At 43.8% G+C, this 71,583-nt stretch overlaps 3 protein-coding genes across 4 annotated transcripts in view; 1 reads left to right on the top strand and 2 right to left on the bottom strand.

Annotated features, from left to right (window-relative positions):
* The first annotated feature begins 28,066 nt into the window (after window positions 1-28,066).
* On the top strand, window positions 28,067-31,591 carry WNT8B (Wnt family member 8B). The gene is made up of 5 exons (XM_065894557.1): window positions 28,067-28,096; window positions 28,852-28,990; window positions 29,812-29,937; window positions 30,693-30,835; window positions 31,046-31,591. The coding sequence occupies exons 1-5, from the start codon at window positions 28,082-28,084 to the stop codon at window positions 31,589-31,591; spliced, it is 969 nt and encodes a 322-aa protein (XP_065750629.1). The 5' UTR covers window positions 28,067-28,081.
* Window positions 31,592-36,469: 4,878 nt separating this feature from the next.
* SEC31B (SEC31 homolog B, COPII coat complex component) lies at window positions 36,470-63,114 on the bottom strand. Its single transcript, XM_065893894.1, is given in 25 exon segments — window positions 36,470-36,649; window positions 36,878-36,949; window positions 37,405-37,521; window positions 37,825-37,971; window positions 38,261-38,319; window positions 38,548-38,856; window positions 39,279-39,456; window positions 43,379-43,540; window positions 44,053-44,226; window positions 44,940-45,141; window positions 46,527-46,630; window positions 46,881-46,955; window positions 49,205-49,268; window positions 49,270-49,433; window positions 52,379-52,513; window positions 53,060-53,221; window positions 53,341-53,389; window positions 53,391-53,423; window positions 54,267-54,317; window positions 54,319-54,407; window positions 54,757-54,897; window positions 55,861-55,956; window positions 56,159-56,354; window positions 62,588-62,727; window positions 63,052-63,114. Coding segments are annotated over 25 exon segments (3,162 nt in total).
* Window positions 63,115-69,106: 5,992 nt separating this feature from the next.
* The window catches only part of NDUFB8 (NADH:ubiquinone oxidoreductase subunit B8), a 5,162-nt gene continuing 2,685 nt past the window's right edge, over window positions 69,107-71,583 (bottom strand). The window contains exons 4-5 of one of the 2 annotated variants that reach the window (XM_065894270.1): window positions 71,568-71,583; window positions 69,107-69,293 (exon numbers count right to left, since the gene is read on the bottom strand). The exon at window positions 71,568-71,583 is cut by the window's right edge and continues 140 nt beyond it. In XM_065894270.1, coding sequence (XP_065750342.1) covers window positions 69,201-69,293; window positions 71,568-71,583 — 109 coding nt within the window. In that variant the 3' untranslated portion in view covers window positions 69,107-69,200. Of the gene's footprint in view, window positions 69,294-69,458; window positions 69,510-71,567 lie in introns of those variants that run through there. The other variant, XM_065894271.1, reaches the window with a different exon arrangement.

The raw sequence follows: 71,583 nt of genomic DNA, 5'->3' as shown, positions 1-71,583 counted from the left end.
TACGGCTTTTTTTTTTTCATCCTAATGGCTCATTATAGCTCTTTACATATATATGAAACTTACTTTTTAAGATCTATGTTGAAAATATTTCTATTTCTATTAGTATTTTTATTTTGCTTATAGAGTGGTTTTTTTTTTTTTTTGGATGCCTGGTTAAGTCTAAGAAGATGCTTTTACCTAAATATGAATTGTCTGCATATCAACTTTAATAGTAGATTTTTAAAAAATACTATGGAGGAGAATAGATTAAATATTAACAAATGAATCTTGAATACTTAATGAGTATGAAGTACCAAACAATTATGCAATCATAGCAGCCTCTGTTATATTAATAGCGATATAATTCCATCCTCTTTTATTCACTACAATAGTTCAGCCCTTGTCTCTTCTCACCTGGATTTCTGTAACTGGCCCTAAACTGTCTCTGCCTCTAGTCTCATCAAAGCCATCTTTCATCACTGCCCCCAAATAATCCCTCTGATATACACATTTTATATCACACATCCGCTTAACCCCCTTTGATTGGTTCCAATTGCCTTCATGATAAAATCCAAACTCTTAGCACAAGGTCCTTCTTCACCTGCATCCTACCGAATTTCTCTGGCCTTCCTTCTATCTTCATGTCACATTCAATCCAGCCACAATGGACTAATTACAGTTCTCCAAATGTACCCTCTTGCTTCACAGATCTGTAATACCTTCTGTTATTCCATCTACATGGAACCCTCAGTCACTATTGATTAACTCTTATTCACTGTTTTAAGACTCAACCAAGTCTTTGTACGCTCTAGGAAGCCTTTCAGCCTCTCTCCCCTGTTCCTTTAGGTAGACGGCCTCTATGCTTCCACAGCATTCCATGCCTATCTCTCCCTTAAGCACTTTTGAGTGTTTGCTAGTCTGTTTCTCCCAGAAGACTATAAATGTAGTAACAGCCTCCTCTCTCACCATAATGCAGGGTCTTACCCAAAGCAAATATGCCACTGTCAAAAGTCTTAAACAGGGATTAAACAATATAGCAGAATGTCAGGACATTAATAGCAATCATTTTTAAAGGTGGTATCATTTAGAATATTCAGTACATTGCTTTTCTGCCCTATGCCTTAATTTCTACATCTTTAGGTCTAAAAGAATACTATCAAGCAAACATCTTCAGAAGATAAACTAGGATAGAAGAAGATTAAGAAATCTGGTTATAAAATGCTTTGATATATTAGATGCTGGTATAAAATTCCAGGAAACCTAAGAGCATCTTATTTTCAAATATCTATAAATTGAAAGTTATTCAATAATGTAATACAGTTCATTTTTAGAGGAATAATGTAAATGTAGTTCATTTTTACATGGGACCCTTGATTTGAGGAAACTAAGAGGAAACTCCCGACCTAGGATTTGGAGAAGATGGGAGGATATTAAGAAGGTTATATAAACTTCAAAGTTGCTAAGAGACCAAGATCTGTTCTCACAATAAAAAAGAAATAATAATTATGTGACATGATAAAAGTGTTAACTAACACTACAATGGCAACCATATTACAATGTATCAAATCAACACATTGTATACCTAAAACTAGCACAATGTTGTATGGCAATAATATTTCAATTGCAAAAAGATTATCAATAATTTAAGAACAAACACAAAAGTCCTGTGGAAATCATAACTTTATGTATAATCCTTTGTACCTCAGACATTGAGATAAATCTATTCTCCAGTATCAAAGTGATTAAAACAGCAATACTTAACTCCAAATTGAAATAAATTTAAAAGTTTCCAATTCCTTTGCTAGACTGAAAACAACCCAAATATTCAGCAAAGTGCTGACAGTTTATACACCTGATAATTTATACTATCACACTCTTAAAAGAAGAGAGAGATCTTTAGGCCCTAACATAGAAAGCAGTACAACATATTATTAAATGAGAAAAGCAACTTGCAAAATATAATCTATATAATCTCATTTTTGTGAAAAATGTTAATATACATATTTATATTCATATATGTATAGTTAAAAACCCAAAAGACCATCCAAAACTTAGTTGTTCTCCTGGAGTGGGGAGAAGGAGGTGGGTCATCAAGGGGACGTGAGCTCTCTACTTCATATATTTCTGTCATGTTTAAGTTTTCACAATGAGAAGGCATTAACCTTATACAAAACAATGAGGGTATTAAATCTTTCCTTTGTGGGAAAAAATTCTGAGGGCATGGGAAAGTGCATCAAGAAACTTGTTTTAAATTAGCTCTCCCTTTTCACAGAAAAATCACCCAAGTCTGTTCTATCTCCTACAAGTTTTCCATCCCCTCAGAATTCCCTAGTCAAGTAAATGGAGAGAACCCTGTCCTCATCTCAGGGAAGAAGTCAAGATTGAAATTCATGAGTCATCATGCCTTGGTTTCCTAGGACTTGACTCTGGGTCTTCAATAGACTCTGCAGCTCCCTTTCTGAATGACAAAAGAGAGAAGGACCTGCAAAGGGTCCAAAGTTTCAGTTATAAGATGAACAAATTCTAATGTTGACTGTAATTAACAATACTGTATTGGACACTTGAAATTTGCTAAGAGAGTAGATCTTAAGTGTTCTCACCACACACACACACACACACACACACCCCCCGTTACCATGTGAGGTGATGAATGTATGAATTAACTTAATTGTGGTAATCATTTCACAATAGAGACATATATCAAACCGTCACATTGGACACCTTAAATATATACAATTTTCATTTGTTAATTACACCTCAAAGCTGAGGAGAAACAAAGAGTAAAGGACCTAAAGTTGTTTGTATGGGGGTCAAAACTGACTGAGCTCATCTCACACTTAGGAATCTCAAATAAAGATCTGGAAGATTCAAAATGGACAATAAGGTTAACGGTCAAAATATTCAAGTCAAGAGCCCTAAATCTTCTGGCCTGAATAATCCAGTAATGAATTAATCTAATAATTCTTTGTTTTCCAGTTCCCTTTACCAGTGTAGATCTGGCCAGAGAGGGTTCTGAAGCAAGAGAAATAAAGATAAAAGGAAGGAAATGAAGACAGACCATTGTCTCTGGGGAGCCCTGAGGAAAGGTGATGCAGATGCTAAAGCAGATGTGACCATGTGGAAGTATATTGGGGGCCCTTTGGGTTCCTGCATTGTGACTCAGGTGACCCTTCCTTCTTAGTAGAACAGAAGGGACAGCAGCTCCAAGATGTGAGAGCAAGAAACTTGGGCACCCTCCTGGCTTCACCGTAGGGAGGTGGCTGCCTATTGAAATTTCATCCCTTCTTCGAAGCTGAAATTCTACCTTCTTCAGAAAACCTTCCCCAAATAAGCCTATATGATTTATAGTCAGTTTGTAGCAATTCAATATCTTACTAAATTACATTCTTGTATTATCACCTTACTAGGTTGTAAATGTCTCTAGGGCAGAAATCCTGTTTTGGTTTTAAAAAATGTCCACAATGTCTAGTGTAGGGTTGAGAATGTAATAGGTGTTCAACAAGTAAGCGTTCAATGGAAAAGTTGAAAGGAAGAAACCATCAGGCTCCCTAAAGTTTCCTAAGCTTCTTTCTAACTTAAAGAATACTGGAGATGGTTGGGTCATATCCCTGCATTCTCAGGTTAGAGGGCTGAGGTTCACCCAGTACACGGTATATTTTTCTCTGAAGAAAGCTACCCTGAATGCAAATTAAGCCTCAAAGCCCTACAAAGGACAACCGGGAAAGCACAGTCCCTTCTAAATCCCCTTGGGGACCAGGCTTCCCTCTCGGTGTGTCTGTGTCTGTGGTGAGTGTGCATGGGTGAGGGAGGCTGGGGGTGGGGGTGAGGGCAGAGGCGGGAGGGAGGAGAGAGACTCCATGCAGTGATTATGTGGTGGGGATTTGCTATGTCTCTTTCTTCCTCCCCCCACCTTCTTTCTTTGTCCTCTTTCTCCGTGTTCCTCTCTTTGTCCCCTTTTCCTCGTCCCCTTCTTCTGCATTTGTCTGGGAGGATCCTGGAGTGTTCTTTTGATCGACTCAATCTTTCTCTGGCACTTGAGTTCTGATTGGCTGAAGGACTTAGAGCGGGGGAAAAAAACTTTAATTAAGTAGATAATCTCTTCTTTGGAAGTTTGGCAGCTCCATTTCACCTCCCCTTAACTCTGTTTGGGATCGCTTACACACCAAGGAAGTTGGGGCTTGAGGAGAATTCCACCCCACTACCACTGAGGAGAATACTTCCCCATCTTACCTCTCTGTCTCCCAAGTTTTTAGAATTTTCTATCCTTGTCACTCCAGAGGATTATGTTGCTTACGAAGCCTTCTGTGTGCATCTTTCTTTTCACCTGTGTCCTCCAACTCAGCCACACCTGGTAAGTAACCTGGACTCTTACCTGGAACTGGGAATAGGTAAATGTATGTAATCTATTGGAGAGAGCTTATTTTCATTTCCAGAACTGTTGGAAGCCTTGGGATCTCTCCTAGAAAAAAAATTGTTCCGTGGAGTAGGGCTCTTCCTAAATTTATGGTCAGTTTTAGTAAATCTTTAGGACCCCAGGTAATAAAGGAATGGATGATCAGATGGGGGGAGGGGTTCCTACTTTTATAAGTTGCTGGACCACAAATATTCGAAGTCTTTTTGGGGGAAATGGACAGTACCCCTTTTTACCAAATCCTGATGTCCGCATCGTGGAGAAGAAGAAGGTGGTTCAAAGCAAGTTCTACCGTCTGCTGAATCTGATCTTTGAGGTGAAGGCTGGAGACAAAATTCAATTGGATCTTATTTTGCACTTTCTGACTTTAATTTTTTTCAGAATATTCTAAGTAACTGCTCATATTGACACTTCCTAGAGACTAAAAATTTGCTCGAGCTACCGAGTTGCTAGTGGGTTAATAAACGTGTTTGAAATAAACTGTTTTAGAAATCTAAACTTCTCTACAAATGTATTTAATTTATTCCATTTACACAAATTTCTAAATTGCTGAGAAAATGTGTGTGAAAGTGCTTTGTAAGCTATAAACCATTGTACAAATGATAGATGATATTATCATCATTTTCATTTAGCTCTTGGAAACCGTATAAGGATCTATATATGGAAATGTTAATAAGCAAGTATGCAATAACATACAGAAGTAAGACCTGGGAGATGCATGTTGCTAAGGTGTTTGGAATTTCTCTCCAATTAAGATATAAACTCAGTTTCTCTATCAGTTCTAATTTTGCCCATCTGTGTAACCAAGATATAAATCCAATTGCTACATTAACTATTGAGAAAACAAGAATAGGAATTTCTTTGCTGAAATCAGCTTCTTATGCTAGTTAAGAATGTATTCTTGTCTCTAGTGAGTATAGCCATCTTTATTAGAGAGTCGAACAGAAGTATGCCAAATTAATACAGTTTGCAAGTTAACGCAATAATTTGCAACATCGCCGATTATAAACTGAACCACCGAATAACTGGTCGATTTTTAATTGGCATTTTAATTAAATATTTCATGTTAAAAAAATCTGTCTTCTCTCTCCTTCATGAGAACAAAAAGACAAAAGGGAGAGCAGACTATTTCAGAGCATTTCTACTGACGTTCATGGTATTCTTCAGCTGATTCAGTATCAGCAAAAGAGAAACACGAGATTCCTTTCCCCAGTCACCAGGGCAGTGTGAAGAATTGTTCTATAAAAAATACCTTTACTGTGTGTTCCTTCCCTGCTGGAGGGGGTCATGTTCATTTCATTCCGATACTGACACAGACACACTGAAAGGTGGCTGGGCTGCTTGTCTGTCCAAATTCAAGTGTCTTGATTCAAAAGGAGACAAGAAAAAAAGAGATGTGAAAGAAAGTTCTAATTTAAAAACAGGGTTTAAGAACCCCTTCTCTCCTTGCCTGACTTTGAGGAGAAAATGTACAAATCTCCTGTATAATGCAATTAGATTTTAATTGCTTTTTCCCTATAAGCCCCAATTTGAATGAAACATTTATACTTTGCCAAGAGTCTGGTTTGGGTAGCGTTTGCAAGTGATTTTTAAACTTCACATTAAATCTTGGTTATTCTTATAATGGAACTATCAGGGTTTTGCATAAGGTCATCCTCCCCTTTGTGCCATGCAGAGAAATTTGACCAACCGCAGCCTTTCAGAGTTTCTCTTAATACTTCATTATCAACCTTTTATGTGAGGACCTCAAAAGCATTTAACAAATATAGAACCACAATTTCTGCTTGGCTGTTCAATTGTAGGCTTTCCTGAAATTACTGTCTAAAAGAGTCCATCAACAGAAATTCCTGGGCTTGAAAAGGAGAGAATAAAGATGACATTCACCTACAACATGCAGTTTTACTAGGTATCTCAGTACAAGATAATTGGGTGGGAGTTGGTGGGGGGGAAGAATTCTCCACAGTTTCTTCTTGTTGGGATACTTCTGAGGATAATTTCCTTTAGTAACTTGAGAAAAATCTTTCCTTTGAATTTGTTTTTCTTAATCCTAATGGCTCCAACAAACAAACAAAACAAACAACAACAACAAAAAAAACGAGAGAGAGAATGGGAACGCATGAATGCATGATACAGTCAAGCAGATGGAGACAGTTGTAATGGTGGCCAGAGATAAACCAATTTGACTTTTCACTTCCAATATACTTTCTTATCTGGCACGAACAGGCCTAGAACATGTTTTTCCTTAACTCTTACCTTTATTTTACTCCCAGTGATATCTCACAATGATACTGGGTCTTGCTCAGTTCTATCCATTTCTCTCTCTCTCTGCTCCACTCAATCACCAAATCAGAAAGATGCACTGGGACATAGAGGTTAACGCTGGCTCTGTCCTCATTCTTTAACAGAGATCACTGCCTCTCCTTATTTCCAAAGGAGTTAAATAGGGTCATTCTCTCTTCTGCAGTAGAGCAAGAATTTATCTGAAATCTCTGGGTTTTAAGGCAGCTTTTGATATACATAATTCCTTCGTTCTCTCCAGGTACATTTTTAGGGTAACCTTTCTATGGCTCTTGAAATTTCATCTGATAATGACATGCAGAACCCCTGATTAGCAAGCACTTCAATTACCATGTGTGTGTGGTGGCGGGGGTGGGGGGGGAATGAGTCCACGTTCTCACCAAGCATCATCTATAGTTTATTATTGTCTGCATATATGTGAAACTATTTTTCACACATATTATGAACAATAAAATACACACTCGTTTAAAAATTATTGAATTCATGGTAATTTGTTGTTATATTAAGTTTTTGTTGAGTTCTTCCCACTGACAGATTAAAAAAAGAACAGGTGAGAATCCACTAAACATTGTCAGATTAAAAAGTGATTCTCATCCTCACAGAGGTTGGGAATCTGCAAAGTTGGGGAAATAAAAAGTAAGGTGTGTGAAATTGCTTTGAAATTAGGAAAATAATATGCCAATATAAAAGATTCACATACCTAATCGCTTCCCTTCTCAATAAAAAAAAGTTTATAGTCCGTAAAAAAAGGCTTGGTATTCGTGGAGTAACTCGGAGGTGGAGCAGGTTGGCAGCTGCACCGTAGGAAGTCCCTCTAAGGGCTTGAGACATGATCACTGAAATTTCTTTCCCATTTTGTCATTGATTTCTCAATAATGGAGCCCTGCATTTTTCCTTTCAGTGTCTCTATATCTCTTGCCATAGATAATAATATTAATACAATAATTATTATTATCATTTACAAAGGCTGTGAGGTCTGGGAGGAGACACTTCATTACAGCTTTTCTTACAAAACCAGTTTGTATAAACGATGAGGAGGACGCTCCGTGGTGCATCTTCATTTCTGTGTGCGTAGATGATAATATGACACAAAGAAAGATCTCCTTTTTGTGATATTATATAGAGAAAAATGGGGGTATTTTTTAAAAGGCTAGAAGAAAAGGAGTTTCATTCCAAATCCTCTCTCTTCCGTGGAAAGAATTTACTTCTTTTTTTTTCTTTTTCTCAGCTGGGACAATTGGTTTAATGCTGCTCTATATTGGGTAATGCTAATTCTCTCTGGGACTATTAATAAAATCCCTTTTTCCTGAGCTCCATTTATTCTTTTCTTTTTTTATCCAATTGATATGATCAAATTCTCTTAATCTGCTGGCTGATTTTATTATTATTATTATTATAAATCAGGACATTTGCAAAGGATTTTATTTGCTCACATTTGGGTGAAATGGTTTTTTGGCTAAAAGAGTCCAAAGATTCCACCAGAACTTTGCCATCTGCTCATCCTTAAAGACTTAGTTCAGGTAGTCTCTCCTCCAGGAAGTCTTCCCAGGTTAAATTAGCTACCTCTGTTCTCTGCTCCCCTTTTTCACATTTTGTAGCTTAAAAGTAGAAAGTTGCCTGGTTTACTGAAGTCCTTACTGTTATATAGCTATAGACTCCTGAGAAAGGGTAAGTTATGATTAGCTTTGGCTCTGCCCCATATCCTGGGACACAATCTATACTCAGGAATAATAATATTGTGAACCAACATTTAGTGAGCGTTCACTATGTAACTTGGCCAAAGACACACAGCTTGTCAGTAGTGAGACAGGAATTTGACTCTACACCACTTGCTACTCTGAGCCACTAAACTATCCTGTGTCAGACAAGACTCTGGTTTGTTTCCTCCGCCCATGAGTTGTAGCTCAGTAGCCAGAATACTGGACCATGCTCCTTCATCCTGTGGCCGGACTTCTTTCTCTGTCTGGCACTCCAATTCTTCTGGGAGTTTTTAATGATATTAACAGTTTAATCTGACAAAGATGCAGAAGTCTGGCATTGAGAAACAAAAGCTTGTACCTGGCTAGTATTTTTATTTTTTAATGTATTTCTTCTGTTAGCTTATTTAAATAGTCTCTTATATTTATTTACCCATAGAATTTATTTTTATTTCACTCCTTTCATCCCACCAAAAACTATCTGCAGTCTCTTTGGTTTGGATTAGATGCGTGAAGTACTGGCTTTTGCCCTAAACCTCAAATTACTTGTTCTTTTCAACATAGTGGGTTTGTGTTTGTTTGGAGATCAGTTCAAAAACTTCTGTACTATCTGTACTGCCTCTGATGTCAAAAGTTTATGTATAGCATAAGGAAGCTAGCTCTGACTATATTTTCCTAAGAATAAAGACCTATATTTGCAGCATCTGTTAGGATTTCCAGGAGTTCAAGAATTATTGTGGGTGTCCCTCATTTCATCATTTTTAATTTCATTTCATTTCATAACAGCTTTTAAATAAACACTTGAAATCTTCAGAGCTCTTTCGCCTTTTGATTAGCAAAGTAACTAGCCAATGGTAAAAACAAATTTCCCAATATCCCTAATTCAAGCACATGATGGGGAGATGTGTAGAATAAATGTATAGTGTTGATCATCATAAAAAAAAACGCAAACAGAAAAAAAACCTCTTTCCTGTTTCCATCAGAAAGGCAGAGGAGAATTCATAGGGCTTAGAGAGAGAGGTCAGTACAATTTTTCTTAGGATAAACCCTCATTTTTCAGAAAGCAGATTTTTCTTCCTAGGTAAAAGATCATGCTGGGTTAACAGCTGGGGGAACTCTGAGCTTGGTTCACATAAATAACGTTTCCCACTGCCTCCCATTTGAAATATACCCACACTCGGAGGGCCTCTTGAAAGAAACTACCATCCACTTTGGACAGACTCTCTAGCCTCATTATAAGCCAAACTTTTATGGTTTGTTTTTCTCAATCTTTATTGTCGGCTCTTGTTATTGATCATATCACTTCACTGCATGCTTCTAAGGTCAGAGTTTTCTCCAGGCCAAGAGAAATCAGACCATAGGGGTATCATTTAAACTTACCTTTATTTGACCAGTTCAAACTCACTCTTCTTAATAGGATGTTTTTCCAACTTCAGCATCCTGCAGTTTCCAGCACAGTACGAGGCTATGTGCCAGTAGTTTCAATAAGACCCTGTAAGTGAGCCAATAGTTCAATCTTTCTATGCAACTCCATAGATGAAATTCTTATGTTTACTAGGTCAAGCTTAAACCATCCTGCATGAGGAAAAATTCCCCTTCATTCAAGACTATAATTCTCTCTTGCTACCATAAATCACAGTCCTTTTGCTTTACTCAGGCTCTCCATATCAGACTTTGAAGGTTCCTTTCCATACTACCCAAGATAATAAATAGTGATAGTGAACCATTTTATCGTGTCTGGCATTTCTTCATGTGAATCCAAGGCATCTGGTAGAGCCTAGACTGCATAGATGATTGGCTTTGTTTGGATTATTCACTCTGTTGTTTAATTTTATATTATGAACATTTTCATTTTCTTACAAAGCTAGTGAGAACAGCATACATAATGAACCCCCATAGCTCAGCTTCAACAGTTATCAACTGCAAGCTCCTCTTGCTTCATCTATACTTTCTTGTAACATTGTCAACTGCCTATATTTCTCTTTGTTTAAATCTTCCAAATACTACCATGGTTCAAAATAGGAAAAAGAATGATAGGAAAAGAAATCTTGTGTCTGAGAGATATTGAGCCAGTAATTAGAGTGAATCTTGGGGAACATCATACAGATATGACTGCCCTTGGGGGAAAAATCAAGAATACAAATGAGTAAAAAGAGAAAATTTATTCAAAAAATGTTTGAATTTATTTCTATTTGAGCTGTGGCTGGTTAGCAAAGGCAACAGAAATTGATAAATGGGTCAGATTGAGGAAAGAAAATTTTACCATCCATTTGGATTTTGTTCCATTAAGTAATGAAAATGGTACCAAAGTGCCAACGCCTGTCAATTTTCCTGCCTTGAACTGGTCACCTAGTTGTGTTGTAGGATAATTTTTATAGTTACCATGCGTACCTCCCTTCTTGATCCTGATATAAACTGATTGACTGATCCATCAATGCAACTGAGAACATGAATATTTTCTAAAGGCTGCACCACGGGGACCAACGTTACAAGATCATAAAACAAAACAAAATTCTTTGCCTTCATAACAATCCTGGAAGAGGTTCCTGAAATCCCAGGCTTTCTGGGAACAGTGGTTTGAGCTGTACCTTAGCAGCTTTCGCTTAGAGACCACAGAACGGAGAATGAGTACAGCTTATTCCCAGCTACAGTCCTCATTTACATGCTGAATGCTGAAGTGCTTTTTTGTATCTCAGTGTTTCTCAGCAGAGTTTGCTACAATACATAAAGAAGGAAGGAAATGAGGACAAGGAAAGAGAGCCTATCACTCTATAAAATATCCTGAAATACAAATGACTTTTCAGTTTCAAGGGAAAAGATTATCCCTTGAAAATCTGTGATTTGCTTGGGAAGAAACCTGAGATTGTTTTGCAGAGACCCATGATACACAGTTGTCTTTGGGCTATTATATTATCTTTGCCACTACTTAGTTGGCAAGGGCTAGATCTGAGATACTGTGGGATTTTAATATAAATATTAAGGACAACTGCTAAAACTGAGGCATCTGTTTAACTTTTCTTTCTTCCTTACTTTTTCTTTCTTTCTTTCTTCCTTCCTTCCTTCCTTCCTTTCCTCCTTGCCAAGTGGTTTACAAGACTTTTTTTTTTCCCCTAATATTTTAGGGCACTGCATTATAATATAGAAAATTCACATTTATATAAAACAGTTTGAGAATTATTTACAGGGCTGAATTCCCCTTGAAAAAAGAGAGGGAGTTTAAATCCGTGAAATAGATATGGGGATATGGCCAAAACTACACATTTGTTAATTTTTCCTTTTATACATATCTTGAGAAAAACCTTCACTTGGCCCCAATCTTCACTGCAACATTTCTTTCTCTCTTTCCTTTCATTTCCGTACTCCTTCAATGAATCTATACTAGCTACTTTCATTTCATAACTGTTTACTCACTGTAATCTGGCCTCTGTTCTATTCAATCTACTGAAATACAAATTTTTAAGTAGGAGGAAACTTGCCTTTGAAATTCTGAATCCTTCTCTTCCCTTCAAGACTTCAGCTACCTTATGCCTTCTACTTCCTAATCCCTCCCCATAACTAAATAGGAAAGAGCCTGATTTCAATTATTTCTACTTTACAGTGGATAAGAATTAGTCATGCTGGTCACTCTTAGAAAAAGCTGCATTTTAAACTTAACTCTAATCGTACAGTGAATTATTTCTAGCTTAAATATCCTCAGGCATTGTCAGCAAAGGTAGTGAAAGTGTTTGGACCAATGAGATATTATGTCACAGTCACTAGTAAGGCTCACTTTCTATATACGTAATTGTGTATGTACGTACGTTTCTGTGTATGGGCTGGTGCGTGTGTGCTCTGTGGGACTGATGTTGTAGAGGCTAGAGTCACAATGAAGTTTGCTCAGAAACTGCTGTCTCTGGGCTTTCCACGGCCCAGTGCATCTCATGAGCTCTATGAGGTGAAAAACCTGGCCTTCAGACATTCATTCTAAGAGAAAGTTGTTTCACTGGGGCATCTTCTAGCAGCTTCCCTACTCTGGACCCTCCCCTTAACCTTTCCCCTGTACTCTCTCTGCCAAATCACCAGATGGAGATCTGTATCTACGTTCATTTACAACCACTTCTTCTTTTCCCTGGGCCATCACCCTAAGTTATTATAAACCGATGGTCTCTCCTGAAGTAGGCCAACTAGAGCTTCATGACCCAAAGACTTTCTATGAACCTCAAAGGGCAGGGAGAAACCAAACCTGTTATTCAAAGACTTGTGGGGAAAGTAAAAGGAGGCAGAAGAAAGGAGGGGATGAGAGATGAAAGTCCTTGGCATTGAGAGGAAAACACCAAATTCTGGAGAATTATAATTATATTTAGAACCTTTGCTTTTTAAAAACATGTGTGCAGAAGGGAAAAAGGGAATCCTAACTTCAATCAAAGCCATATCAACCACTGGGATTCAAATGTATCTGGGCACACTTGGGAAACTAGTGAGGCTGGCCTGCAAGGCTTCCTGCGTGAGACTGAGTTCTTTCCTGGGAGGGAACTCTCACACTGAGGGGAGAGGGAATCACGCGCACAACCTTAGCCCAGTAACAACGTCCTGGACATGCAAAGGGAGAAGCGAGTCTGCAGATAGCGTAGTGCTGGGTGCTCCCGGTCCTGTGCCATGGAACTATACAGAACCAGGCATGTGTCCTCACCAGGGCGGCTGCACCACTCACGGTACAAGGTGATGTGCTACAGACTGCCTCATGGGCTACCCTAGTTTGGAGAAAGCCCGCAATAGGGAGAAATGGGTACAACTAATTGGATAATGGCTGCAACCGCTTGTCCACAATGAGACATAGCTAACAGAGAATGGGAACTTGTAATTTTCTAGAACTTCCTAAGGGGGTAAAATAAAGTAAATTCCTTCAAATGGTATCAGGTGACGAGAGCTTTAAAAATTTGAGTGTATGGATCTATGGGTAACAAATGTTAGGTAAGAAAAGACAAACAAACAAAAGAAACTTGGAGACTTTCCAAGAGCTAAAAGAGAAGCTGTGGCATTTGTATTTGGGTTGATCTAAAGTCCCTCCCCTCCTGTCCCAGATCCCTGGGAAAATTTTTTGCTGGTGATCAGGTTGAGTATGGAATAGGCAATTCAGGAGGCCATATAGGCCACAAGAAAAGATATGTAATGTTGAAAGGTGTGGGTGTTTGTGCCCTAGATCAAAGAATTTTGAATTGTGGTTAGATTATGGCCAGATTACAGCCACTGAGGTGCTGCAAGTTTAGAAGGTCCCTAGAGCAGAGAAGCAATGGGGAAATGACAGAAAGTCCACAGGGCTCTGCTTTAGCGGTTACCCACCACCTCAAAACTACTAATGCATCTGTATGTGTGGATGGTTGCTTAACAAGTGTTGAAAAGATGCTTAGTAATGAAGAGAATAGCAAGGACTTAAAAGGAAGGGGAAGGAACTTGTTAATGTTGATATTAGAGAAGTCGTGGCAAAAGTAGTAAAGACAAGCAAAAGGACACAATTTGGCCAACCAGCCCAGATGGGAGCCAGTATCAGCAGAGGTTACTTTGAGTGAAACATTACTGTGGGAGCTCAGGATGACTGACGGAAAAAGAGAAAGAGAGAGAGAGATCTGATTGCTCTCTCAAATTCTTACTGTTGGTAAATTAACTTGGGAGAAGAATGAAATAGCATTAGAAGCTTGTAGGAAAAAGCATAGGCCAAAAAATGAGTAAAGACTCACTTCAAGGTTGGAGACAAGAGTGTGGAGGTCGTCTAAGAATATAAAATCATAGTCATGGCATTAAAGACTTCCATGAGTGAAACTAGTTAGCTTGTTTCTTAGAGGACAGAGGGCCCCTAGATAAAGATTCAGAATCCTTGTGAGCATATTCCATTCCCCCCAGATATTTTAGCCTTGGAATGTGGAAGGTGGGCATAAACAGGGCAGCTGTAATCACCAGGAAAACACCAATACCAAGAAAAAACGGCAGGGAAGGAATGAGATCCACGGTTTTAACACTCAGTGCAATCAGAGACTCAGCACCTCAAGGCAGTGACCAGTGAGAGCTTTGGGAACTACCGAAACCAGAAGGTGCTCCATCCAGACACAACAGAAGAGAATGTCCACCTATTTGTTACTGTTGCAGTTGGAGCAGCCATTTTCCAGAAGATTGAGGCAATAATTTGAGTCTCCCAGGGCCTCAAATTATACCCAGGTATCAGATGCTTGTAGGCACCTCCCTGTTCTCCCACTGACCAGTGCTTCTCAAAGTGGACTCTCAGGATCATCTGCAATACAACCGTCTCGGGAATGTGTACATGCAGATTCTGACCCACTCCCCCATCACCACCACCCAACAAGAGTCTCTGGAGCTGGGGGCCTTCATGTTTAAGAAACCCCAGAAGATTCTCATGCGCTCTACAAATAATACATCTGGATTGTTTTTCAAATGCCTGTAATGAAGTCCATTCTCCAGCACTCCAGATTATGTATACATGTATGTATGTTACATTCGTATTTTTACATAATTATAGATTTGCAGAAGTTTGCAAAGAAATGTGCAGGGAAGTCCTATGCACCCTTTCCCCAGCCTCCCCCAGTGTTAACGTCTTACAACTGTAGTACAATATCCATAAAGCTCATTCAGACTTCACCAGTTTTACATACTCCAAGTCTGCACTTCACTGTCCTAGACTAATGGAACACCTCTAACAGAATGCCAAAGCAAGACAGATGGTAGGAGACAGGAGGTAGGGAAAGAATCCAGTCCTGTCCAGGCCAGGCACTATGGCCACCTGACAATTAAAGGGGATTGGTGGAGTGTGGTTGTTGCTTACACCCTCCTCCACGGGGGAGATGCTGACACCAAAGTAACCCTCTTCAGGCATCTGGGGACAGGGGCAGGGCTAGAGCTTCAGTCAGAGTCTTACTGAGAAATTATCCTGCTTATCTGGTCAGACCCTAGTCTCCATGTGTTTGCTTTTGAGCCACTGGAACTGTAGCTTCCAAGGTAATAAAGAGTCTTTCCTAAAATCAGAAAGTTCACTGATGCTTATTCTTGAGAGTCATTATAGGAGTGGAAGAGGTCCAGGGTAGGTGAATCAATAATGGCCAGGGTGTCAAGACTAAGCACACTGCTCTTGGGTGGGCAAAGGTACTTTTTGCATGAGGTCCCTGAAAGCCGATCCCAAGAAAGGTATGAAGAGAACACTACAGAGTTTCTAGTTAATACTTTTTAAAATTGCTCATTTCCTTGCAAGGATGGCACCCTTTGAAAGGGCCACCTTTTGAAGGGGATCCAGCCTGGGTCCACCACTTGGATCCAGCATATATAGGCAGATCAGGAAAATTGGTAAGGCTCAGGCCCCAGAGGTTTATCTAAATGAGTGACTATGGAGTCTTCCCAGGAGAGGATTCTCTCTAAAGGAAGGGAATTGAGAAGATCCAGCTATAAAGCTTGTCACTGGAATTTGTTAGCAAGCCCCTCAGTTTCAGTTCAATGAAGGAGGTTGGAGGGTGACTAGGAGTCTCTTTCCCAGGGGTTGTTATAAGCAAAAACAAAAGAACTATTTTGCTAAAACCCTGTAAGAACTTATACACAAATGGCAGTTTTGATACTCAAGTGGAAAAGTAAAACTCTAAAAGGGGTTAAAAGACATTTGCCCCTACATTAAAAAAAATAGACTTTTTAAAGGAGAAGTTTTAGGTTTATAGAAAACTAGAGCAGAAAGTACAGAGTTCCCATATATCCCCTCCCCTTCTCCCCTGCACAGATTCCCCCCATTATTGACATCTCGCATTAGTGTGGTACATTTGTTTAGCCCTACTTTTTTATGCGTTGAACCCAATGTGAGCAGCAACAGTACCCCCAAAATGTGCCCAGGGGATGTGGTGGTAGATAAAGCCGAGCCTGGCAGATATGGGTGCCTGGTAGGCATGAAGCAGAAGCAAGAGCTGGAGCAATGGAATAATAGAAAAGCAGCAGAGACAATGGGATAGTTAACTGAGCTTTTTCTGACTGTGTGCAAAACATCCCTGAGACCTCCAGGAAATACTTATCAAGAACTTTTTGGGATCAGGAGTCCTGGATTAGTATGTGGGAATAAGAGCAAGAGAAATACGGATTACAGAAAAGCACAGCAGTAAGGGAGTACATGCTCCAGAACCAGACTGACTAGGTTCCAACCCTGTCTTTACCATTTAACTAGCTGTGTGACGCTGGCTAACCACTCTATGTTTCAGTTTCTGTGTCTGTAAAATGGAAGACATACTAATTTCTACCTCATATAATTGTTGTAATAATTATGTGAGTTTAAAACATGTAAAGCAGTAAAAATAGTATTTTGTGTTCACAGAATAAACACTCAATAGGTAGCCCAGTACCTACCTCATGGGGTTGTTATAAAAACTGAAAACGATGTTACAGGTAAAGCACTCAGAGAGTTCCTTACATACTCGATAAACGTTAACTATTATTTGTGTGATAGAAATTAAATTTTATATGTTACCAGTGTATACACTGGAAAACTAACCAAAGGAGAGGAAACAATTATAAAATTTTTATTTGGCAGTGTAAAAGCAAAACTAACTACAGTGATTTATGTAAATTGCTTACTACTTATGCCTAATTACTGTGAAAGACAATAACAATTATATATCGCATTAAGAGTGTCAGACTGACTTTGCTACAAGTTTTGACTATAACACCAACCTCTGTATACATCTGCTCAGTGTTCATTGTCTGTTGCTCTTGCGGAATAATCTTCTGTGAATGTAGCAGGCTCATCTGCTCACAGTGCTAGAAAATTAGTGGGAACACAGGCTTGCCACAAACTTCGTTCTCATAGTCCCCCAAATCCTTTCTCAGTCCCTTTAATCCTGGAATTTTCTGTTGATTCTGACGACCCTCCGATTATTTTTTCAAAACCCTTTAATTTGCTTTTATAGAGTACTTGCTATGTTCAAGGAACTATGTTAGGAGCTGGAAGGGATACAATGATAATTAAGGCAGGCTCCATTTATAGTTGATTATAAGGGAATAAAGGAAAACCTTTATGTGAGGCAGAAAAATGATGCTGTGAGTCTTGAAAAATTCTGACTGTGGCTTTTGAGCTAGATACTAATTTAAGAATAAGTAAGGTGTTTAACGTATTTATAGAGATATAATTCATATATTATAAAATTTACCCTCTTAAAGTGTACAAATCAATGGGTTTTAGTATATTCACAAATTTGTGCAACCCTCACCACAATCAATTTTAGAACATTTTCATCACCCTAAAAAGAAACCCCTTATCCATTAGCAGTCACGTCCCATTCTTCCATCCCTCAGTCCCTGGCAACTGCTAATCTTCTTGCAGTTTCTATGGAATTGCTTGTTCTGGACACTTTGTATAAATGGAATCATATAATTTATGGCCTTTTGTGTCTGGCTTCTTTCACTTAGAATGATATTTTCAAGGTTCATCCATGTTGTAGCATTTGTCAGTACTTCATTACTTTTTACAGCTGAATAATATTCCATTGTATGAGTAGACCACAATTTATTCATCTATTCATCATTTGATAGACATTTGGGTTGTTTTTACTTTTTGGCTATCATGAATAATGCTGCTATGAACACTCATGTACAAGTTTTTGTTGGACACATGTTTTTAATTCTCTTGAGTAAATACCTAGGAGTGGAATTGCTGGGTCATATGGTAACTCCTTGTTTAACCTTGTGAAGAATTGCCAGACTATTCTCCAAGTAGCTGCACCATTTTTTAATCCCACCAGCAATGTGTGAAGGTTCTGATTTCTCCACATCCTTGACAATACTTGTTATAGTCTTTTTAATTTTAGTTAAGTGGGTGAGAATTCTTGTTGTGTTTTTTATTTGTATTTCCATGATGACTAACAATGTTGAGCATCTTATCATGTACTTAGTGGCCATTTGTATATCTTCTTTGCAGAAATGTCTATCCAGATCCTTTGTCTGTTTTCAAATTGGGTTATTTGCCTTTTTACTCTTTAGTTGTAAGTGCTCTTTATATGTTCTGGATACAGGTGTCTAACCAGATATATGACTTGTAAACATTTTCTCCCGTTCTGTGGGTTGTCGTTTTACTTTCCTGACTGTGTCTTTTGAAGCATAAAAGATTTTAATTTTGATTCAGTCCAATTTATCTGTTTTCTTTGGTTATGTGTACTTTTGGTATATCTAAAAAAATATTGCCTGACTCCAGGTCATGAAAAATTACACCTGTATTTTCTTCTAAGAGTTTTATAGTTTTAGCTCTTACATTTAGGTCTATGATCCATTTTTAGTTAATTTTTATATGGTGTGAGGTAGAGATCCAACCTCATTCTTTTGTATGTGGATATCCAGTTGTCTCAGCACTATTGGTTGAAAATACTAAGAATAGGTAAGATTTAACAGAACAGCATGAGCAAAGGTATAGAGGCATGAATGCATGGACTTCCACGAATAGCAACTGGTTCAGCTTGACTAGAGCACTGGAGAAGTAGGGTTATTTAATGGGAAATGAGGTTGGAAAGGTATGTAGGGTCAGATTATGGAGGGCCTTGAGTGTCCAGAGTTGGAGAACTACAAAAGATTCTTGAGTAGGATGACATCGGAATCAGGCTTTCAGAAGATTGATCTAGCTACAGACTCTACATTGAATTAAATGGGATAAAAAATGTTATGTAGAGAAGTCTTATTAGTGGAGCTTCTACAGTGGTCTAGGTCGGAGGCCACAACTAAGGCTGTGACAATGAGAGTCACCGAGGTAGCGAGAAAGAAAAGAGGGAACTGGTATGTGAAAAATATTACAAAGGTAAAATAGGGCTTCCCTGGTGGTGCAGTGGTTGAGAGTCCGCCTGCCAATGCAGGGAACATGGGTTTGTGCCCTGGTCCGGGAAGATCCCACATGCCGTGGAGCGGCTGGGTCCGTGAGCCATGGTCGCTGAGTCTGCACGTCCGCAGCCTGTGCTCTGCAACGGGAGAGGCCACAGCAGTGAGAGGCCCACGTACCGCAAAAAAAAAAAAAAAAAAAAAAAGGTAAAATACACACAGGTTGTAATAACTGATTGGATGTTGAGAATGGATTGAGAGAGACTGGGGAAAAAAAACTAGTAAAGTCAGGAGAAGTGGCTAGTTTGGCAGGGAAGATGAGTTAACTTTTAAACATACTCTCTTCCATTGTTTACTGGCCATTTTTATTTCTTTTGGGATTTGTGTTGTTTGTGTCCTTTATTTTTTTTTAAAGTTCTGTGTTTGTTTTGTTCTTATTAATATGTAAGAGCTCTTCAAGTGTCATATATTGTAAGCATTTCCCCCAGTTTGTCATTTGTCCTATACAAGTATTATCTCATCTGACCCTCTCAACAGCCCTCTGAGGTTACCACACCATCCCCACATTAGTTATGGTTGAGGTGACTGAGCACAGACTAGTCTCTTCCCAAGGTCACATAGCTAGTAGTGGCAGAGCTAGGGCACCGACCCTCTGGCTCTAGAACTTCCTCTCTCAGGTTTTCTGCCTCATAATAAGGCAAATTTAGTAATAGTTTCCTAGAAAATCATCTGTAGTTTTAAAAATTTTTAAAGAAAATAGAAGGATATATTGAAATCTATTTTCTTCTTAATATATTTATTTATTTATTTTTGGCTGCATTGGGTCTTCATTGCTGCGTGCGGGCTTTCTCTAGTTGTGGCGAGCGGGAGCTACTCTTGGTTGCAGTGCACGGGCTTCTCATTGCGGGGGCTTCTCTTGTTGTGGAGCATGGGCTCTAGGCACACAGGCTTCAGTAGTTGTGGCATGCAGGCTCAGTAGTTGTGGCTTGCGGCCTCTAGAGCGCAGGCTCAGTAGTTGTGGTGCACAGGCTTAGTTGCTCCGTGGCATGTGGGATCTTCCCAGACCAGGGCTCGAACCTGTGTCCCCTGCACTGGCAGGCAGATTCTTAACCTCTGCACCACCAGGGAAGTCCCTTGAAACCTTTTATAGTATTTTCTTTGCATGAATCAACTTAATTGTATGTATTTGTGTTTCTCTTTTTCTTGGTGACTCTAGCTAGAGATTTGCTGTTTTATTATCTTTCAAAGACAGCTCTATAAAACTACTGTTTTTCTGTCTTCTAATTCTTTAACTTTTGCTTTTACCTTTTTGATTACGTTACCTATTTTTCTTAGGTTCACTGTGCTGATTTCAAAAGAACACACAGTAAATTTTTTTTAATTCTTAAAAAAAAAGGAGAGTTTTTCTCTCAATATAACAGTGATTTTCAACCAGCATGAGAGTGGGGAGGGAGGCTAATTATAATCTCCAGGAAGACTTTTTCACAGATAATCTACTATTTTCTTGTCTCTTGCACCAATTGCCCACCCCACCCCAACCTTTGAGGATTATACTGTTATTGAGAGTGCTTTCTAATAGCTGTGTGTTTCCCCTGTAAGAAAAAAACTCAAGTTTTAACCATATCCCATAAGTGTTCATATCATATTATCATTGTTAATATTTTGGAATAGGCATTGGAGTTATTTGAAAAGTGTGTGTTTTAATATTAAATAGTTAAAATTAAAAAAAACAAACATACTGTCCTCACAATTTGATACATTCCCAGGAGAGAAGTCTAGCATTCATTTGGAAATGCAGCTCTGGATCTCAAGATGGAAGTCAGGGTTGGAGGTAAAGATTTGGGAGATATTGCATAATCATGGTGGTAAGACCTTGGGCACGAATGAAGGATTCTCTCCTTTCCCCCATCTCTCTAGATTGCTGTTTCTTCTGAGTTTCCTCAGATGATACTTCTTCCTGCTCCTACCCCTAAATGTGAGTTCCTTTGTTCTTTCATTCAACAAATACTTATTAAATGCTTACTATCCTCAGGCACTGTTCAAGGCACTGATAATACTTGGTGAACAAAACAGACCAAAAAAAAAAAAAAAACCTGCCTAATTAAGCTTTACAGTCTAGGGGAAGGAGAATATACAAATAAAGATGTAAAACCTAGTGTTCAGATGATGAAAAGTGCTGTGGAGAAAAATGGAGCAGAGAAAGGGGTGGGGGAATTTTTAAATAGATGATCCAGGAAAACCTCAGAGAGAATGACACATTTGATTAAAAGGCCAGTGCAGCTGAAGTAACAAGCTGTGTGGCTATCTGAGTAAAAAGCATTCCAGGCAGAAAAGACAGCAAGTGCAATGGCCCAGAGGCTGGAGAGTGCCTGGTGTGTTGGAGGAACAACAAGGGGACCAGTGTGGCTGGAGCAGAGTAAGTGAGGGGAGAGTAGTAGGAGATTAGGCCAGAGGCCTAACTGGGTGTCAGATTGTATAGGATCTTATAAACCACAATAAGAATTTGGCTATCACTCTATGTGAGATAAAAAACCACTGGAGGATTTTGAGCAGAGAGTGGCAAAATTTGATTTATAGTTTAAGTGGATCACTTTTTAAAGGGACCAATCATTTTTGAGCATAGATTATGGGAGAATAAGGGTGGAAGCAAGGGGATCAGTTTGCAGGCCTTAATGATAATCTAGGCATGAGATAATGACAGCTTGGACCAGGGTGACAGCAGTGAAGGTATTGGGAACCTGTTAGAGTCTGGATATAATTTGATCTGGAGCTGGCAGGAGTTGATGACAGACTGACTACAGGATGTGAGAGAAAGAAAGGTCAAAGATGACTCCAAGATTTTTGTCCGGCCAATGGAAGAAAGAACTGTCCATTCCTTAGATAGGGAAGACAATGGGAGGAGCAGGTTTGAAATGGTGGCAGCGAAGATCAAGAGTTCAGTTTTGGACGTGTTAAGTTTGAGCTGCCTATTAAAGATTGAAGTGGAGATGTCAAGAATACAGTTGGGGGAATTCCCTGGTGGTCCAGTGGTTAGGACTCTGTGCTTCCACTGCAGGGGACCCTGGTTCAGTTCCTGCTCAGGGAACTGAGATCCTGCAAGCCGTGCGGTGCAGCATGGCCAAAAAAAAAAAAAAAAAAATTAGGACTCAAACCCTAGTTCTTTAAAAAAAAGGAATATAGTTGGATATGCAAGTCTGGAGTTTAACAAAAGGTCTGAGAAGAGTTGGGAGGGTCCAGAAAGACATAAACCCTTTGACTGACACCCAACCTGTGTAGTGTCATCAGCAATTGTACGTATAGGGAATGGGAAGCTTGCACCTTCGTCTAGTAGTATGCTGCTTGGACCATGTTCTGTAAAGCTGTCTCTATCTTCCACTGTTTGTTAGCATCTCTCCTTTAATCATATTACTGTCTCTAGGTGGCACCCATACAAACGCTTAAATTCTTTCCTCTTTTGCTCTCCTCACATTACACACTCACTATGCTTTCTGTAATCCATATTCTATTTTACTCCTCAAAAGGACACCTTGCCATCATCTCATTAATCAAGAACAAGACCCTCCTCCTTTGGTGCGGAGCGCAAGGACATACTGGAGTATTTTCTTCATACTGGATACAAGTAACCCCTGCCATGTGGTTCAAATATATCTGCAAATACCTCGGGGGTTAACAACCCAAGTCAACTTACGGGAATATTGTCCAAATAAGGCCTACAGTTGTGTCATATGGCAAGTGCTCAATTACATCTGATTGATTAATCAACTAGGCCATACCAGCATATCATACAAATCTCTACATACTGTAGGATCTTCGAGGAAAGAAGAATCTTCTAGCACCTCTGCTCATCACTCTCTGTGACTTCAACTCAGTGTCCTCTCAAAGGAAGGGTCTCTTGACCCAGGCTCACCGTTAAGCTTTCTCCTTTGGCTGCCACCCAGTCTTCATTTTGTTGCTTTGTTTTCTTTCCTGATACTGTCTGTCTGTCTTGTGGAATGGGAACTAGCCTCTGTCTGGCCTGGTAACGTATAAAAGTCTTCAAAAGTTATCCCTCACATAAAGATTGCCGCTCTGAGACACAGAAAGCTCAGGCTTCTTTATCTGAGGCACAGGAACTGGCTGACTTGTCTGACACTAGTCTTTAAGGATCAGAAATTTATCTCCAAACCCATACTGGCTTTGACAATTATGAGTTCATTCACGTCATTTTGAATGTATTTTTATGCTTTGCTGGTACTACTGTCCCCAAGAGAGTACTGCTTCTTTTAATTTACTGCTTCTTTAATTTTGCTTGCCAAGCATTAAAAAGTAGGCGTTGGTTTTGCTAGACTCTGTAGTCTTTTATGATTTTCTAAAAGTCTGTTATATTTCTTTCTGAACCTTTTCCATCTTCTCTCATATGGCAGCATCTCAGTTTATTGATACTGTTTGTCAAAAACTACCCGTATTTTAGGTGTTGTGTGTGTTCTGTATGATGCCAGTCAAGCTATTTTGGCCTCTGATGAGAAACTGAACTTTCTTAGCCTTTTTCATTTCCAACCCACTTTCTGTGATGGCCAGCATCTTACTGGCCTTTGGAAATGCAGGTTACACCAACTTTCATGGAATAATACATAATGATTCCCATGTTACTTTCTCCCATTATAATGGAAAAAGAAAGATAATAGGTAATATATTTGGATTAATTTTCAAATGCCTATACTGAAGTCCATTTGCCAAATCTCTGGTACTCTAGATTATGTATGTATGTATGTGTGTGTGTGTGTGTGTGTATATATATATATATATATATATATTTACATATATATAAATATATAATTTTTTTTTTTCGGTACGCGGGCCTCTCACTTTTGTAGCCTCTCCCGTTGCGGAGCACAGGCTCCGGACGCGCAGGCTCAGCGGCCATGGCTCACAAGTCTAGCCACTCCGTGGCATGTGGGAGCCTCCCGGACCGGGGCACGAACCCACGTCCCCTGCATCGGCAGGCGGACTCTCAACCGCTGCGCCACCGGGGAAGCCCCTGTATGTATATTTTTAATTTTTGTATAATTATAGATTTGCAGAAGGTTGCAAAGAAACATGCAGGGAAGTCCCACACACCCTTTCCCCAGCCTCCCCCAGTGTTAACATCTTACAGCTATAGTACAATATCCATGAAGCTTATTCAGACTTCAACCAGTTTCACATACACTTATTTGTGTGTGTATGTATATATGTATGTATGTGTATAGCTCGATGCAATTTTGCCACATGTATAGCTTTGCAAAACCATACCACAATCAAGACACTTTACCATAAGTGCAAGACTCTCTGGTGTTATCACTTTATAGTGGTATCCATCCCCTATCCCTAACCCCTGGTAACCATTAATCTAGTCTTCAGCTCCATAATTACATATTTAACCATTGCTACATAAATGAAATCATGCAGTATGTATCCTTTTGAGATTGGCTTTGAACACTCAGTTTAATTTCCTTGAGGAAAGTTTAATTTCCTTGAGGTTCATCCAAGTTTTTGTGTGTATCAACAGTTCATACCTTTTTGTTGCTGAGTAGCACTCCATGGTATGGATATACCACAGTTTTTTTAACCAGTCACCCTTTGAAGGACATCTGGGTAGTTTCCAATTTTTGGTTTTTCTGAATAAAGTTGCTATGAGCATCTGAATACAAGTTCCTGAGTAAAAATAAGTCTTCATTTCTCTGGGATAAATGCCCAACAGTGGAACTGCTAAGTAGTGTGGCAAGTCCATTTTTAGTTTTGAAAGGAACAGCCAAACTATTTTCCAGAGTCAGATTATTTATTTTTCGAATTTAATTATGACTCAATCCCTAGAAAGTTATTCCACTGTTTACCTCTTTCTGATTAGAGAACTATCCTTCTCAGAGTCCTGTGGAGTCAGATGGACCTGGATTCAGATCTTGCTTCAATCACTAATTAACTGGGTGAGCTTGAACAATATATTTAACTTTTTTGAGTCTCAGATTCCCTATGTGAAAACTAGGGATAACAATGCCCAAGATCGTAAGGATTTAACAACATCAACACGTAAAATACTGAGAGTAGAGTGTCTGGTAGACAGTAGCAGGTTAATGCTAGCTCTCTTCCCACTCCATGGCAAAATAACGATCAAACATTACTCCCAACATTTTTGGTATTTGAAGTTTTAAAAATCCAAGCAAAGCATAATACTAGCTCCTTTTGTACATGTTCTTTTTTTTTTTAAACTAAATTAAGTAGATTCCTTATGCAAAATTTTTCCTTGGAAAAACCATTTTCCCTTTCTTCCTCTCAATTACAGACTTGCTTTATTGTGCTTCACAGATCTTGTATTTTTTACAAATTGAAGGTTTATGACAACCCTGGATTGAGCAAATCTATTGGTGCCATTTTTCCAACGGCAGTTGCTCACTTAGTGTTTCTGTGTCACATTTTGGTAATTCTTGCAATATTTCAAACTTTTTCATTACTTTTATATTTGTCATGGTGATCTTTGATGTGGGAATTCCCTAGCGGTCCAGTGACTAGGACTCATCGCTTTCAATGCCATGGGCCTGGGTTCAATCCCTGGTCGGGGACCTAAGATCCTGCAAGCTGTGCAGCGCGGCCAAAAACAATTATTGATGTTACTACTGTAATTATTTGGGGGCACCACAATGCCCATATAAGATGGCAAGCTTAATAAATGTGTGGGTTCTGACTGCTCTACCCACCAGCCATTCCCATCTCTCTCCCTCTCCTTGGGCCTCCCTATTCTCTGAGACACAACAATATTGGAATTAGGCCAATTAATAACCCCATCATGATCTCTAAGTGTTCAAATGAAAACAAGGGTCACTTACTTTGAATCAAAAGCAAGAAATTATTAAGCTTAGTGAGGAAAGCATGTCAAAAGCCAAGACAGGCCGGAAGCTAGCCCTCTTCCCCAAACAGTTAGCTGCATTGTGAATGCAAAGGAAAAGTTCTTGAAGGAAATTTAAAGTGCTACTCCAAGCGGACACAAGAATGATAAGTGAAACAGCCTTATTGCTGATACGGAGAAAGTTTTAGTGGTCTGGATAGAAAATCAAACCAACCACAACGTTCCCTTAAGCCAAAGCCTAACCCAGAGCAAGGCCCTAACTCTCTTCAATTCTATGAAGCCTGAGAGAGGTGAGAAAGCTGCAGAAGAAAAGTCTGAAGCTAGCAGAGGTTGGTTCATGAGGCTTAAGGAAAGAAGCCATCTCCATAACATAAAAATGCAAGGGGAAACAGCAAATGCTGATATAAAAGCTGCAGCAAGTTATCCAGATTCCAGATCTAGCCAAGATAATTAATGAAGGAGGCGAAACTAAACAACAGATTTTCAATGTAGATGAAACAGCCTTCTACTGGAAGAAGATGCCATCTAGGACTTTCATACCTAGAGAGGAGAAGTCAATGCCTGGCTTCAAAGCTTCAAAGGACAGGCTGACTCTCTTTTAGGGACTAAGTCAGCTAGTGACTTTAGATTGGAGCAAATGTTCATTTACCATTTTGAAAATCCTAGGGCCCTTAAGAATTATGCTAAGTCTCCTCTGCCTGTGCTCTATAAATGGAATAACAAAGCCCGTATGACAGCACATTTGTTTACAACGTGGTTTACTGAATATTTTAAGCCCACTATTGAGACCTACTGCTCAGGGAAAAAAAAAGATTCCTTTCAAAATATGACTGCTCATTGACAGTGCACCTGGTTACCTGAGAGCTCTGATGGAGATATTCAGTGAGATTAATGTTGTTTTCATGTCTGCTAACACAACATCCATTCTGCAGCCCATAAATCAAGGAGTAATTTTCACTTTCAAGTCTTATTATTTAAGAAATACATCTTATAAGGCTATAGTTGCCATAGATAGATTCCTCTGATGGATCTGTGCAAAGTTAATTCAGAACCTTCCGAAAAGGACTCACCATTCTAGATTATTAAGAACATTCATGATTCATGGGAAGAGGTCAAAAGATCAACATTAACAGTGGTTTGGAAGAACTTGATTCCAATCTTCATGGATGATTTTGTAGAGTTCAAGACTTCAGTGGAGGAAGTAACTGCAGATGTGGTGGAAAGAGCAAGAGAACTAGCATTAGAAGTGGAGCCTGAAGATGTGACTGAATTGCTGCAGTCTCATGATAAAACTTGAATGGATGAGAAGTTGCTTCTTATGGATGAGCAAAAGTGGGTTCTTGAGATGAAATCTACCCATAGTAAAAAGGCTGTAAGTGTTGTTGATATGACAACAAAGGACTTAGACTATTACATAAATTAGTTGATAAAGCAGTGGCACTGTTTGAGAGGATCGGCTCCAGTTTTGAAGGAAGTTCTACTGTGGGCAAAATGCTATCAAATAGCATTGCCTACTACAGAGGAATCATTCATGAAAGGAAGAGCCAATCAATTCGGCAAAATTTACTCTTAGTTTAAGAAATCGCCACAGCCACCCCAACCTTCAGCAACCACCTCCCTGGTCAGTCAGCAGCATAACATCGATGCAAAACCCTCTGTCAGCAAAGAGATTACGACTCGCTGAAGGCTCAGGTGACGATTAACACTTTTAATAATAAAGTACTTTTTAATTAAGGCATTTACATTGTATTTTTTTAGACATGATGCTATTGCATACTTAACAGACTACAGTATAGTGTAAACATAACTTTTATATGCACTGGGAAACCAAAACATTCACGTGACTGGCTTTATTGTGATATTCACTTTACTGCAGTGGTCTGAAACCAAACCAGTAATATCTCTGAGGTGTGCCTGCATGTTTGCTGAAGTAATTCTCACAACTCTTGGCAGCAGAAATGAATTGGTGTATCTCTGTTATGTTCTTTGGTTTTTCTCTCTTCCAGGTCAGTGAACAATTTCCTGATGACTGGTCCAAAGGTAAGAAAAAAAATTCCTTCGATTTATTTGGATTTCACTCAGCTTGACTGAAGACTACACATATCAATATCTTTTATTATATCTTTTATTATGCTGTATATATTATAGGCAGAAAAACTGTGGCACAGAAATGGTTACAGACACACCCCAAACCGCACAGCAAACTAGTGTCAGAGCCAGGACAAGAACTCAGGAATACTGACTCTGAATTTATGACCAGAATTTCCAGAGCCAGAAAAGTTTTCTTTCTCAGTGTCAGGCTACAGTCACCCGTCCTTCTCAGCGCAGGGTGGGAGGCTGTCTTCCACCTTTCAAGTGCTGGCATTGTACTACATGATCTCTAAGGACATTTCCGGCTTACAAAATGTTCTCTTCTAAGCTAGTAGTAGGATGAAAATGGCTGAAAATTCATGAATTATGTAATTGAGGCTCATTTTGGAGTGACAGAATAGTATAATGAATAGAGGCAGTGAGGTCTAGAGTCTAATGAAACTGATTTTCATTCCTACTTCAGACATTTGCTAGTGGTGGGACCTTGGGCAAACTGTTTTACATCACCTCTCTGAGGCTTAGGTTTCTACTTAGTTTATTTGTGATGTTATTTGTGATGTTAAAAGCATATTTAAAGTGCTTACTCTGTCATTATTTTGGAGGGATAGGAGTGCACAGGAAAAGAGGTGCTTGGCCACTTTAGGGCAAATGCCTCCCAAGTTCAGTTGCTGTGAGTCTGAAGTTTGACCCCTGTGTCCCTGCAGGCTTACTTGATCTACTCCAGCAGCGTGGCAGCTGGTGCCCAGAGTGGTATTGAAGAATGCAAATACCAGTTTGCCTGGGACCGCTGGAACTGCCCTGAGAGAGCCCTGCAACTGTCCAGCCATGGCGGCCTTCGCAGTGGTAAGGAAAGCCTCGGCCACAGCTCCCTGGACCCCCTGGCCACAGGTTAGAGCCCCGCTCTCCAGGGATGGCCCCCTGCCTCCTGTACACCCTTGTTCCTCAGCTGGTCTCTGCTCTCAGGTCATCTCCCTCTCCAGCATCTTCTCTGTTCCTTCTCCAGCTCCTCTTTCCTACCTATAGAGCTTTTTTCTTTCCTCCCCAACACCCTCACTGCTCAACAAATGGACCTTGCCTCACCCCCAATCCTATACCACCCTCAGTCTCCCGGCTGGCTAAAGGCTTCCTCAAAATATAAATAAGGTAGGTAGGGGTCATAAATCTTCATGCCTCTTAGCCCCTTCCTTCAGCAGGCTTAGCAGAGAGGTACAGGGCAAGTGGGAACTGACTTGGAGCCCAGATTCCCATGGAGAAGATAAAAAGCAGCCATGCAAGGAAGTGAAAGAGCTGCCAATCAGTGGTTCTTTTCAGGACTAGCTAGCACCTGCCTCTCAGACTTCAATGTTCCAGGAGGAAGTGGGGATGGGTTCTTTACAACCTGACATTCAGATTCTCCCCCATTTCTTTCTTGGGCTCGTTCCCACCTAAATCTCACCCATATCAAATAATCTAGCCACTCAGTCATAAAATGTGTGACCTGAAAAGATGGGAAGGAAGAAGAGCAGGGTTGAGACCAGGGCTAGAGCAGACCCTGGAAGAGAGTACATTATAAAGGTGGGGAAATAGAATGGAGCAGGGAGAGGCGGGTATAATGATGGTATTAAAGGTATGTCTTTGGCCTGTAACTACTCCCTCTAACTCACTCAATTTTTGGTTCCTGTCAGCTAATCGGGAGACAGCATTTGTACATGCTATCAGTTCTGCTGGGGTTATGTACACTCTGACTAGAAACTGCAGCCTTGGGGATTTTGACAACTGTGGCTGTGATGACTCCCGCAATGGGCAACTGGGTGAGTAGTGATCTTGAGGGTGGGTAGGGCAGCCCAATGAAGTTCACTTTAGTGAAAAGCTTGGTGGGTACTTGGTGGGGTGAACAAGAGTTGTATTCTTCTAAATCTGAGGAAAATCAGGGCGAACCAGTTTGAGCCCAAACCCTACAGCGACAAACCAGGCTAAATGTAGCTGGGGACCCTTCTCTGACTGGGGTGGTTTCCTTAATTTAAACACAATAATGATAAAGGAAGAACCCTGCCTTCAGAATCATTCCTATTACTGTCTCAAACATAGGGGGAATGCCCTTCCATGCTGCTTATCCCTGTCTCCTTTCCACTGTTTACCTCCACTATCCTTTCCAACCCTCTGCCCTGCAGCTCAACTGCCAACTGCTGTTCTGTATTATCTCAATTGCCCTTCTCTCTCCCCATCAATGCTGTGCTTTCCTCACCTTTTTTGCACCATCATGTCCCTTCCAGACGTCAGTTGCTGGCGGAGGTCTGCATACTCTGCCCAAAGGCCAGAAACATAGTAATGGGGTGAGCAGGCACCTGCCTCACTTGGCAGCTACTTATGTCCTGGGACACGGGATTGGCTGAAGCTGGAAGTAGGAGCACAAAGGTGGCAAAAACAAATCTAGGGTGAAACTAATTTGGAGACAGGGCACTCGCCCCACCTGAACCCTTCCCCACCTCAGATCCCCCAAACCCACTTAGAACCAGCAGCCCAGGAGGCTCCAGGCTGTCCTTTCTTCCCACTGCCTTTTTTCCAGGGGGCCAAGGCTGGCTGTGGGGAGGCTGCAGCGACAACGTGGGCTTCGGAGAGGCAATATCCAAGCAGTTCGTCGATGCCCTGGAGACAGGACAGGATGCTCGGGCAGCCATGAACCTGCACAACAACGAGGCTGGCCGCAAGGTGAGTCCTGCAGCTCCGGGGGTCAGGCAGCTGGCTCCATCCACTACCAGCCCTAGGCGCGGACGGCTCTTCAATTCATTCATCCGGTTGGGAAAATGCGGCATCGAGGCAGCTGGCACGTAGACTAGCTAGAATCCTCGCAATCCGCCAGAGGGTGACACTCCCCAGGCGCTTAATCCCTGGCCCGCTCACTCCTAGCTCTCTTCCCAGGCGGTGAAGGGCACCATGAAACGCACGTGTAAGTGCCACGGCGTGTCTGGCAGCTGCACCACGCAGACCTGCTGGCTGCAGCTGCCTGAGTTCCGAGAGGTGGGCGCGCACCTGAAAGAGAAGTACCACGCAGCTCTCAAGGTGGACCTGCTGCAGGGTGCTGGCAACAGCGCGGCGGGCCGCGGCGCCATCGCAGACACCTTTCGCTCCATCTCCACGAGGGAGCTGGTGCACCTGGAGGACTCCCCAGACTATTGCCTGGAGAACAAAACGCTAGGACTGCTGGGCACCGAAGGCAGAGAGTGCCTGCGGCGCGGCCGGGCCCTGGGCCGCTGGGAGCGCCGAAGCTGCCGTCGGCTCTGCGGGGACTGTGGGCTAGCGGTGGAGGAGCGCCGCGCCGAGACCGTGTCCAGCTGCAACTGCAAGTTCCACTGGTGCTGCGCGGTCCGCTGCGAGCAGTGCCGCCGCCGGGTCACCAAGTACTTCTGCAGTCGCGCGGACCGGCCACGGGGGGGCGCGGCGCACAAACCCGGGAGAAAACCCTAAGGGTCCCCTTCCCCACTCTCCTTTCCCAATTTGTCCTTGGCTTCTTTTAGAGACCCCGGCAGTAGAGGAATCTACGGAATAGGGACCCCACACTACCAAGGCCAGGGATCCCGAGAGGGAGAGAGACGCTGCAATCTCTCCTGTGCTTGCCACTTCCCAACCTGTTTCCACAATTCCTCTGCTCTCTCCTCGCGCTGTCTGCATCGTCTGCTCACCACTTAGGTCTGAGAAACCTCTGTTCTGAGATTCTGAGCTATTGATCTTCCTTGGAGTAGGAAGAGAATAGGCGTTCCTCCTCCCGGTCCCAGCTGCCCTAATGCCTGGCCTAGCCTGTGGAGAGCTTAGGAACTGGAAGAGCCCTTCCGAGATAGGCAGGGCCCAGGGAAAACACGGCTTTTTTCTTTTACCCGTCTTCCCCCCTCCCCCTATCCCTACCCCCTCCCCCTCAATTTTCTGCTGCCAGCTCTCTGCCATAGCCGCATCTTCCTTCTGCAGAGGCCCTCCTGTGCTTCTGATTCCCTAACTGCTGGCATAGACTCCCCAGGAATCTCTTTCTCTCCCCCTTTTCCTTCCTTCCTTCCCTGAAGGGATACTGAGGAAACTGACCCAGGAAAAAGCATGTCTTTGGAGGTTGGTTCCTAGAGGCAGGGGTTGAAGATGGAGGAAATGGGAACCCTAGAATGCTGACTTGCTGAAAACCAAGGGTGCCACTCATCCTTGTGATACCATGTCTCTAATGGACTTTGCCAGTGGGGCAATGACCTTCCTAGACAATCACCCAAGGTGCTCCAGACACATACCCACGACATCTAGGAATGATGTAAGGGCAGACTGCCAGTCATTTCCTACCCTTTAAAGTAACCTCCTCCCTGCTCCTAACCTATAGCCTCCTAGCAACCAACTTTACATCTTCTCTTTCCCCAAAGGATCTTATTCCCCTGAGCCAAGACTGAGATAAATAAAGCTAATTTCCCATTCAGACCCTGGTTTGCACCTCTGAAAACAGGTCATGAGGAAGGAGAAGCTGGGACCCTTCCTTTTCACTAACCTGGTTCTCAAACAGGCAGGATTCAGGCATTGGATACTTTCCTTCAATACATAAACTTCCTGTAATGAAACTGTTAATAGGAAGTTCAGCACCTTGAACCTTAATTTATTGCAGTCACTGTGACATGTGCCTTTTTTTCAGGTATTGAACTTATTCTTGGGGATATGGGGAAGAGCGTGTATAAGATATAACCTCTAGGTCCTCTCCTCCCTCCCACCTTGCCAGGATACTATCCCCCTGTGAGCCTCACTTCCCTGATGGCCTAAGTAGTTATCCTGACCTGACAGAGGTTAATCTGCGAAGGATTAGTGAATCAGCCCCATAAATCTTCCACTAATACATTCACTCAGTAGCTAAGACCTTGCTGCTGGTTGTGCTTGAGTCTTCTGGTTCTCTTCTCAGAAAGCAGTAGTACAAGAGGGACTTGGTGAAATAGGGCTCTGGGAAGGGAAGAACTAATACCTGACAGACCCTCTGCAGCCCAAGGAGCTTGCCAGTCATCCCCCTTCCCCTAGGCTGGTCCTGGGTCATAGGCACCAGGTAGCCCCGCAGCCCTTCCGGAGCAGAACTGGTCAAATGCTAGACAACTTCATCTCACCTCTTGTAGAACAGGAGAAAGCACAGAGGAGGAGTGGCTCCAAGTGGATAAAATGGGTGGAGGCTCGAAAGGCTGACCAGTGACAGTGGAAAGGCTCCCATATTCCAAATTGACACAATGGCCAGGTCAGACCTCAAATCCCTGGCCTCATCCCTACACATCTTCTGGTCCCACTAACACTTACTGAGAAGAGAGGTTCCCCTTCCCTCCTTACAGGGGACATGCTTCCCTTCAGGGTCTCCTAGTGCTTCATTTCCAGTTCCATCAGCCAAAGGCCTTTTGCTCCTTCCCTCAGCTTTGATCTGGGCCTCTTGAATCTCCCAACTCACCCTTCGTCCCTAATGAAGCAGCAGCATGTACTAACTTGGCTGTCTCACTTGGCAGAATTACTTGATAGCGTACAGTAAGAAAATCTGGCAAGGCAGCTAGAAAATATAAAAGTACAATGTTCTAAAGGGAAGCGACATTCTCCAGGAGGTCGCTCAGCATACTAGTAGGAGAACTATTGTGTTCCACATTTGATAACTCCAGGTCAGTACTTGAAACATGTCATGCTGCCAGAAAGTTCCTTCATACGTTGTTTTGTATTCCCAAATGGATATGATTGATACCACATTCATTTGCATCTATAAAGAAAACAATACTGAGCTACCTTAGATCTGGATTGCTTTCTTCCCCCCTCTTGCGTTATCTATTCATTCATTTATTCATTCAATGAACACCAGAGTGGAAATACAGTGGTGAACAACACACTGACCTTCTGCATTCATGGAGTGTAGGTTCTCTCTTATAATCAATCACCAGTGCTGGTGTTCCCCTTTATAAATGTGGACAACCAGACCGGTTGCTTGGGAAGACACCTTCGAGGTCAGCTAGTGAAACCTTCTGTTTTACACATTTAAACTGATGCTGAGAAAGATGTGTGGCTTGTTCCACCAACTAGTAAGGTACCGTGGGGTGAGTCCTGGAACCCAGGCCCCTTCCCTCCTCTTGTGTGCTCTTTAGGAGTCCATCTGTCTCAGCCAGGGGACAGAAGCAGAGGGAGGTCCTGAGAAGTGACAAGGACGCTGGGTGGAGGGGACAAAACACTGTCTCCTTCCTGTCCCTAGCCTGTGGGCCTACACACAGGCAGGGCTTTCTTTTCTTGAAAAGAATCGCAGCCTCAACTGGCCTTAGCAGCAGGTTAGGGCAAAGACAGAGACAGGGTCGTGCTCAGCGCTGGCGTTGCTGGTGGTGGTGGGAGGGAAGGGCAGGCCAGGGCACTCGCCTATTGTGGGTCTGGATTGGATGCTTCCACTCATTCATTTCCTTTTAATTAACCCGCATTCCTGGAGGAGAAATATTTATGTTGGCTCCCATAGAGGCAATCCGCAGACTGGAAAGAAGGGGGAAGAAAGCCTGCCTTAGCAAAACAATATCTCTAAAGAGCTCAAGAAGAGAAAATAAGAGAACAAAATGCCATTAAAATAGCCTTCTACCCCCACGGAGTCAATGAAAACTTCATTTCACATGCTAATCCCCCACTCCGCCCCCTTCTCTTCTCATAACACCTTTCCCGAAAAGTGTTTGGGAAAAGTCTTCGCAGTCAGTACACAGCTCCCCGCAGCTCAGACTTCTCCTTGTGTTAGTTCAGGGCCCCAAGTGAGGCTCTCGCTCCAGCAGCGGCTTTTTTCTCCCCACCTTTAATTTAAACAAAGACTTCAGAGTTCATCAACCTCCCACTGAAATTCACAGCTGCTGAACAAACTAATCCCCTCTCCCGGCCTTTCTTCCCTTCAATGGGCTCTTGGCTTCAAAGACACTTTGGGAAAGGACTTTGCTGGGGCTCACACTGCTTCATCAATAGAAGTTAGTGCAAGTATTATCTGAAGAGCAAGTGGCTTTACAAACAAATACTGCCTAACAATCCTTTCCTCCCAAACACACACATCTAGCCCGCAGACATGATGCGATCTACAACAGGATTAGAGATCGTCCCCCTGGCTTCACACCCAGCCCCTTTTGTGTAGCTGAGCTCAGCCCTGAAGTGGTGTGGGGAAAACCCTGGAGCTGAATGTCAGGCACGGATGGAGACACACACACACACACACACACACACACACACAGAGCAGAGTGACCATAAATGCTGCAAGGAGAGCCTAATTCAGTGCCACCTCTTTCTTCAACTCTCCTGACTTCCTATCTGTCCCCAAGCCTCTCCCCTGCCTTATTAGGGTATAGGGAACAAGAACAAAAAGGACTGGGAAGACAGATAAGAGCAAAATGGACCTAGAGGAGATAATAATTGGGAGGAAACCAAACTAACGCAGCTTTATTGCACATAAAGTCCATCAGTGCTTCAAATGCAGAGTCCAACCATGAAAGCGCAGCCAGAGAAGGCAGCCCTGAGAAGTGTGGGGCTGGGGGAAGAGGGCCTCCAAGCTTTGAAGAACAGTGCTAGAAGACTCTTTCATTAATATGGCTCCTATTCCAGAACCTGGCTTCTAATCACAGAATGAGTGGTCTAGGCCTTGGGCCAGGGATCAGGCAGGCTGAGTCAGGGGCCACTCCACACAGGTAGTAGTCCCTCTGCTCCTATCCCATAGCCTAAGACAGCGCTCAGCAAAAGGTATCCCATCCACCCTCCACCTCACCTAGCCCACCCTTAACAATGCTGGCAGTTGAGAGGTCCCTTCTTAAAAGGGTCTGAGTTCCTTCTCTTCATTGTGCCCAGCACCCATCCCTCATGTGTATGACTTGTTCAAAGGGTGAACAGCAGTCAACTCTACCCCAGCCTCTGTGGCTCAGAGAAGTATGAACCTGGAAATATGAAGTCAGAGGCAAGGAAAAGGTAAAGTCAGGCTCATAACCCACAGAAGGGGAAAGACAAAAGACCCACAAGATGGGTACAGTCGAGGTAGACTTGGAAGTAAAGATCCTGCTCACCCTCTCAGAAGCCACTTAGAATATCCCTAGGGGAGAAGACACACTGCGCCAGGCCCTGTTGGAGTACAGTTTTAGGGAAAGTGAAGAACAGGCTGAGAGAGCCCTGAGCAGATCCCAGAGGCCCACGCATAAAGGGGTGGAGAGCAGGCACTCTGCCTGTTTGGAGCCAAGCCTACAGCATCATATACCTGGCAGCAAGGGAAGAGGGCTAGGAAAAACAAACGGAACCTGTTCCGAAATTCCCCTTTCCTGCAGGAAGGAGTTAAGTAAAGTAGAAGTGGCCTCCTGGCAAGAGGAGCTGCCTGGTCTAGATGTGTAGCTTATAAGCGATGGTGAGGACGGACTTCAGGACAGGCATGAAGCTGGAGACCTCGCTGAAGCTGCTGCAGCTCACCACCTGAGCATGCACAGCGAGGCCCCGCTCAAAGCGTCCTGCGTCCACACATTGGGCAACCTCGTGGAGCCCAGCCAGGACAGGAGGCGAGAGCTGTGGAAGGATTAGCGCACAGTCAGTAAGCCCAGCCCCGCCCCTACCCTGGAGGCATGGAAGGGAGAAGAGAGGACTTAAGTTCTAGAGCCCAGTCCAGGCAAGATGTCTATACTCTGTAAGGAACCCAGGGTCGGTGAGGCCCATAGGAAGGGACACTGGGCACCCTCTGGCCATGGGTGAAGGTGGAAGAGCAGGAGGCAGAGGAGCACCACTGCCTGTACTTACTGTCTCTTCGCAGAGCTTCTCATATAGACATTCTAGACGTTGGGCTGCTTCATCCAGCTTCCGTTTTGTCTTCTGCAGGGAGGGAAATGGATTCTGATTCCAGCTACTATGCCTAACACTACACAGAACCATGAAGAATCACGGTACCTTAGAGCTAGAATGGCTTAATGCTCTTTCATTTCACGGAGGACAAAAAGGAGACCTGAAGAGGCCAAGTGACTCACTCAAGCTGACGCAGCCAGGAATGAATGGCAGGTCTCCTCACTCCTGGTCTCACCCTCCTTGCAGTACTCCCTGCGGCCTTTCCAAGCGCTAAGTCTCAGTGCTGTTTGGTCTTGCTGCCAAGGAGATAACCTCCAGACCAGACAAGTCCTCCCCAACTCCACATGGACATCAAACAAGTATAAGATACAGGCAGCATGTCCAGGGACAGTAAGAAGAGTCACACAAGGAACTGGTCTACAGCTAAGGGGTCCTGGGACCAGCTAGGGTAGGAGGGGAGCACCATGGGGAAGATTCAGACTCACTATGTCAGTGGCAGACAGGGAGCAGCGCTGCAGAAGCGCCTCAAAGCTGATATTCAAGGACTGATGTTCAGGGGGCAGCTCCTTCCTGTCCATCTTCGCAGGTGGCAGCTGAAGTTGCTGAGGAGGGAGCAGGGACACAGGAGAGAGAGGTGAGCTGTCCTGCTCATGGCTCCCCTCAGGACTAGTCCTCAGTGACTTGGGGGTCACACTGCTCCCACTAGAGTAGATCAGAGCAGAGCTGAGGAGGGGCATCCTCCCTTGTCTGCAGTAGAGACACTTGGTATCTGCCCCCCACCCCATCTCCTTCAGCCCAGAGTCTGCCTCCAACTTGAGGAATGAAGCCATCTACCGTGCTCCCTGCTTTTCTATACCCAAGAAAAGAAGGTTTCCAAGAGGAGGGAAATACATCATTCCTGTCACCTACAGGCTCAGTTCTCCTGGGGCTCCAGGGGGAGCATGACTCACACTGGGGACAGCAGACTGTGAGGAAAGGACCCCTCGTGGCTCAGGGGTGAGGCACATAACTGGAGCAGTAATTGGTGCTGGGGGCATGAATGTCTCTGGCAACTAAAGAGAGAGAAAAGAAAGGCACGTGAGTCTAAGCTGAAAGACTCCTTCGGCCCTACTTTGAGGGAGTGGCAGAAATTATGAATGAACGAGGGCACAGAATAGTGCGTGGGGAACCTGGAAGTGAGAAGATGGTGAATGTGTATAAGAAGGAAAGAGGAGGGAGCTGAGGGGAGAAGAGCGAGTGGGGAAAGCAGAACGGGAAGGACCAGGCTGCTTTCTGTACGGAACTAGAGTGTGGGTCATCAGTGAATGTATAAGGGGTTGAGTTGGGGGGAGATGTGTTGACCTCTTTCCTCTGGAGGTTTCCCCTGGGCACTGGAGCATTTTCCAAGGAATCTTGAGGTCCTGAATAGTATAAATATAGAGGTATTTTAGGGGCATGATCAAAAACACTGTAATTTTTGGTCTGAAGACCAGGAAAATTATTTTAGTTGGAGTCTGCCACACCTCCCTCCACAGACCAGCCACACTCTGAGTTGACATTCTCCAACCCCAGTTCACTGGCTTGAGGAAAGAGACTCCCAAGGTGGTAGTGGGGAGGGGAGGAGAGGAAGGCCATGGGAGAAGACTGACCTGGCTGAGGAGTCAAGATGCCAGTGGTTGGGAAGGTATCGGCGCATGGAGCACCTGGCCCTCCTGGAGGGTGTGCTGCAGAGAAGGTGACAGGAGGGGCTGGCGGCTGGGAGCTCATAGGGTTGAAGCCTGGTGCTCTCACAGGAAGCAGAGGGAGCCTTTGAGGAGTCTCAGGCAGGGAGGCAGAACCAGCCTGCATAATGTCTGGGGGTGCCGTGGGTGGACCAGGAAGAGGCCATGTTCCAGGGAATCCCACGGGGTTAGGAGCTTGCACCCTTTGCCCTCCTGACAGCCGCAGCTGAGATAAAGCTGAAATGGGATAGAAACAGGTCATTTGCCACCAAATTTCAATTTGGGAGAGACTCAGAGCACATCAGAGAGGAATAAAGCAGCAATTTAAAAAACTATAATAATAAAAAATAACTAATACATGTGTATGGAGATCTACCATTTACAAAGTACTTTTAACTATATTCCTTATTTGACCCTCAGAACAATCCTGTGGGGTTGAAATGACCAACATAACAACCACTCTCAATTTTCAAAAGAAACAAAGTGGCTAGGTATATTGCCCACAGGTACAAAGCCAGTAACTGACAGTACTGAGAATTCAGACTTCAAACTCTAAGCTCCTCTCACTAGATAGACATACTGCCTCCCAAATCCATTCTGGCCATGCCAGATGTTTTCCTCTGTGCTCTGCCTAGACAGGTCTCCACTCAGTCACTCACCAGGCCTTACCCCAGGGACCACAGGCAAAGACTGGGCTTCCTGGAACCCAGATGGCCTGTAGTCACTTGTATTCTGCATTCTGGAGCCCTGATAAGGGCTAGGACAGGAAGGTGTCAAGGGAATCACAAGTGATGACGGAGGTGTAAAAATCCTTGGCCTTGGAGATGGAGATGAAACCTGATGGAAGAGAAAAAAGGGTCAGCACTTGGAAAGGAAAAGAAAGGTAAGTAACTGAAAACAGAAAAACAACAAAGAAAATGAAACAAAATACTAATTCTTAAAAAAAACCAACAAGGGCTTCCCTGGTGGCGCAGTGGTTGAGAGTACACCTGCTGATGCAGGGGACACGGGTTCGTGCCCCAGTCTGGGAAGATCCCACATGCCGCAGAGCGGCTAGGCCTGTGAGCCATGGCCGCTGAGCCTGTGCATCCGAAGCCTGTGCTCCGCAACGGGAGAGGCCACAACAGTGAGAGGCCCGCGTACCACCAAAAAAAAAAAAAAATCAACAAAACTGATAAACCTTTATAAAGACTGACAAAGATAAAGAGAGAAGACACAATTCATCAAGGTCAAGGATGAAGCAGGGAACATTACAACAGACCCTGCAGCCATTAAAGAGATAATAAGGAATACTACAAATAACTTCACATTCATAAACTTGACAACTTAGAAAAAATGGACCAATTCCTCAAGAACCACAAACTACCAGAACTCAGCCAAAATTAAATAGAAAACCTGAATATTTCTATAACTAATAAAGGAATTAAATTTGTAATTAAAAAGCTCCCCCCCCACCAAAAAAAATCTCGAGGCCTAGATAGTTTCACTGGAGAATTATACCAAACATTCAGAGAATTAACACAAAGTTTACATAATCTCTTCCAGAATACAGAAGAAGGAATATTTCCTAACTCACTTTATGAGGTCAGTACTACCCTGATACCAACACTACAAAATAAAACTACAGACCAATATCTCTCATAAACTTAGACACAAAAATCCTCAGCAAAATTTTAGCAAATCAAATCCAACAATGTATATAAAAATAATATACCACAACCAAATGAGATTTACCCCAGGTCATGCAATGTATATCATGATATATTTAAAAATCAATCAACATAATCCACCATATCAACAGGTTAAAGAAGGAAAATCATTTGATCATATAAAATGATGCAGAAAAAACATCTGACAAAGTTCAACACTGATTCATGATTCAGTACCCCAGGAATAGATGGAAAAACTTCCTTAGCCTCATAAAGAGCATCTACAAAAAACCTAGAGCTACCATCATATTTAGTGGTGAAAGACTGAATGTTTTCCCTCTAAGACTGGAAACAAGGTTAGGGTGTTCACACTCACCATTCTTATTTTAGTACTACAATAACGCAAGAGAAATTAAAGGCATACAATTTGGAAAAAAAGAAATAAAACTGTCTCTATTCACAGATGACATAACTATCTACATAGAAATTCCCAAGGAATCCACAAAACACTCCTAAAGCAAATAAATGAGTTCAGGAATCTCATTTATGAGCATTGAAAAGTCACATGATACAAGATTAACACATAAAAACCAATTACATTTCTATACACTGACAATAAACAAGTGGAAACCAAAATTAAAAATGCAATACAATTTGATTTCAAATTGCTCAAGAGAAAATTAAATACTTATGCTTGAAATGAACAAAACATGTCAGGACCTGTATGACGAAAATTATAAAGTGCTGATGGAGAAAGTATTGGAGAGACATACCATGTTCATGTACGGGAAGACTCAATATAGTAAAGATGTCAACTATCCCTACATTAATCTATAGTTTTAATGCAATTCCTGTCCATTTCTGCAAGTTTCTTTTTAGATATAGGCAAACTTACTCTAAAATTTATTTGAAAAGAACACGGTCCTAGAATATCCAAAGCAATTTTGAAACAGAAAAATAAAGTTGGAGGAATTACTATTCCCCATGTCAAGACTTACTGATACAGAGGTAGTAATCAAGACAGAGTGGTACTGGCAGAAGGACAGACACACAGATAAGTGGAACAGAACAGGGAACTGAGAAATAAGTCCATATGAATATGTCTGACTAATTTTTGACAAAGGAGCAAAATCAATTCAATGGAAGAGGAACAGCCTTTTCAATAAATGATTCTCGACATCCATTGGCAAAAAAAAAAAAATGAAACCTGACCCACACTTGCACAAAAATTAACTCGAAGTGGAACATGGACTTAAATGTAAAACATAAAACTATGAAACTTCTAGAAAAAACACAGTAGTAAATTTGGGGGACCTTGGACTAGGCTAAGAGCTCTTAGACTTGACATGAAAAGCATGATCCATAGAAGGAAAACTTCATAAACTAGCCCTTATAAAATTAAATTTTTTTGCTCTGTGAAGTACTCTGTTAAAAAGATGAAAAGTAAAATTCTTACATGGTTACCCACACCACACACACAAATGAATACATGTAAAACCAGTGAAATCTGAATCTGTGGATTATACTAATGTCAATATCTCAGCCTTGATATTGTATTGTGGTTGTGTGGGACACTGGCATGGGATGTGGTGGGCTTGGGATGTATGAGACTTCCCAATACATTTCATTGTATCTTCCTGTGAATCTGTAATTATAGAAAAGAGAGAGTGAGAGGAAAGGGAGAGGGGAGGGAGGGAGAGAGCGCCAGCAAGTAGGGAAGGAGAAGGAGGAGGAGGGAGGGGGAAGGTGAAGGAGGAAAGAAAATTAGGGTGGGAATTAAAGGTGGGACAGGATGAATCATCAGAACTTTTCTACCTGATACCTTTATCTACAATCTCCCTGGATTTTATTCCCCTCTAGTAGGCTCCTGGTCTCATAAATTAACAGCATCCTATCCATCTGGGCACTGCAGTCAGTCCCCCCATTTAGCACACTCCTCTTAACCATCACCAGTTTGTCAATTCTACCTACTAAATATCTCAAATCCAACCTCACTCTCTAGTTTCAGGTCTTTCATTCCCTTATTATCTCTTGCTATAGCTTCCTAACCACCTCTAGCCTTGTCCTTCCTAGACACATAGCTAGTCCTTCCCCTGCATAAGACCATTCAATAGCTCCTGCCTGCCTTCAGGGTCAAGTCTAAACTCTTTTTAAAATTAATTAATTAATTAATGGCTGCGTCAGGTCTTCGTTGCTGCGCTGCCGACTTTCTCTAGTTGCAGAGAGCCCGGGGGCTACTCTTCATTGCAGTGCATGGGCTTCTCACTGCAGTGGCTTCTCTTGTTGTGGAGCACGCGCTCTAGGTGTGTGGGCTTCAGCAGTTGTGGCATGTGGGCTCAGTAGTTGTGGCGCACAGGCTTAGTTGCTCTGTGGCATGTAGGATCTTCCCGGACCAGGGCTCGAACCCGTGTCACCTGCATTGGCAGGAGGATTCTTAACCACTGCACCACCAGGGAAGTCCCTCAAGTCTAAACTCTTGAACACAGAATGCCAGGTCTCTCCTGATCTAACTACCACTTGTTACCCCAGCTTCATCTAACTCAGTCCACTGCCACAAACACCTGTTTTGTAGCCCCATTAAAGTGTTAGTCATTCCTCAAATGGGCTCTGCTTACTTTCCCTTCACTGCCTTTGTAGATGCCATTCCCTCTGCCTGAAATAGCCTTCCTTACCTCTTCCTTTGCCTAAATAACTTTTAACCTTCAAGACTCAGATCAAACATCATACTCGTTCTGAAACATTCCCTGAACTTCCCCCATCCCCCAGTAAATTGCTTTCTTCTGCGTGATCTCATGGCTCTTTAATATTTAATCATATCCCAATCATGGTATTTATGAATTTTACTGTAGTTAATTTTTACCTATCTTTCCTAGACTAGACTATGAGCTAATTAAGGGCAAGGATCATGGTTTGTGTACCCTTCTGTTCTAAGTGCCTAGTAGTTGTTCAATAAACAGTTGTTAGAAAAATAACTGAATCTATACTTTATGAAGACAAGAATTTTCATCATTTTTTTCACTAATATATTATAAATATATTATAAAATCATGCCTGGCACTTGGTAGACACTTAACAGGTATTTTTGAATGAATGAACAAGCAAGATCTTACCTGGTGAGAAGACTGGAATCCCAGTCTGGGAGATGATGTCTCTTGAGAGTGGGGAGCAGCTCCCACAATAACCCGGGGAAAGGGGAAAGGGGGAGACTGCTGGCCCAAGACACCAGAACCCTGGGCATGAAAAAGCCAATCTCTCAGCTGCTGAATTGGTGGCTATAAAAGTTATAATCATGAAGAACTGTGTTAAGTAAAGTTAAAACAAGCAAACAACCCCTCTTACAAGCCTGGCCCCACATAGCATTCAAACTTCAGCCGACCCTCTACATTTCAGCCACCTTAGAGGACTCAAAAGGTCTCTAATTCCTGCCAAGCCTTCCTTCTTGCTGTTCTTTCTGCCTAGAATGTCTGACATCTTCTGGTAAGCTATTTCTCTTTGAAGGTCCAGCTCAAATGTTTTAACCACTGGGAAGCCTTCTTTGACTACTCCAGACAAAGCCAGCCCCTTGCCTGTGAAGTCCCACAGTGCTTAGTATAAGCTTCTGTTATAGCAGGATAAATTATTGACATCTGATTTTCCCCCAAGAGACTGTGAACCTCCTAAGGGACTCGATCTTATTTATCCTGGGAGCTTCAGCATTTAGCATAGTGCCTGGAACATGGAAGTGCTCAGCCAGTGTTAGATGACTGAATGAAATGGTATGCTCTCTCCACATGCCCCCACTCACCTGAGCACTGTCACTGGGTAGGTAGCTCATGGCAGTGACCAGGCTGCCCTGGGCTGCCAGGAGGTTGGCATACTGAGCGATTCTGTAGGTTGTGGCAGGGCCTGGGCTCACCCCATCAGCACCCCGCAGTAGCTTCAAGCTCCTGTTAGGGACCACCACCTTCTCCATCAGGTCCTATAGGGACAAGGATAAGGGCAGTCAGCCCTCTTCAAAGCACATCCTGCTCTCCAAGCCCAGGCAGCTCAACCAAGGACTTCCCTGCTATGGGTATGAAGGCACCTGGCCATAGCTACGTGCAGGTAGCAGGTGATGATATATGATACATAAGAGACATGACAGTCAGAGAAGAGCCACTTGGCTTCACTTCCCAAGCCGTTTGAGTCTTACACTCTTATACATTTCTGCCTCTTCTTTTTGGATTTTTTATCTTTTATGCTAATACATCATCAACTTCAGATTCTGTTATACTCTTATTTCATGTGTAACTTTGTCTCCGCATGAGTCTGTGACCCCCACCTTCTCTGGGTACCCACAGAGTATCTGGTACAATTTAGATACAGGGCTTTTCACAGAAGCTAATAGAAGGCCCAAGCTCGCAATTACTCAAATATCAGGTAAACTTATACACCCAAACCTGAAGTGGGAAAAAATTACGACGGTTAATATCTAAGCAGCTGCTGCTCAGTCTCCCTTGACTGAGAAAGAAGGAAGATGATAGCTTACCCATGGAAAAGGTCCCAGACTTTAGGGGCCCTAATCTCTTCCCTAATACCCTGATTCCAGCCTGGTTACTCAGAAGACTCACCTCTGATGTCCCTGCAATCTCCACTGCTAGCCCCTCCTAAAGGCCTGATGTGGGGGACCAGGGCCCTGCAGAGAAGGGGTACCTGTAGAGCCATGGGGGATGAAGCCCGGGGGCATTTTGCCCAGCACTCCACCAGCCGCTCCACACTTCCTGAGCACACGTAACAGAGTCTGGCTTCAGAAGTTAGTGCCCTGCCACCCTCCTGCTCCATGTGAGTTCCCAGCATGTCTGTAGAGAGACAGAAACTTCTTAAATGGCACAGCTTCCCTGTGCTCCTCTTCCTCCTGTTTGAAAACAGGTGGGGGACCATGAGCTATGGAACAGGTAGCCTCAGTGGCTTTAAGACAACAGTGAGGTTAATCCTGCTCTGCAGTGAAGGGCAAAGCTCTTACACTGAGATGTGACAAGAAAAAGTAAAAGAGGACCATAAATGCCCTCTACTAAACGTAGAGGGATGCACTCTAGTCCCTGACAACATGGCTTGACCTCCCAGAGTTCAGGCCACTCCTCTGTCTCCTCCCTCAGTGTGGGAGTAGTCCCCGCTCACTGCAACTAGAGAAAGCCCGTGCGCCGCAACAAAGACCCAACACAGCCACAAATAAATAAATTAACTAAATAAATTTATTTTAAGAAAAAGTCTACAAATAACAAATGCTGGAAAGGGTGTGGAGAAAAGGGAACCCTCCTACACTGTTGGTGGGAATGTAAGCTGGTGCAGCCACTGTGGAAAACAGTATGGAGGCTCCTCAAAAAACTAAAAATAGAGTTGCCATATGATCCAGCAATTCCACTCCTGGGCGTATATCCAGACAAAACTATAATTCAAAAAGATACACGCACCCCTATGTTCACAGCAGCACTACTCACAATAGCCAAGACGTGGAAACAACCTAAATGTCCCACCCACAGATAAATGGATAAAGAAGATGTGGTACAGATATACAGTGGAATACTACTCAGCCATAAAAAATGAAATAATGCCATTTGCAGTAACATGGATGGACCTAGAGATTATCATACTAAGTGAAGTAAGTCAGAAAGAGAAAGACAAATACCATATGATATCACTTATATGTGGAATCTAAAATATGACACAAATGAACTTATCTATCAATACAAAACAGAAACAGACTCACAGACATAGAGAACAGACTTGTGGTTGCCAAGGAGGAGGGGGTGGGGGAGGGATGGAGTGGGAGTTTGGGATTAGCTGATGCAAACTAGTACATACAGAATGGATAAACAAGGCCCTACTGTATAGCACAGGGAACTATATTCAGTATCCTGTAATAAACCATACTGGGAAAGAATATAAAAAAGAATGTATGTATACATGAATCACTTTGCTATACAGCAGAAATTAACACAACATTGTAAATCAACTATATTTCAATTTAAAAAAAAAAGAGTTGGCCCTTAATGGGTAAAGCTAAAAGAATAACCAGGTATGGTTTGGGAAGTGCTCTACTTCATGGTTAAAACACAACTCTACCCCTAGCCTAAAAGCTTAGGTCTCTGTGCCTCACTCTGGTTTTAAATGAATGAGGAGTTTGAAGACTTCCACAGAAGCTGAGCACTTACTGAGAGCAAAGCTTAGGGCTAGGAAGGGGAAGATACCCTAAAGGCAGATCTTCTATGCTACCCTAGGTTAGGCTGGCTGTACTCCTACCGCACCTGGATGCAAAAGGCCTGTTGTCTGTTACTGTTGAGGTCAACTCCCTTGGGCTGAGGGCTCTCACCCAGCCCCAAATCACTCTTCAACTATGTGGCCACCTGGAGGGAGAGACTTATGAGTACCACTCTTCCCAGCACGAGGTCAAATAAGCATTATGCTTTCTTCCCACCTCCATACCCCACCAACTGGACTCGCTAAGATCCTTGAGGTATTTTCCTGGGAAAGAGACTACCTTCAGGAGGTAAAATGCTCATATATGTATTAATGGAAGAGGTATTCTGAGACGGTTTCCACTGGCAGGATTCTCTTTTCTGCATCAAGCACGTTTCTGATGTGAAAGCAGCTTACCTTCTTCTGAAGTTCACCTTTATTGTATCCTAATAGTTTTAGGAATTTCATTCTGGAGTCCTTCTCTAAGGTCACCTAAGGAGCCACAGAACATAGAAGTCTCCATTAAATAAATGTGAAGGACGCTCTCCTGCACCAGCTGGACATCTGTGCCAGTGTACCCTCAAATGTAGTTCTTTGTACTACCAGAAGTGCTCACTGAGGCCAACACCATCTCTCCCTATTTCTCCCCAGACTTGATTCCTGTTGGGGTGTGGGCAGATGTGTTAACAAACCCTTTCCCCCTTCTGCAATGAGAACTGGACCTTCAGTTGACTTCCTAGATCTATTGCCCTGGTAACCTGATAAGAGTAAAATGTCAGCTATGTTTCTAGGCAACACAGCTTGTGACTGGTAAATTGCATCTGGACCAGAACTATGTAAACTATAAATAATTGATGTGGACACCATGCTATGGGCTTCCCTGATAGCAAGGACTCCTGTACTAAACAGATCCCTTGCAGGGACCCTAGAAGCTATGCTTTTGGAGTTTGTACAAGAGATATTAGCTCTTGTGGGCCTGGAGCTTCCAAGCCAGGGCAGCTAGCACACCAGCCTGATGGATATCTCATCTTCTTGCACCTGGGGAGCTGAAGGAGAGAACTCTAAGCTGCCTCATGGACTGTAACAAGGACTCCCACAGAAGAGAACCACCTGATGCTGCCCTGCTGACAAGCTGTGGTTCCTGTCCCCTATCCTTCTGAGGAGACTGATGCCAAGTGAGCCTTCAGTAGTCTTATGAGTCTAAACGGCTACGTGAGAAGACTCCTAAGTGGAAGTTGCATGGATATAGTAAACGAAGTCAGCTTACCCACTCAGTGTTCCAGATACTAAGGGCCAAGGCTTCCTGAAGCCCTACCCTAATGGGTTAGCAGGCCTGGGCCCTTCATTTATCCCACACTGAACCATGAATTCTTACTATGATCTTTCTCATAGTCTCTCAGGGCCCCCTTCTTCTTCTGTCTTCTTCTCCTGGAAATGTTCATCCACACTCAGCTTCAGGACCATCATCATGGAGAGCTCTTGCGTAGCTTTTAAATCAGACTCTTCTATCTTCTTCTCCTGGAAATGTTCATCCACACTCAGCTTCAGGACCATCATCACGAACAGCTCTTGTGTAGCTTTTAAATCAGACTCCCCTCTGTCCTATGGGCACCAATGCCTCCTTTGTTCAGCAGAGTAAAGGCTGAACTCCCAATTATTCCCTCTACTCTTTCCAACTCCACCATTCCTGGAGCTACCACCTGTATCCTGCTTATAACAATAGCATTATTTCTTACTATTTTCTTCCCACATCTCTTTCTAGCTTCATTCTATGGTTGATGATTTTCCTCAGATCCTTTTCTCCTCAGATTCCTGGTATCGACCTTCATAAAGTTCTAGTATAGGGCTTCCCTGGTGGCGCAGTGGTTGAGAGTCCGCCTGCCGATGCAGGGGACATGGGTTCGTGCCCCGGTCCAGGAAGATTCCACATGCCGTGGAGTGGCTGGGCCCGTGAGCCATGGCCGCTGAGCCTGTGCGTCCGGAACCTGTGCTCCACAACGGGAGAGGCCACAACAGTGAGAGGCCTGCATACCGCAAAAACAAAACAAAGCAAAAAGTTCTAGTATATCTGAAGCACAGACTCCAAGTTATTCTCAGACCCCCCAGGACAGGCCCTGTCCTTCTTTTTGCATTCTACTCTATAATCCCAAAGATATGACTAATCCTCTCACTGCCTGTCCAGTTATTTCTTTCTTTCTTCAGCTCTCTCCTCTCACATGCTCACTTCCTTTGACACATAAAGCACTCATCATGGTGTCATAAGCAACCTGAAATTAAACTGACGCTGCAACTGAAACCATGCCTCCAGAGTAGAGTGGGACTTGAGCCCTGAGTCCCATCACAATGACTTGCCTTGGGTTACCTGAAACAACTCAAAGCCTTCCAGCTGATCCTCTTCCCTTCCTTTCCCTTTCTTTCTTCTCCATTCCCATCACCTTAACTGCCCTGTGGCATGGCACTGTGAAAGCCTTCATCTTGGCTCTGGTGAAGTAGCCAGGACATCAGCAACAGTAGGAAAAAGGCAAATGCCGCTTGTACTCCTCAGTTTCCCTATAGCCATGAATGGTCTCTGAGCCTCGGGTAAAGGGAGAAGACTTTGTGCCCGGGGTGGGTGCCATGTAGGAAAAATCCCAGCGAGGTTAGGGCCTCTGTAATCTGGGCCACGTGGTGGTTGTTGACAGAGGCTGGGGTGCCCGGCTTTGGAGAAACACTTCTGAGCAGCCAGCCTTCAGGCTTCCTACTTTCAGGAACTGCCAGAGCATCTTTTCGCTTTCCAGTGATGCTTGCTGGATCTTGTTCTGACTAATTCAGGAGATTTCCTGATCCCAGGCCCTCCTGCAGCTCAGATGACCGCATGAGGAATTCAGGTTCTGTGGTGACCTGACTGATGAAGACTAGGCGGAGGCAAGGCTGTGGCACCTGATGGGCACGGGTGCTGGGGAGGCCAAAGGTAACCAGCTTCCCCCCAAACTGGTGAGAAAAAACAAGAAGGGTTAAGGCAAAAATTAACACCAAGTCAGGATCATAGGGAAGGCTATCTATTGGTCGACCCTAGGATAGGAAAGCAATAATAAGAGAACTCCTGGGGGTAGAATAGGACCAGGAATTCAGTAGTGAATGTACCCCCACCCCAAAACCACTCCTGCACTTTCAGCACCACCAACTTAAAACTTCAGTACATGGTACTCATCTTTTCCTCACCTGTCCTGGTACCACCTTTCTCCCAGTCACCTGGACTAAACTCCTTGGAATTATTACAGTCTTTTTACCCACAATAGCTGAGCAACAACAAAGTCTTCCTTCCCTCTCCTTGTTCAATGTCTCCCACGCCCAGTGCTAGCACTGGTCTTCTCCTCCTCCATTCCAAGCCTTAGACTACAACCCTATCCCTGCTGCCATTCAGGAGCCTGTACTGGTTTCACAAGGCCCCAGAGAGAGCTTAAGCTCCTCTGCCTAGAGTGCACAAAATCTTTCAAAATCAGGGCCAGACCTGCGTCTCCGGCACCTCTCTCTCTGTTCATTCATGTGATCACTCCGCATCTCCAAAGTGCCCAGTTCATTCCTGCCTCTAGGCCTTCAACCACCACAACAACCCCACCTGAGAATCCTCCTCACCAAATGAGGTACTTTATATAAAGCACCTGGAACAAAAGCAGAGCCCAGGGAAGTTCCTTTACTCCAGCAGTTCTTCACCTTGGCTGCAAATTAAAAGCACCTGGGGAGCTACCCAAAGTCACCAGGCTGTACCCCAGACAAAAAAATCAGAAGCTCTGGGGGTGGCACTGGGCATCAGTATTTTTTTTAAGTTCTTCAGGTTATTCCAGCTGCAGCCATGCTTGACAACTACTGCTCTAGTCCCCAACCATTCACTACTACCCCCTCCTTAATGAATGTTCCCAGCCAGAATTCTTCTCCACTCTTACAGCACAAAATCTACATTACAGATTGTGCTAAACAGAACCATCCTAACTTTTGATTTGTATAATACTCGACAGTTTTACAAAGTGCTTACGTATATTCTTATTTGAGTTTCATGTCAATTCACAAATAGAAGCTCAGCAGGTCCTACTATCCCTGTTTTACAGATAAGAACACTGAAGTCCTGAATTAAGTGACTTGCCCAAGGTTACCCAGCTGGTAAGAGACAGAGCTATGATAAGAATTCAGGCCCCTTGACCTCAGAGTTCTTCACCACTGATGGGGCTAAAGACGGGCACCATGGAGGAGGGTGGTATTTAAGCAAGCGACCTTGAAAGGCTGCAGTAGGATTCAATGTTCAGGAGAGAAGCTGAAGGGTAAGGTACAGGTGGAGGCAGCAGAGTTGAGTTATTCATAGAACAGAAAGTAGACATATGTAACTGGAGTAGAGCAAACACATGAGAATAAGGTGGGAATAAAAACTGGAGCAGGACTTGGCCATTTTGGGGGAAGTGGAAGTTGGACAACATCGCCTGTTTTAGTGCCTTTTTTTTTTTTTTTTTTTTAGCTCAGCAGGGAATTCTCCAGAGCAGCTAACTTTGCGCTGGATCGAGATGAGCTGGTGCAGGCCCAAACGCTCACATAAGACGTGGTGCTCTGCCTCAGCCTCAACAGGTGGGTGCGTTTCAACTGGACAGACGAGGGGCTGAAGTGCGTGTTTTGCCAGATCTACTGACACCTACATCCTAGGGGCATCCCGGTCCTGGAGCCCCAGCCTTGGTCATCCTACAGCAAGAGAAAGACCCTCATGGAAACAATCTACAAGAACTATCATCAAATTCAGCTGAAGCCAGAGCAGTTCACTTCCTACCTGACATCCCCAGAGGTGGGGTCCTCCAGCTAGGAGCCTGTGGCCACACCCCACAACACCTTCAAAGACTTCCAGTGTCCTGTCCTGTAACTGTTCCACAAGGCCCATCCCCCCAGCCACTAAGTGGCCTCCTGAACAGACAGTGTGAAGAAGCTGCCTGCTGCTACAAAGGACCTGGGGGAAGAGGAAAGTATCCCAAGGTCTTTTCTTTCTGGCTCCAAAGATAGTTTCCTCTCTTGGATCTGCAGAGAAAGCCTTTCCTGTGTTGCTGCCCCAGCCTCTTCCCTACACCTCTGGCACCTAAGCAGCAAGCCCGGCTGTGCTGGAGTCACCATCATCTTCCTCTCCCGCACTCCACTGGGCTGGATGGCATGGACGGTTTGCTGACCTCTGTTCTCCTGGGGCATGGGAGGTGGTGGGTATCAAGTTCTCTAGCCTCTTGCTCCTGTTGTCCCAAGGAGAGATTCCCATTTCTCCTCGGCCCTTGTCCTAGCTGTGTCTCAGTGGACCACAGATAGAGGGACTGAGGGTTAAGAGGGGAATGTTGATGGGGAGGTCTGCAGGTACTGTGAAAATCCTTCCCTCTGCTGTCCACCACTGGGAGAGGTGGGGTTTGGGTTTGGAATGTGAGAACGGCAATAAACTTGATGTTTAAGGCAGTGCTCCCACCCCCCAAAAAAAACCTGGAGGTAAATGGGGCTGTGTACATTTGGCCTTGAGTCTATAAGGCAATGGCTGGGGGGGGGGTCAAAGGTTTTGAGCAGAGGAGGGAGAGGATGAAATCTACATTTTTTTTTTCTTTCCTGCTTTGTATTCATCCTGTTCTTTTTGTATTCTAACTATGCCTGGACTCACTACCAGTCCAGGTATGTAGATGTGGAGAAAAATCAGATGGACTCTCAGGCAGTTCTCCATAAATGAGAGTTCTAAAGCAATCAATTCCTTTCAGAAAGGACTGGCACAGCAAGCAGGGTGAAGGGGTAGAGAGGGAAGCTACAGCAACTCTCTGCTTGAGCACTAAAGTGGGACCTGATCTCAGACACAGGCAGTGAGAATAAACCTCTTACAGAACACAGCTCCATGCTGGGCACACAGTAGGCTTCACACACACACACACTACACTTACAGCAAATGAGACACCTGCTGGCCTTCTCATCCATTTGGGGTTTTTTTCCAGGGGAGATATCAATGATGCTTGGGCCACTTGCTCTGGCACCTGCAATGGTGGGAGATGCTGGACTTTGCTAAAGGAAGAAGAGATCTGAGGGCAAAAGGACACATGCATCAACAGTGTGGAGTGGTGGTTAGCCAGGAACTCTACCTACAAACTCCATTTTGGGAGGGATCCTTGAGACACCCAATTTGGCCCACAAAGGTAGGACTCTCATATTCCAGGGGACTGGTAGTGAGGATGGGACTCCCATGCAATAAGGCTCTTGGAAAGCCTACTGCATCCAATATCTACAGTGGAGTGTGGCACAAAACGGATCTATAGGAGGCAGGGAGGAAAGACAGTTCATACTTCCAAAATAGTGAAGGGTCCTAGCATGGAGGTCCAATTTCCCCGAAATACCGCTGGGAACATCCAAGAGCAAGAGTCAAGGTAAAGGCCTCCTTTATATTGGGCAGGAACTGACATCCTTCCGGGAAGATGGGCACTGGAGCAAAGGTTCAGCCTTTCCAAACCCAGGGCTCTGGTCTCCCAAGTCTCCAATAGTCCCCACTTCTTCCCAGGCTATGTCCTTCCCTCTCTCGCCAAACAGAGACAGTCCCTTCCCTCCAGCATTCTCCACCAAGCTCTTCAAACCTTGTCAGCCTGTCTCATCTGCTGGACTTCCCAGCTCCTACCCATCACAGAGTATAAACTGATTCAGCCGTCGAAGAAGGCAGCAGAGAACACTGGAGGGTCCCAAGGGCACCACTGCGCATCAAAGCACCAGCTGCTCAGTGTGGGTAGCTTATACACCACCTAATATGAGGGAACACAACCATTAAGGAAACCTTGACTTAGGTAAGGAAACCCAGAACACATAGGTGCAGCCGGGACTCCCCTACCATCCCAGCATGCCCACAGAAGGGCCAGCCTACCTCACTGCTCTCCAGGTTCCAGCACAAGATCTGGTTGTCCTTGGCACTACTCAGCCTGACTCCATGACACTGACAGGATCCCCCTAAAAAGGAAAGGAAAGAGAAACTAATGTTTGCTGAATGCCTACTGTGAGCAGGGTGCCTTATGTATCTTGGATAAATCTCATCCCCCAAAAATGAGCAGTCTGACTTCATTTTACAAATGAGGAAAATGAGGCTTTGGAGGAAATTAAGGAACTTTCAGCAGTCAAGCAGGCAGAACCCAAGTCAAATCCCAGAGCCTGTGCACTATGCACTATACCACTCTGCCTCCTGCAGGTCACTGAAGGATGGCCTGCTTCTCTTCCCTGATTGTAGGGTAGGAATTATGAATCAGGCAAGCACCCATCCCTATGGGTGCTTTTAGCCCAGGAGGGTAGTGAGGACCTAACGCTCAAAAGTCACCAAGGGGCATGGCCCTTGAGTTAGAAAGAACAGACTATGGGGCCGTTTTCTCTGCTGTAGGCCCAAGAGCTACAGCTTCAGAGGCAGGCCTGTTCACGGAAAAGACAGGAGCCAAGGTTCCTTTATTAAGAACTCTTGAAGGAGGCAACCTAATCACCTAAAGAAATGAGTACTGTCCTCAGATCAGAGCTTGGGGACTCTCCCAGGGGGACTAAACATTGGCTCCAGTATTTCTCATACCCTATCCCACTCCCATCTCTGAAGTTAGATGGAAACTCAGGCTCTTTTCCATAACCTCTGGGTCTAAAGGAACTCCTCTTGATTGGACCTGGAACTAGAACTGGGTAACTATGTGTTCATTGGGATAGCTTTGAAGCCAGGGAGAATGTCTGGTAGCCAAAGTGAGGCATGCATTGCCTTCTACCCAGGTCATTTATGCCCCCGCCCTCCAACAAGGATGTGGATGGGGTTTGAGATGCTGCCTGCTGTGACTCTCCAGCACCTTCAGGGGTGAGGAGGCAAAGCACAAGTCACAGATGAATTACTGGAAGATGATCATCTTCTGAACATAGCACCAACTGGGTGGCCATGTCTGGGTGCCAGGCCAGGGCTGAGCAGTGCATCTGTGAACAAAGCAGACTCCAATGTAACCTGACTCTTCTGGTTATGAACCTTTTTTGTCCAGCTGAAATGGGACCTCTCTGAGGGTAGGTTTTGTGTCTCTCCTATGTGACTGGGAACACCACAGCCATCGGGGAATGAGTGATGACCATAGCAAGGAGCACCAGAAGCCTCCAGATCAGCTCAGTTTAGCTTCCCTAAGCTTTCACTCTCAAATGGAAATCTGCTGAGGCTGAATCCACAGGTGTAACAGCCGAAAGCAGAACCCTCGCCTGGGGGAGAGCAGCTCCAACACTAGACCTGAGAGAGACAGCAGAGCCCGAGCCTATATTCTGCCTGTATTCAACTCACCCTGTTGCTGTGATCACTGACTTTGATAGGTTCATTCTTCCTGAGATCCCACACGACTGCCTTGCCACTGGGGTGAGCAGAAGACAGAATGTGTTGAACTTGACGGTTCCAAGAGAGTGCCTTGATGTCTTCTGGGGGCTGCTGAGGCAGGATGTGTGGGGGGCAGGTTGAGGACAACCTGTCACCCCTGGACCAAGAGACAGCTGCTCTTCCACTGCTCCCAACCACCCACAGAAAGGCCAAGAGTAGACATGGGGCTATCCAAACCAAGCCAGTCTCGGGAAGCTGGGAGGGGAGTTTTCCAGAGAGGATGCTTTAGGAAACTGGTGTAGAAGCTGAGAGAAGGACAGATGCACTTGGGTTTTACTCCTATCCCAAAGTGCTCCTGAGAGGATAGAGTCAAGATTTTAAAACAGCCCTCTCGTCTCTGACAAGAGAGAGAGGGAGAGGAAAAGGGTGAGGGAGGGAGGGAGGGAAATATAGACACCCAAGACCCCCAGAGAGAATGAAGCAGAGAGAAAAGCCATTGATACTTTTAGGGCACAAGGTGCTATCAAATTCATACTGAACTTACCTCACGATACTGTAAGCATAAGAAACAAAAGTGAGGAAGAAAAAGATGGGCCCAGTTACAGACTGACAAGATAGGTACACTCAGAGACAGAGACACACGAGTCCCCCAACCACATGGGGAAACCAGATACAAAGACAACGCTGATCCTCCCACGAAAAGGACAAGGGTGTATCTGGGTGTCCTACTCTTGCCCCTGCTCAGCTAAGCTCAGGGCCCAAGCTTGCCTAAGCTATACTACGATAAACAGTACGTTCATGCCTTCTCTCAATGTCTTTTACTCCCCTCACCCTTCTTCATTTGCCTTCCAGAAACCCCTGGGTCAGTTAATGACCACAAGCCACCCCCCAACCCGTCCCCACCCGACTCCAACTCTCTATTATCTGGCTGGTAGGCAGCACGTTAGTCTGTGGAGCTTTAGTGCCCTCCAGTGGTGAAGACGAAATTCTCCTGTGTGCTGGCTGCCTCCATAATCCAACGCTCCCTGGGAAAATCAGGTGCACACTCAGCAGCAGCACCAGAAGGCTCCTCACCTGTGACTTGGATCCTGGGGTCATTGGCACACTCAGGTTATTCAAATCCCAAATGAAGATTTCTGAATCATTGGCCCCTGAGGCCAGGAGGTTGCCCTGTATGAAGGAACAGGCCTTTGGAGACACGCCTTCCCAGGAAGAGATGAGAGCAGAAAAGGGGGAAGGAGACCCACATGCGGGGCTTCCAAAGCCACCCCCACAACAACCTGGGAAGGGCTCAGAGTTAGAGACCACAGGTTACAAGCAAACGCTTCCCTTCAGATCTGTCAGCCATGTCTGATTAACTGAAATGTAGTACCTGGAACGGATTAAAGTCAAGGGCTCTGACAGCCCCCGTGTGCTTCTGTATCTGGGTAATCACAGGCTCCTTTCCCGAAGACAGGATGTGGGTCACACTGTATAGAGTAAGCATGCCATCATCCCCGCCGCCTACAATAACCCCGGAGCCTTCCAGAAGCCCGTTGCCAAAGCTCCTCCAGATCAGCTTGTGAAACCTACAAAGAGGAGGAACTGGCATCAGCACCAACTCAGGTCCACGTCAGTAAGTAGAGAATGGGCATCTTTGCCAGCTTCTGACATTACGCAGGCATCCCCACCCTTAGTCAGGGCCTGCCTGTCTCCCTCATTTCCCAGACACAGAACAGAGGTCTCCTCTGCCTGGTCCTCCTGCCCTTTGGCTGAAAAAATGTTCCGTCTATGTTACACTAGAAGCCAGGAGGCCACTGCCACGGAGCTGGGGGAGGGGTGCTTTTTATGTTTTTGTTAACACTATTGGGTTTAATATAAACCCAGTGATAAACACTTCAAATAAATTACTTCTTAATCCTCCCAACTCAAATAACAACTAACACTTATTTTGATAACTTCCTACGTACTAGGCACTAGTACGTTTTAAGTGCTTTACATGTTTTAGCTGATCAACAACCCCATGAGGTATTAACTCCATTTTCAATTGAGGAAACGAGGCACAGAGAAGTTGTGAAACTTCTGTATATACAGTTAGTAATTTTACTCCCATTTGACATCTAGGAAGTGACAGAGTCAAGGTTCAAAGTTAGGCCCATCTTATGCCAAATCCTGAGCTCTTAACCATCATAAAATATTGTCTTCTATTTAGAGCAAGATCCAAACTCTTCTACACCTGAATAGAAGCAGGTTCCTTAGGCCAACAGTTGCTGTCCCCTCTTCCCTCTTAAACTGGAAGTGAGAAAAGATCTAAGGACTTTCCCATCCCATGCCTCTCCCATGTGTCTAGTCCACTGGAACCACCATGTGGATTCAGTGGGCCAGCCCTAGAGACACAGAGGCACAAAGAATAAATGCACCGTTTGGGGAACACTTTTCTGGCTTTCTGAGCACCTTTCACACAAGAAAGAGATGGACCCTGGGCTCCCTGCACACAAGTATGGATCCCCTGCAAAGCCCCTAGGGAAGGCATGTGAAATCCCCAAAGGCTCACAGGTGGTCTGTCCTCCATTTCACTTGGCTATCCTACTAGACAAGGATATTTCCGCAGCCTTCCGAGAAGCCAGATTTCACATTGAATGATGTCGTAAGATCTCTAACTGAAATTAAATGTTCCCACACCCTGGGAACAATCAGCAAAGAAATTGAATGGGGTAACCAGGCAGGAACCTGTTTGGCCAGTCATTAGAGCAGAGCCAACCTGTCACAAGTGAAGAGCTGAGCACTAGTTCAGACCAGGTCAGCATCTGAACAAAAACAGCAGAGCTGAACAAACAGTGGGTCCAAAGCTACTGTCAGAAAGGCTGTATTTTCTAAGGTTGCACTGACCTTAACAGGACAGAAGAATGTGTTCCACGCTGGCTCCAGAGGCTGCCAGCCATGTCATCCAGGGCCTAGAGCTCAGCATGGACAGAGGGCAAGTCAATAGGTTAGCCAGAGAAGCCTCTAATAGGTCACATAGGAATCAGAAGTAGCTATGGACATGGAAACTCACATGGGAATGCAGTGACCGCGGTATGGTCAGAGCACATGACATATAAAATCAGAGTAAAAGGTACCTGAGACCACATGGGAGTCACCAAAGGGTCGGAGAAGAGGGCCCAGTTACTTTAGAGTGGCTGAAATGCAGAATACGGGGTGTGACAAAATGATTTTTCTTTGTGTAGGCATGCAGAAAGTACATTCCTATTGTTAACGCTTCACTAGTAAGGGTGAAACTGGAGCCCGAAGAGCTGTGACAGACAACACCTGGGAGAGGGGGAACACCTGGGACGAGTCAGGCAAGGAAGGAGACTTGATCAATCATCTCTGCCCTGCAAATGGAGTCATGTGTGTGTGTGTGTGTGCGCGCGTGTGTGTGTAAACAAAGAGAAAGCACACAAGCATGTGAGCAAATGTGACAAAACATTAACAACTGATGAGTCTAAATGAAGGTATATGATTGTTCACTGTACTATTGTGCAACTTTTCTGTGTTTGAATATTTTAAAAATAAAAAGTTATAAAACAAAAAAGATGGCCTTTGGCCTGCAGATAGGAACTAAGAGATTTAAGTAGAAGGCATAGGGAGACGAGTTTGTATAGGAAGGTGGGAACTTTGAAAACATGAGAATACATGTGGAATTCTTTGCTAAAGAGCTTCTCAGGATAATGATGGCAATGATGGAGACCATATGGCATCACAGAATGAGGGGTGGCACCTAAAGAAAATACAGGTTCCTGATTCCCACCCAGACCTTGTGAAGCAGAATTTCCAGAGACGGGCCCTACAGAATCTACATTTTTTTTTTTTTTTTTTTTTTTTATTTATTTTTGGCTGTGTTGGGTCTCTGTTGCCGTGCGGACTTTCTCTAGTTGCGGTGAGTGGGGGCGACTCTTCATTGTGGTGCACGGGCTTCTCATTGCGGTGGCTTCTCTTGTTGCAGAGCATGGGCCCTAGGTGCATGGGCTTCAGTAGTTGTGGCACGCGGGCTCAGTAGTTGTGGCTCACGGGCTTAGTTGCTCTGGGCATGTGGGATCTTCCCGGACCAGGGTTCGAACCTGCGTCCCCTGCATTGGCAGGCGGATTCTTAACCACTGTGCCACCAGGGAAGCCCCGAATCTACATTTCTAATAAGAGCCCCCCAGGTGATTCTAATAAGCTGCCAAGGTTAGGAACCTCTGTACTAGATACATCAGACTGCACACCAGCATAGAACAATGGGAAGAAGTTGAATGCATAAAGATAGAACCAGCCCCAACAATCAACTCATGGCTATGCTCCTGGCAAAAAGAGAAAAACAAGGCTGGAGAGAATAAACTGAGACCTGTGAGATCAGAACGTCGAACCAGCTAAGCTCATCTGAGGCCAAGCTTCAGCTACCTTATGATTAGGAATATGTGCTGTATAAATTCTTGCTCCCATGATTTCTGTACTTCTTTGTTTTGGATTTTGATTTTATTTGCTTAGTGAAGTTCCTTATGAAAAATCCCAACCTCATGTTAGTGGATTAAAGTGAAAATGAGTTTGTCCACATCCTGGCCAAAATAACTGAGGAAATCCAAGTTTCCTTAAAAGTCAGAGAGATGAGGGCAGTGCTCCAAGCTGGAGAATAAAGACACTGGGGTGGAGCGATGGCTGTCTGAGAGGAGAACTACTTTTCTGAATGCCTAGTATGCACAAGGCTACTATGTGCCAATTATGTTACTCAAATTTACAGTAGAGAAAACAGGGTCAGAGAAGTTAAATAATGTGTCTGATAGGACAGTAGATGGCAAAGCTGGGATTTGAACCAAAGTCTGTCCAACAACAAAGCCCATGCTCTCTCCTCTGTGATCTTAATGTCTCTAGAGAGAAGGCAAGTCTTAGAAACAAGAAAATTAGGAGTAGTACCAAAACGATCTTTTACTGCTTAGTGTTGTCCCTTACAAAGGCACCTAAAGAGGGGTCACAGTGCTCCCCAAGTAGCTAGAACTGAGATAAAGGTATTGGAAGATAGATCACCTACTTTCTCCATGTTACTAGAGGATGGGTCAGACATAGGTTATAGTGGCCACTCAGAGATCTAGAACCTCAGTGTAGACAGAGGTAGAGTGCAGCAAATCACCCACTGACCCCGGAACTCACTCAGCCACAGCAGCTATGTCCTCAACTCAAGTCAATACATAAACAATGTATTATTCTCCCAGATAGCTTTCTTCTTGAGTGAGATTCACCTAACAAACCAAACATCACTTGCTTCAGTGCACATGCTAATCCATATTGATTCTGATTGCATCCAGTGGCATTAATTCACACACTCTCTTCACTCTATTTATAGCTTAAGGCTGTCCCTTATCTACACCCATACCAGTGTTTCAGAACATTTCTCTTTCAGTCAGGTATTTCTAAATAGATAATATTTCTCTGATACATCACGGGTTGAGGATAAGGGGATCTTCAGGATTCAAATGTGGTTGAGGCATGGGTCTGGTAAAAAGGGCAGGCAATGGAAGGGGGAAGACTTTGAAGAGTATGTTTAGTTAATAATAAAGAGATACAGAGAGGCATTTGTTTAAAAAAAAAGGAAAAAAGGAAGGAGACTAAACTAGGAAAAGGGAAGGAGAGATTGAAGATAAGACTTAAATTTGGAGTTCAGCAGATTCTTAGAAGTCATCTTGTACAACCTCTTCTTTACATATAAGTGAGGAAACCTAAGATCACTGATGGAATTCAATTTGCCCAAAGTCACACAGTTTTAGCCAAGGTAGCAACCCAACACAACTGTGCTTTCCATTAAACCAAGCAGAAGATGATACAGAAAAGAGGAAAGCATAAAGCAAAGGATGGGTTGCCCTTCATCTACCCTGATCATCTTGGTCAACTGTCTGTGATGCTGACTTTTGAGTAAGTGACCTAACCCAGGCTGGAATGGAAAGAAGTGGGTGTCTTAAACCCTGGAGGGTCTAAGATGATTTCTTCAGAAAGGCCCCAACCGAACTGTGTCAAAAGTAATCCCTTAGGTCTTTGAGAATAAGACTCAATCTTTAGACACAATTATAGAGGTGGAAAAAGGAAGCTAACTGTACTATATTTGTTTTGGTTATAGTCCCCAAATTCCTGCAGGGTAGAGCAGGGTGTGAGGTGATGCTTCATGATTCCTGAATACAGTACCAACATTTCAAAAAGTGTCCCTTCAACCTAGTTGGCTGCCAAACAGATTGTTACCCCTGAAAAGCTCTTAAGGCACTAAGACTAACTGAAGACTAACTATAACTAACTGAACTGGTGGACGTGAATGCTCCGTTTGGTAATCCAGAAGGTTCTAATATCACTCATTTATTCCACAGATATTTTTTAACCACCTTATGACAGGCACTGTTCTAGATGCTAAAGATACAGCAGTGAATAAAACAGACAAAAATCTCTGCCTACACGGATCTCAGGATTCAGTTTCAAGGTTTCTTAAGCAATTACGTTGCCTCTTTCTTAGGAACTCCTAGCCCTAAGGAGCCACTACTATGCTGAAGCTGCTGCTTGGCTGGTCAAAGAAAAGAGTCCTTGCGCTCACTGCCCCTTTTCTTATCTTCAGGAGTATAAACATTATTAAATTAGCTCACTCCTTTCAGCAGCCCTTTCTGAAATGCTTGCTTCGAGGCTAAGAATATATCATCATTACTGGTAAACCCGCCAAGGCCTGCTCTTCAAAAGGTAAAGGTACTGGAAATACAAAGACATGTTAAAAACTGCAAAATAAGGGATACTGTAACAAAGTGATATAGGAGCTCAAGAAAAGGAGAACGAAAACTAACTTTCATTATTAGGTTAAACCATGAAAAGAAAGAAGAGGGTACTTCTGTCTAAATATCTTAATCTAATCACTCAGATGGACCAAAAAATGCACAAGAAGATGGAGAGTTGCATTCTAGACCAGCAATCTCTAAAGTGGATGGGCAAGATAATCCTCTGGGCTGTAAGAAAAAGATTTATATTTTTAATATTAAATAGTAGTGCAGTAACACATGTATATTATTTATACTATATACTTGAGTACAGTGAATATTCACATTTTTCCTGATTGTAAAAAAATTTAGAGATCATTGATTCAGACTGTAAGCCTCATCTTTACACAACCTGTAAAAGAACAGTTGAATAATAGAAAGAAGGTAGGTTTTGGAGTAAGACAGGCCTAGACTTAAATCCTAGCTTCTCAGAGTTTTGGTTCTCTCCTATGTAAAATGGGAATAATGGTATTTTTTTGGTTAGGCTCATTTTGAGGAATGAATAAGATATTATACAGAGCCCCTAGCATAGTGCCTGGAATGTATACATGTGCTTGGTGAATGCTAGTACCCAACCCTGTAAGCCTGCCAGAGCCATGAAATCCATGAGTGCCCAATCGGTGCCTGACAGCAATGAGGAGAGGATCATTCTTTCACCTCCCACTGGCAGACAAGGAAATATTGTGTAAGGCTGTTATCTTCACAAGAGCCAAGGGAGGAAGGAGTCAATTCCTCTGCGTTCAGAGACAGATCAGGTACTTGTGGGTCCAGGCTTCTGTGAGGCGTCTCTATCACATGATTCTGCATGACGCTGCTGCTGCTGACCACAAAGGTTGGAGTGGGTGTTTTCAAAATCCTCTTGCAAAATAAACCCAGAGTTAACTTCTCTCCTACTAAAAGACCATTCTCCCCTCACTTGTCTCCTCATGAGCCCTGAGAAGCACATACTACTCCCGGGATTCCCCACCAGGGTCTACATCAGGATCTGCCCTGCATACCCATCAAAAGTTCAGACATAGTACCTGCTGGAGGGAGAAAGGACTCCCTTGCATTCCAAGTCCAGAGAGGGGTCCCTGAAATCAACCTCAAAGATTTCCAATATGCCATCTGTACTAAAGGAGGCATCTAGCTGCTGGGCAGATGTTCCTAGACACAAGAAAAGTCAGGAAGAGGCAGCATATGAGCAACAATATATGCATGGATTTGGGGTATAAATGGTTAAGCAGTAGAGAAGAGCAGGAACAGGAGAGGGCTGGACATACCCTTTATCAAATGGTAGCTCCAAAGAAAACAAGAAAGCATGAGGTGCTTAGCCTTAAGCCAGAGTCCAAGGTTGCCCCCAGGTACCAGAAACTCCTAATATCCCTTTGCATACGCTGCTAGCCAACCCCAGATTTCCATGACTCTAAAACTTTCTCTGAAGCACAATAAAGAGCCCTGGATACTATGTTTCCGTTCAACCTATGTACTCAGTGGATCCTTATCCACAGTAGTGGCTAGCTGGGCTCCACACTTGGACAGCGGGCCACTCAAGTTCCTTCAGCTTCATGGTCTGTCCTGTAGGTGGCAGAAAAGTGACCCTTTTCCTCAGCCTACTGAAAATAGAAACCAGCAAGCTTAAGGGCCAGATCAAAGGGAACACCTGTGGACATGAGCTTGTTTCTCTCTCACCACCAAAGAATGGGGCATTTTGGGGCAACACAGGGTAACAAATACATGACCGTCTGCAGATCTGTAATGACAGTTCATTTTCCCAGTTACTGAAATCTAATGCTTTAAACCCTAAAAGATATTCAAGTACACTAGTTGCCACAGGCCCGAGGGTGATGATAACCATCAAACCAAATAATCTCTCAGTGACCCTATCCAATCCCTTGGTTTTAAACATTATCCATATGTCGATGACTCCCAAATTTATATCGGCAATACAAACCTCTCCTCTGAGCTACAAGTTCTTATATACAACTGCTAATCAAATATTTCTACTTGAATATAGTAAAGATACCTAAAAGTTAGTCTATTTAAAACGGAATTCTCTATTCCCCCATCTCGTCCACCCATCTGTTCTTCCTTCAGTTCTCTTCATTTCAGCAAATGGTACCACCACCCAGACAACTGCTTAACCCCCAAACCTGAAAATCACAGTAGATCCCTCCTTCGCCCTTATTCCCTTCTAATCCATCATTAAGTCTTCCAAATTTTGCCTCCAAAATATACCTTAATCTATTTTTCTCCATCTTCACCACTGCTCTATTTGAAGATACTATCATCTATCACCTAGATTACTGGTCTTCTCCCTGCTACTCATCCCTGTCACCCAATTCATTCTCTGCATAGCAGCAGGAGTAAACTTTTTAATCAAAAATTGGATTTTGGCATTCCACACTTAAAATTTTTCAGTGGCTTCTATCACACTCAGAATAAAATGCGAACCCCTTTGATCCCTGCTCAAAGGTTCTAGCCTACCACTTCAACTTCATCTCTTCCTACTCTCCCCCTTACTTATTGTGCTACATATGCATTAGCCTTTTTTCATTTCCTGGCGTTTCCCCACTTTAGAGCTTTGTAAATTCTGTTTGCTATACTTTGATGGCTTTTTGTTTCGTTCTCTGCATGACTGGTTCCTTATCACATCTTTCAGGGCTCAGCTTCTTACCTCAATGAGGTCATCCACCCAATCAAAAACAGACTCCTTTTTTTCTTCTTAGCAATCTATAATTATATATTTATTTACATCTACATTGTCCACTAATAAGTAAACTCCATGAGAGCTAGCACTGTGTCTGCTTTGTTCTCCATGTTATAACTAGCGTCAGAACAATGTCTGGCACATAGTAAGTGCTCGATAATACTTTATGAATGAATGCAGACATCTATTTTAACTCGGTAGTTTCCAAACCAATTCTAACACATACTCAAGGTGCCATCCCAACAGGCTAAAGCGGCAGGGAAGTTAAAAAAAAAAAAAAAGTTAACACTGAACTTGATGGGGTAAACTTGGGACCCACTGTGACCTGCTTGAGCAAGCCACAGCCAGGTTAGTCTTGACCTACCAAAACAAAAGTTTTATTACTTAATAATATCAAATGTACTCTCCAGCTTAAAGAAAGTTTAAGGCTGCCAACTCAGCCGAGATTTCCCGGGGACCTCTGAACACTTGAGGAATATTCGGGCAAGATTGTACATCATACTACACGGTCACCAGTGCCACCTGCTGGTCAATACCATTTTCACGTTTCTGGAGAAAGGTCTCTTAAGCGGGAGCTGCAATTAGCCGTGTGCACTTGACATGCATCTCATTTAATTCTCACAATGGTTCTGGGCGGTCAGTACAGATACTATCCGCATTTTACAGAGAAGAAAACTGGCTAGACCAAGCTGTGCACACCAACAGCCTCCAGAGCCCAGTGCTTTTAACCATTATACCAGTCTAAACTCCAAGAAGTGTTTAAACCCCAGCCTACAAATTGGGAAGATGGGCTTTTAATCCACTTTGTTCAAAGACATCTGTTCACAAAAAAGGTCCCCGCTGCGGTCAGAATGCCGGGGGCCGGGGGCGTTAAAAGTGGGAGAGCTATGACCACTCAACCAAGAGCTGGACACGTTCGTGCAGTGAAAGAGGACGCCAGCTACCCTTGGCTGCCCAGTCCCTCCGGAGGATGGTCGGCCTCCCCCGCGGCGCGCCGGCGTCAGGACTGACAAGCCTTCCCGCCCAGGCCAGACGCAGAGACCCGTTGCCGACACTGGGCCCAGGCCAGGTCAGGGTCCAGGGCTCATGGGGGAGGCGCCAGGGCAGCGCTGGAGAGAGACCGTCTTCGGGCTGAGGCACCCAGGCGCGGCAGGGAGAACGAGCCGAGTGCGGCCGAGAGCAGGGCAGGCGTCGTAGGGTCCCCTGAGAGGCACACCGGCAGGAGCCCCGGGAGCGGGGCGGGCCGCAGTGCCAGCGGAGGGCGAGCGCGCCCCGGCACCCTCCCGAGAGAAGGGAGGCGCTCGGGGTCCCCGGCACGGCCTCCCCTCTCAGCGGCCCCGTACAGGCGGGGAAAACCAACCTGCGCAGAGAGCCCAGGCCAGGGGTCTGGCGCGGCGTAGCAGGAGCCGGAGCCGGAGCCGGAGCCGGTCTTCTCTCAGGGCTTCGGAGCTCAGCGGGGCGCTGTGGATGGCGGCTGCGGAGGGCCAAAAGTAGTCCTGGCCCGCAGGCCCCACCTCCCACACGCGCCGCCAGGCGCAGGGCCCAGCACCCCGCTGACCCACGGAGAACGTTCCCTAATAGGATTATAGCTTTTAATCGGGCTTCCCTCACCTGTCCTGTGATTGCACAGTGGGTCAGATCCCGCGACCAGTAAGTTCTGGTCTATTCAATTTGAGTCAGGCTCCGCGGGGAGCCTCTGAAAAGGGAAAATAACTCATTATTTACTTATTGAAGCGGAGAAGACCCGGACCTAGCTCCAGGTGCTCTCAGTGGAATCCACTTAGTTGAAAAGGTAAAAAGCAATCTAGGCCATAAAGAGCGGTGAGTGACTTTCTGCAGCCCAGCAACAACTGGTGCCCCCAACCGGTGGCTGAACTAATTAAAAGCTATAGATGGGCGGGGGGCAAGGTACCAGGGGCTTCCTGGAAGGTTTCAGGGACGAGACAGGTGTCATACGTTGGGGTTTCAAGAAGATAGGTGGACTCCCAGCGAGGAGGAAGGGGCCCAACCGGCTAATAGCGCCCTGGTGTTTCCCATACCATGAATGAAAGGGACTACAGCTGGGGGAGTGGGCTGGATTCAGATTGTGGAATACCAATTCAACTCTGCAGGTAATTGGGTTACTGAAAATTATGGGCAAATATGCAATAAGATTACATCAGACTAGCAGTATGGATCACCATGCACAGAGAACAGAGCTGGAGGCAGGGAATCAAATTAGACTAAGAGAACAATCCAGGTACCAGGTGATGAAAGCCTGGATTAACATAGTGGCAATGATTGTAAAAGAAAGCTGGACAGGCTCTTGTGACTGATAAAAAGTTGGAGGGGGGGGTGATCATATATATTTTTTATATTGATTGACGGAATTATGGTATTTCCAAATAAAATGTTCTGTAGGCAGCTGAAGATCTTAGACCTAAGTTATTTTATTTAAATTTTTAATTTAATGCATGAATTCTACCACCATATTCCAGCCTGATATACCCCCAAAGATGGTGAGCTGGTTATCTTATGACTTATGATGTGGCCCCAAGTCACTGTGACACAGCTCTAGATTTCCTTTTCACGTGGACATGGGAGTTTTGAACTCAGGACAGAAAAGAATTTAGGGCATTGGTGGTGCCTGCCCACTCTACGTACTAAGTATTTCTTGAACTTCTTAGCACAACAGTGGATGAGAAACAGGGTTGAAAACTGAACTTCAGGCAACACCTCGAAGTAGGGAATGAGGCCAAGGTGTCACTGGAGTGCTCTGAAAGAAATCTGAACCAAAGGCATAAGGTCACAGTTTCAAGTAGAACATGATTAAAACAAACAAAAAAAGTAAAGTAAAAAAGTGCACCCTTCTCTCAACTCAGACACTTTGAAATTCTTTTCACCTCGTTTTACAAATGCCAGTTTTCTCTTCTAGGTAACTTTTTGAAGGCAATTATTTTCTTGTTCAACTTTATATCCCCAGGACCTATCAGTGTCTGATATATATTAGGCAGACAGACGTTTGTTAAATAATTATCAAATGCTCTCAAGTACAGAGAATGAAAACATATAAAAAGCAGTGGAGGGGCTTCCCTGGTGGCGCAGTGGTTGGGAGTCTGCCTGCCGATGCAGGGGACGCGGGTTCGTGCCCCGGTCCGGGAGTATCCCACGTGCCGCGTAGCGGCTGGGCCCGTGAGCCATGGCCGTTGGGCCTGCGCGTCCGGAGCCTGTGCTCCGCGACGGGAGAGGCCACAGCAGTGAGAGGAACGTATACCACAAAAAAAAAAAAAAAATCAGTGGAGACCTTCTAAGAGAGGCATTTCAGTAGAAGTACCCACTCCCTGATATCATAAAGGTCTTTCACTGCCTGAATACCACTAAAGGACCCCTTATCTAGCATGAATGGACTTGCTTCTACAGATCACATTGAATGTATGCTTTTTTATGAGACAGGTTTTCAGGCAATATCATTGTAATTTAAGAAAATGTCCCTAAAGGGAAGAAAAGAACATAAATTGGTTCTCTTTTAAACAGATGCATTGAAATAGACCCTCAGGGCCTCCCTGGTGGCCCAGTGGTTAAGAATCAGCCTGCCAATGCAAGGGACACGGGTTTCAGCCCTGGTCCAGGAAGATCTCACATGCTGCAGAGCAACTAAGCCTGTGTGCCATAACTACTGAGCCTGCGCTCTAGAGCCCGCAAGCCACAACTACTGAGCCCACATGCCACAACTACCGAAGCCTGCGTGCCTAGAGCCCGTGCTCAGCAACAGAAGCCACCACAATGAGAAGCCCACACACCGCAACAAAGAGTAGCCCCCACTCACCAGAACTAGAGAAAGCCCACGCACAGCAACAAAGACCCAACACAGCCAAAAATAAATTAATTGAAAAAAAAACACTTCATTTAAAAAAAAAAGGAAACAGACCCTCAGAAACATGGTTTTTCTCTTTCTAAGGCTGTTATAGGAGCTTGGATGAATCATTAAGGTAGTGAAAGCCATGTATAGGTTCAGTAATAAGTCAATGACTATCCTCTATTTAATAAACATAAGTAATGTCAATTTATCAATTTATAAGAGTCTAGGATTCAGAAGTTGCTTTGGAATAAATACATATTCTTTCTTTTTTTAAATTGAAGTATAGTTGATTTACAATGTTGTTTTTTTAATAAATACATACTTTTTAAAAAATTAATTATTTTTGGCTGCGCTGGGTCTTCATTGCTGCACGCGGGCTTTCTCTAGTTGCGGGGAGCGAGGGCTACTCTTCATTGTGGTGTGCAGGCTTCTCATCACGGTGGCTTCTCTTGTTGCAGAGCACGGACTCTAGGTGCATGGGCTTCCGTAGTTGTGACACACGGTCTCAGTAGTTGTGGCTCACGAGCTCTAGAGTGCAGGCTCAGTAGTTGTGGCGCACAGGCTTAGTTGCTCCGTGGTATGTGGGATCTTCCCAGACAAGGGCTCAAACCCGTGTCCTGTACGTGCATTGGCAGGTGGATTCTTAACCACTGCGCCACCAAGGAAGTCCCAAATACATATTCTTATAAGAGATATAAGATTAGAGGCAATCACAGCCCTAGGCCAGTCCCAAAACACCTATTTATCCTATAATATACTTGAAACATGTTAGAGTATTGTTTTTTAGCTAACCACTTATTATTAAAAAGGTTTTTTATGGGAAATAAATCTTGTTCCAACTTGTGAAGTCAGGAACATATCTTCCTTCTTCCACAACCCTGTAGATGGGGAAAGGAGCTACCCTTACCACCTGCTGTACAACTGGAACCCTCAACTACTTTTCCCAGTGAAATTAGCAAATCAACATCTTCTTGTGCTTAAGCAATGGCTATTCCTGGGGAAATGAGGCACAGATACCACAGTACTAAGTTTTATTAGCGATTTCATTAAGGTAAAATCTCTAGGATTGAGGGAGTCAGTTAGGGGGCGCAAAGCCCACGAAGCCTCCTCAGATCTCATAGTGAACCACCGGCTCAGGTTCTTTGTTGGGATCGCCACCTCGTTCCAGGTACAGATTATTGTAAGGATACTGCTTTGGTCCCTAAGAAAAAAACACAGGTCAGCAAGAACAACATATATCTATGTAGCCAATACCTGGCTACACCCCACTCTGAGTGAAGAATCGCACACAGTAAATGGGTACACGGTAGCCTTTGGTCAGACCCAGCTGGGCTAGAACAGCAGGGACAGCACTCCTCTTCCCTGCTCAGCCCAAGGCAGAGAGAAAGCCTAGATTGTAAGAGAAGTGGTGCCTACACTGTTTGTGTGTGTGTGAGAGTGAGAGTGAGAGAGAGAGGGAGGGAGGGAGGGAGAGGGAGAAAGGAGAAAGAGAAAGGGAGAGTGTGAGGGATAGCTTTCTAAATGAGACGATGCATCCATCCATCCCACTCTCTCTCGGGTCGAGACAGACTCAATCTCCTTTAAGTCACTCAGCCTCTAATGGTTCCACCACTAAAGTGGCCTAGCAAATGAGGCGTGTAGGAGCAACAGTGGGGGAAAGCACAGAGGAGACACGGCTTGGACGTGCTTTAGGGGCTGCTGGCTTTACCAACAAACAGCTGTCAGAGAACACAGCTCAAGCGGAGGAGAAAAGGGTGATGTGCTTACAGAACTGAAAAATGGAAGAGCCACACTGTGTTTCTTGTTCTCCTGAAGTGAGGTTAGCGCTCACACCAGCCCTATGTGCACTCTCCAGCCTGGGGTCCCTGGGGGCTTGGTAGGAAGGCTTGTGTCAGTGCACACAGACACACATGCTACCGTTAGGACATTGATTATCTCAGCACAGGTAGCACTGTGCAGCCAACTGCAAACACGCCAGCCTCCTGCTTTCAGTTCCTTTCCTCACAATCTATCCTGTAGACTACTCCCAAATTAATCTTCCTAAAAACCTAGGCTTCATTTGGCATTCTTCTGTTCAGAAACCCAACATGGCTCCCTGCTGCCTAGAGGCAGACCAAGTCATCCCTGTACCCCCAACCCTTAGCACCTTCTGTACCTGGTGCATGATAGGGGCTTCATAAATATTTACTGAATTAGTGTATTACTATACCATCAAGTCCAGATCCCTTAGCCACGCAACCTAACTGATCAAACTCACTTCACCATATTTTTTTTTAACACATCTTCGACAACTGATTTCCCAGGACATCAGAATTACCTGGGACCTTGTTAAATATTGATTCTAGAACCCCATTCTGGAATTACTGAATTAGGCTCTCCAAGCAGTAGAGCTCAGGAATCTGAATTTTTAGTAGCTCTCCAGGTAACCAATGCAGCTGGTTATCTAGGAACTATTTATAAGCCTATTCCACTCCAGCTAACTCACTGTCCTCTTCCTTTATTCTATTTTCTCTTGCCCCAAATGTTCTCTTCAACTTCTCCCCACCATCTAAAATATATATATTTTAGCATATAGCATAATCCTTCTCCTTAACAGCACCTGATACCCCCAGCATACACATTCACTACACACATATATACACAAAAACTGTGCCAAATTCCTACATGTATGTTCCAATGTTGCTCATGTCATATATCTAAATTTTCTTCTTATCCAAATTAAATGTCCTTAAAGCTAGACAGTATATTTTCTTTCTTTTTTTAAATTTATTTACGTATAGTTGGTTTACATTGTTTGTTAATTTCTGCTGTACAGCAAAGTGATTCAGTTATACATATATATACATTCTTTTTCATATTCTTTTCAATTATGGTTTATCACAGGATACTGAATATAGTTCCCTGTGCTGTACAGTAGGACCTTGTTGTTTATCCATTCTATTTATACTAGTTTGCATCTGCTAATCCCAAACTCCCAATCCATACCTCCCCTACCCCCCTTAGCAACCACAAGTCTGTTTTCTACAGACAGTATATTTTCTATGTCCTTTACATTCTCTAAAATCTAACTGTCCATGCTTGCAGTAAACATTTGCTTCCAGTACCCTACAGGAAGTGCCCTTCACACCAACAAAGGATAAGCTTTCAACTCGAGATTCCTTGACTCTACCTTAAAAGATCACTTGTTGAAATATTATTGTTAAGTACAGTTCCCAAAATGGCAACTCTAAAGACTAGCTGGCTTCCCCATTCTCATTCCTCACCTAGTCCTACAGTTTCTTCTCACTCAGACTGATCCAAGATGCAGGCAGGAGCAATGCTCTGGTACTTGTACCAGGCCAGTGGGTAAGACCCTCTATAGGCCTTACCAGGAAGTCAAGCTTGGTATTGGCTGGATCCCTACTCCAGAGACTTCATTCCCTCAGGAAACAAGGCTAAGTAAGTGTGGCTGAGGGAGCACTTCTCAGATACTCACCACAGGCTGGTAGGTG

Source organism: Phocoena phocoena, chromosome 16 (genome assembly GCF_963924675.1).
Source record: "Phocoena phocoena chromosome 16, mPhoPho1.1, whole genome shotgun sequence".
Lineage (NCBI taxonomy): Eukaryota > Metazoa > Chordata > Mammalia > Artiodactyla > Phocoenidae > Phocoena > Phocoena phocoena.
This window is presented reverse-complemented; position numbering and strand designations above follow the sequence as displayed.

Excerpts from the sequence above, each read along its gene's own strand:
- WNT8B (XM_065894557.1), top strand. Across the intron at positions 28,991-29,811 it reads CCATGGCGGCCTTCGCAGTG|CTAATCGGGAGACAGCATTT; the intron begins GTAAGGAAAGCC and ends GGTTCCTGTCAG. Across the intron at positions 30,836-31,045 it reads ACAACGAGGCTGGCCGCAAG|GCGGTGAAGGGCACCATGAA; the intron begins GTGAGTCCTGCA and ends CTCTCTTCCCAG.